The sequence below is a fragment of the Cupressus sempervirens genome, chromosome 6 (assembly GCF_028749045.1).
Source record: "Cupressus sempervirens isolate cs-2001-9-10 chromosome 6, ASM2874904v1, whole genome shotgun sequence".
In the NCBI taxonomy this organism is placed as follows: Eukaryota; Viridiplantae; Streptophyta; class Pinopsida; order Cupressales; family Cupressaceae; genus Cupressus; species Cupressus sempervirens.
Window position 1 is genome coordinate 301,451,626 of NC_143123.1, and position 72,089 is coordinate 301,523,714.

At 35.8% G+C, this 72,089-nt stretch overlaps 1 protein-coding gene across 1 annotated transcript; it reads left to right on the forward strand.

The window, feature by feature from the left end:
- Nucleotides 1-7,955: 7,955 nt before the first annotated feature.
- LOC149552400 (guanine nucleotide-binding protein-like NSN1) lies at nucleotides 7,956-52,695 on the forward strand. Its single transcript, XM_089790200.1, has 10 exons — nucleotides 7,956-8,016; nucleotides 8,136-8,164; nucleotides 8,365-8,493; nucleotides 9,256-9,391; nucleotides 9,471-9,644; nucleotides 15,551-15,768; nucleotides 27,222-27,486; nucleotides 51,273-51,452; nucleotides 51,593-51,804; nucleotides 51,919-52,695. The coding sequence occupies exons 1-10, from the start codon at nucleotides 7,956-7,958 to the stop codon at nucleotides 52,297-52,299; spliced, it is 1,785 nt and encodes a 594-aa protein (XP_089646326.1). The 3' UTR covers nucleotides 52,300-52,695.
- Nucleotides 52,696-72,089: the final 19,394 nt, after the last annotated feature.

The following is a 72,089-nucleotide window of genomic DNA, read 5'->3' on the forward strand; positions in this document are numbered from 1 at the left end:
ACCGAACTGTTGTTTCCACCGATATTGTTGAAGCAGAAGTGTGCAAAGATCCGTGAACTTTAGATCGACACTAGAAGACGTGATGTCGAGTGTCTCGAGAAAATGCTCGTAGGACTTTGGTAAACTCCGGAGAGTGATAACCACAATGTCCTCTCCTTGCATCTTGCGAACAATGGCAAGCAACTGATCACAATTTCCTGAATTGTATTCAAGTGAGCCTGGAGCAATGTTCGCTCATCCATGATAATAGAAAACAAAGTTTTTTTCAAGAAGAAAGCTTTGCTTTTGTTAGAAGTCTCATGAAGATTTTTGAGTTATTGCCATATCTCGGCAATTGTTGTCTTGCCGGATGGAATTTGAGAGAGCTGATCATTAACTACGGATAATTTGAGAAGCATTATCGCCTCTCTATTATTCAAATCCCATGTATCCTGATTAGTATCAGGGGCAGTCAGATGCTGTGTAACACCTAGAACAATCTAATCGGTATTCCGATATCCAAAAATTTCTATTATTCGTTGCTTCCAAGTGCCATAATTTGAACCATTGAATTTTGAATTGTTGTTGAGCCAGAATATTAGTCAAAGGTATATTATTCGAGGCAAAAAAAAAGGCTTAGAAAATTTGAAGGATGACTTAGAAGAGAGCTCGAAAAACCTAGAAAGATTATGTTGTTAGTTTCTAGAGTCACTAGCTCGAAAATTGAGGCACAAAAATTGAGGCACCTAAGAAAATTGGACGATAACCCAATTGAGCTCTCGAAAAACCGACCAAGAATCTGTAATTAGAAAATAAATTTGAGGTAAAAAACTAGGGTTTCGAGCAAAACCCTACTTGGCTGCAAAGCAAGCTTCAACAAATGGTAGATTCGGGCAAAAATTGCAGAAAACGACCAGTTGTGAGCTGCTTTATTTCAGACGTTTGCTTCAAGCTCCAACAATGGCAGATTTGGTGAAAAAGAAGGGTTTGTTCTAGACGTTTGCTGCTCTAAAGAAAAACAAAAAATGCATATCGCTAGCTGCTGCAAGTGCTTTCTAGACACGATTTGCAGAAAAAAAATACCATTTTTGCTGTGATTTGAATTTGAAACGAGCCCCTCTAGTGAGTTCACAATGGACACTAAAAAACTCATGTGATAATCATTGAAAATCGTGTTCAGTATAAATGCGTAAATAGGGAAAAAAATTGCGTCTGGGAGAGACGTGAATGTACAGAAAAAAAATTTGCCCTAAACCTTGCTCCATTTTTTTATCAGTCAGATCTCTAAAATGGAAACCCTATTCGGGTTGTAGAGAGAGTTTCAGAAAACCTTAGAAATCATTTTGAAAATTTTTAGCAAATAATTTTGAAAGAAATTATAAATTTTTCAAAAAAAATTGAAGTGTTGGCTTTGATACCATATTACAAAGTAATTGGTAAAATACTTGCTTGTTATAAACAGAGACCGTGAGGTCTATATATACAAAAGAATAAAGCGATCTTTCCTTAGGAAACGATCGTAAAGAAAAAAAATTCTATTCTAGCTAAAAGAAAGCTAAAGAAAGCTAACAGATAACTACAACTAACTAAATATTAGAAACATTCTAATATTTACCATTAACTAATAAAAGAAGCTTATATATTATCGTAATATTCTCTTCATTCCATTCTTGCAGTAGCAACCTCAAATGCTGTTTTTTCCCTTTTAAGTTGCTTGATTTTATCGGAAGTCCTTACAACTTTTCTTCCAAATCCGCTTCTGCTTCTTCAGTAAGATCTTCAAGCTCTTGAACTTCATTTTGTACTTCTTCTAAGGCAATGAACAAAATTCTTCACATCAAGATTCTTCATCACCAGCATCAAATGAACTGTTATCTTCCTTTGAATATAGACTCATTTTGTACTTTTGAAACTTTTTCTCTTTTCCCTTATGTTTCTTCTTGTTGAACTTGGGTTTCTTTCCATTGTTATTGTCCGTACATTTTGCATTAGGTTATTTAACTGCAAAATGTGTTAAATTTAGAACCAGAAATATATAAATTGCTAGGCTTTCATTACTTGTAAATTATCAAAATCAGTAAATAATATTTAAGAAGCTTAATAATAACAACCCCCATGAAATGAATGAAATGCAATTTGAGGAATAAGAAAAACAAGTTATACTACAGTAAATTTCAAATGGTGTATTTCCATACAATGATGGGGAGTCCCATAAGGTAGACTTATGATAGAAGAGAACTCTAAGACAGTTGCAGGAGAGTTATAATCCGTGACAGAATTCTCAGGCTGAAAGTCTTGGGATCGATATAGTAATATTAGAAACAAAATTGGAGACCTTGTGCCCTAACCCTTTGATGGGAGCAATGTATATTTACATATTGCTAGGGTTAGAACCAAAAGGCGGTGGCCTAACCCGCGAGACTCAACTTACAGATTGATTTTTTTGCCCCTCCAGTCAGCTTTTGTTTCCTCCATGAGCGGACCATCCTACTCTAGAATATTGTGATAATAGATAGTTTTTATCATTATTATTTATTATTTAATGGTTATCTATTGTTATCTCTTGTAAATATTAGAATGTTTCTAATGTTTAGTTTTCTGTATGTGGAATAGAATGTTTCTATTCTTTATGATTGTTTTTGTATATATTGATCTCTTGATCATTGTTAATATCAAGCAAATATTTACAAAAGTTCTTTGAATTTTTTTGAAAAATATTATAATTTCTTTTTTTTTTTGTCAGTAATAGTTCTTTTTATATTATTAAAAAAATATTATAATTTCTTGTTCGAAATTATCAGAGCAATATTTTTCAAAATTATTCTCTGTGATATATGCTTCGACTATATGGCTTTTTTGTCGGCAACTTACGACCATTTTTCTACAACCGCCATTTGTAATTTTCTAGTAAAATAGCACTTAGTTTCATGCATTTTTTTGCAGTCTTTCGTTGTCATTTTTTTCATAAAAAACAACGGCCATTTTTGCCTGTTTTATGGTCATTTTTTGCCTATTTGATTTGCTCCCAAAATATGCCTTTTTTCCCTACAAATCTGCAATTATTTTGAAGCTTTTTTCAGCCTAAGCCATTTTTGTTCAAAACCCTAATTTTTTGTACCAGATTAAAATTATTTTTTATAGATACTTGGTGTATTTTTCGAGAGCTCAACTGTGTTGTCATTTTTTTTTTGGGTGGCTTCATTTTTGTGCTTCAATTTTCGAGCTCTTGGGGACCTCTTCAATTTTCCTAGGTCTTCTGCTTTTTTGCCTAAAGTATGTGCCTTTACAGATTTTCATGCTATGGCATCTTTGACTAATGTTTTGCTTGGGGGAAATCGTAAGTTAAACAGTCACAATTATGGCACGGATGCTAACCATATCTGAATACTGCAGTAGCAATCAAGTGGTTCTGGGTACTACAACTCAACCTCCTCAAGTTGGTCATGATCAATTGCATAATCAACATAATCGGGAGGCGGTGATGTTTCTCAAATTATTAGTACTTGATCAGCTCCCTCAGATCCCATCAGGCAAGACCACTGCCGAGATATGGGAGCATCTCAAGACACTTCATGAAACTTCAGACAAAAGCAGAGCCTTCTTTCTCAAGAAGACCTTGCTTTCTATTGTCATGGATGGGCGAAAATTGCTCTAGGAACACTTGAATAGGATTCAGGAAATATGTGATTAGTTGCTTGCCATTGGACGCAAGATGGAGGAAGGGGACATTGTGGTCATAACTCTTAGGAGTTTACTCGAGTCCTATGAGCATTTTATCGAGACTCTCAACATCACTTCTATTGGTGTTGATTTGAAGTTCACAAATCTCTACACACTTCTGCTTTAGCTAGAGCAGTGGAAACAACAATTCGATAGCAGTTCCAGCTCCACCTCCACAGAGCAAGCCTTTGCTGATAAATCCTTTTAGAAGGATAAAGGCAAGTCTCATTCACAAAAGTCTTCTCAGTAGAAGTCCTTTGAAGGCTCCAGAAAAAAGACATTGCAATCTTGTTCTCAACCCAAAGCAAACAATGCAAAGCACACTGAGCAGACAAAATTTGCCTTTTACGCCTTCATGGCTAAAAGACTTGCAAATTATGTGAAGTTGTCTACTTGGTACATTGATTCAAGTGCCTCTCATCATTTCACCTACCACAAAGACTGGTTCACTAACTACTAGCCTTATTCAAATTCTGTTATTATTGGTGGAGGGGAAGAGTGCACCATAGTCATTAAAGGCAACATTTAGATTCTGTCTGTTGGGAGGAATCTCATTTTCGTCGATGTGTACTACGTTCCAAGGGTGGAACTAAATCTACTCTTAGTCAGTCAGTTGTTGCGACACTCTCCATAGTTGATATAATCTTTAGCTCACATCAATGCACTATCATTGATAGGGCGATTCAATCTATTGTTGCAATGGGCCTTGAGGATCATGTTCTTTTCAAACTTACTGATTCTGGTGATTGTCGAGACTTAGGTATGGCTGCTCGGTGGTCTTCTGTCAGCACACTTTGGAATCAGGGGTATGGGCACTTAAATGTGCGCTATCTCTTTCAGCTTGCATGGGAAGAGCTTGTCTTCAGATTGCCAAAGATTCAGACTCAACAACTTGGAGTTTGTGATGCATGCCAGGTTGGAAAACAACATCACACACCTTTCACCAGTGGTGATTCATGGCGAACTTCTCAAGTACCTCAGCTTGCTCATGCTGATATTTGCGGCCATATGGCCACTCCTATTCTTGGTTCAAGTATTTTTTTGTTGTTTGTTGATGATGTCAGTAGAAAAATGTGGGTACATTTTCTTAAAAAGAAATCAACAACATTTACTGTATTTCAGAAGTTCAAACCTTTAGTTGAAAAAGAGTCTGGGAAATCTATCATTTCTCTTAAGTCAGACAATGGGGGGAGGGAATTTTGTTCTAATGAATTCTCTAACTTTTGTGATACTCATGGCATCAAGCCCCAATTAACCACACCCTACACACCACAAAAGAACAGTGTAGTTGAATGTCAGAACAAAACAATCACTGAGATGGCTTGATATATGCTCGAACACAGACATGTTCCAAAGAAGTTCTGGGCAGAAGCAGTCAACACTGCAGCTTATTTTTTTAACCAATAACCAATAGTGGCGGTTAAAGGTAAGACTCCGAAAGAGGCCTAGTCAGGTCACAAGCCTAGAATCAGTCACTTGAAGGTTTTTGGCTCCCTTGCTTTTGTTTGGATCTCTAGTGCGTCACTCACTAAGTTGGATGCCAAGAGTTAGAAACTTATGCTTGCTGGATACAGTCGTCTTCAGAAAGCCTACCGCTTGATTGACATTGAGACATCTCGTCTTTTGTACAATCATGATGTAGTCTTTGATGAGCAACGAGGACCATTCATGCCAATTTCTCCTATTCTTGATCTAGTAGACCAGCCTATGAAGGCTTATGATTTGGGAGTTTGACTTCTATTAGGTACACCTAATGGGAGGGCTTTGCCAACTCTTGTAGCTCCAGTTATACCAGTGATTCCTATACAGACACCTCGGTTTCTCCTGTCGGAGCACCTAGATATGCAAATACTTCACCTGAATTTGATCCCGATTCTTGTGATGAAGAACCCGATGATAGAACATCTCCTGATACTGGTGTTGGTCATTCTCCTCTAAGACCTAAGTGGTGGGCTAAGACACTTGTTGGTCTTTGAAATGATGAGCTCATTGATGGGAGAATTGCTCGAAAAAAAAGCAAACCTATAGAGTCAGTTAACTTTGCTCTCATTGGCCAACATTCTCAGTGCGTTTGAACCTCAAACATATCCCGAGGCTAAAGGAATTCCAGAGTGGGAACAAACCATGACATTTGAACACCAGAGCCTGATGAAGAATAACACCTGGAAGGTTCATTAGATGGACATTAAGAGTGCTTTTCTTGATGGTGACCTACATGACGCAACCTCCTTGTTTCAAGGTTGCTGGTAAAGAACACCAGGCTTTTACACTGTTGAAAGCTCTCTATGTTTTGAAATAGGCCCCTAGTATCATATATGAAAATTGATAAGTACCTCAATGATCAAGGCTTCAAGAGGAGTTCTTTAGACTCAAATTTGTACATCAAGACTACTGACAGTGACATCATCCGTCTGGTCATTTATGTGGATGATTTGATAACATTGAAAGTTCGATATCTTTGATTCAACAAATCAAACAGAGTTTATGCCAGTCTTTTGATATGACTGACCTTGGACTCATGCATTATTGCCTACATGTTCTACTGGTATGTTCGTTTCTCAGTCCAAATATGCTAGGGCTCTATTAGACAAGTTTCATATACAGGACTGCAAGCGTACATCTACAGCCATGGAGAAAGTTTTGAAGTTATCAATGAAGTCTGATTCTTCTCCAGTTGATGATACTACATGCATGCAACTAGTAGGCAACCTCATCTACCTCTGTGCTACTAGACCTAATATTAGCTTTGTAGTCAGCTACATCTGTCATGTCCCTCTCTTAGCAACATAATTATAACAGGGGATTTGCCTATCATTGACTCTCGTAGGCAAATAATTATGGGAAGAGGGTCGATTTTGTCTTCCAATTAAGTAAGCGGGGCCTACTCATTCCAATATTAAATAAAGGTTGTATTCTAACTTTATAAAGTTTATTATTTAATTTCATAAAGTTAATGTTTGTAGTGCAAGATGATTCCGGATAATTTCCAGAAACTTCCTGGCAAAAAGATAAATAGAGGGCATAGGGTTCCTTTTGGAGGCAGGCGATTAGTGGATTCAATTTCTTTTCAATTGAGGCAATTTGTAGCCATCGGTCTGCAAGTTCCCATGAGATCTCTGAGAACGGAAACTCTCTTAGATCTGCATAACTGAGGAGGTGGGATATCCTCTGAAGGGTTGCACACTGGACGTGGTCTTCAGCCATTGAGATTATTTGCATATTCGGATTACTGGAAGGGTGACGATTTGGATTCCTGTGGATTGGCACAAAAAGCCCTCTTTCAGTCATCAACAACAGTTCAAGTATTTGTGATTACGCATTGTCTTACAGCTTGAGAGTGTTATCTCGAAAGGGGTGGTAGAAGAGGCTGGTGTTATTGATGCATCATCGTATTGGAGGACAGTCGGTAATTGTATAAGCCGGCAGCTGTTTTTTCAAGACCCTTCTTTCGATCCTATCTCCTGTACCACAGCGGACATTATCGAACAGTGGAAGTCCGGATCCGCAGACTCTCAAATTCCCAGATCGCATAAAATGGAGGCCTCATCTGATTAGTAGCATTGCGGGTTGAAGTTGGAGGACGGTAGTTCAGAATCGGACCAATATCTATTCCCGACGCAGTTGATTACCCAAAACAAACTCTGCGGCAGGTGGTAATAGTATCAACGCGGGTTTAAAAAGGGAAGATATTAATCGCACAAGGCCAGTAGGTGAAGGCGTCAGCAAACTCAGGCACTCTGCGGTTCGGCCGGGAGCTGTTCCTCGTAGCGGCACCATCTCCTCCCCGTTTTTGACAAACCCACGTGCGGGCACCCTCTACTACGTTTCCATCAAAGGCATAACCGTGGGAAGATCAGTGGTGGCTCTCCCAAAGTGGCAACAACAATCACTGGTGAGACGGCAGCAGGGATGAGTTAGCAATCAGAGTGACAGATATCCAGGTTCCTCTGTTATGTACATTTTTCCCGATTGGATATTATCATTCGGTTATTTCCATCTGATAATATCGTAGCACTTATAACCAAATTATTTGAATTTGTTTTTGATATTTGGTGAATTTACTGGAGATCTCATGTACTGAAATTCATGCCCAGTGTTAATCGGAGTCCTTCATTTCAGAACTGTTATTTAGTGACATAAATAGAGCGGGTTACTTGCCAAGTGTTTGACAAAACGTCTAACCACTGAAGTATAGAGAAACTTTGTTGTTTTAAGGATTTTTAACCTATTGGGGTTGTTTCAACATCTCACGTTTAATGACAGCTCCTAAGGCTGATCATTGTATGGTAGCAAAGCATGTGCTTCGCTATATGAAGGGTACTAGATGATGGACTTCTTTATCATCGGAGTTGTAATGCTAAACTTAGTGGGTTCACATATTCAAAATAGGTAAGTTTTGTTGATGATAATAAGTCAACATTTGGATATGTGTTCAGTTTGGGTTCCGGTGCCGTCACATGGACCAGTAAGAAGCAACAAACAGTTTCTATCTTCTCTACAAAGGTTGAATCTGAAGTTGTTTGGCTTCGTCAAATGCATAGGGATATGCAGATGTCACAAGAATGCACGACAACGTTGTTTGTTGATAACCAAGGTGTTATCAAGTTAGCTCAAAATCCAAACTTCCATGAATGAACCAAGCATGTTGATGTTCACTGTCACTAGATACGACAGCTGGTTGAAGACAAGACAATTGACTTGCAGTGGATTCCTACAATGGATCAGACTGCAGACCTTCTCACCAAGCCTCTTGGTTCAAATAAGTTTGTCCAATTTAGAGAACAGCTTGGTGTTGTGAATAGATTAACCATTAAGGGAGGGTGTTACGATAATAGATAGTTTCTATTATTATTATTTATTATTTAAGGGGTTATCTATTGCTATCTCCTGTTAATATTAGAATTTTTCTAATAATTAGTTTCCTCTATCTAGAATAGAATGTTTCTATTCTCTACGATTGTTTCCTAGGGAAACATTGTTCATTCTTTTGAATATATTGATCTCATTGTCATTGTTAATATCAAACAAATATATACCAATTACTTCATAATAGAATTAGCCACATGGCGATCGGGATGTCTTCGTCGTCACTCATTTTCAGCCTATCCTCTCTTATGAAGTTCTTAAGTCAGTCAACTGCACAGCCTGTTAACTTTGCTCAAATTTTAGTTTAAGCATTGAAATGTCATTTTCCTTAAGTACAACCTCTATTGAAATTTATTTTGTACTTCTTGTCAGATTTTCAAGTCTCAGAGATGGGATTTTATATTGTTTAGTGCAAGGAAAGATGTGAGATATGTTTCACACTACTTGCTCTTTTCGCCATGAGGTCTGAGATTTGTAATGTTTAATCCATGGAAAACATATATGCATTCGTTTTATATTGTTTAGTGCAAGGATTGATGTGAGATATGTTTCACACTACTTGCTCTTTTCGGCATGAGGTCTGAGATTTGGAATGCTTGAATCTATGGAAAACATATATGCATTCATTTGTGAGTTGTGACTCTTTTGTGATTGTATCTGAAGAAAACTAACACAAAAATTTATTTGCAGGCTCAAAAAAGAAAACTTGGTTTGCTAGAGGAAGATACAGATCTCAAGAAACTTGCTAATTCTGTAGCAGACAGACAAAATGAATTTGCAAAGAAAAAGTTGATCTCAAGAGACCCGGAATCTGGCAGAATTCATGGTAAATTTATTGTGCCTATTTGCTACTGATTAAGATTTAATGTTTGGTGTACACTCTTTCACTTTTGTTTTGAATGCAGATAATTCAGAGAGAACATTTTATAAAGAATTGGTTAAAGTGATAGAAGCATCAGATGTTATTGTGGAGGTTCTAGATGCTAGAGATCCTCTTGGATCCCGATGCATAGACATGGAGCAAATGGTACTGAAAGCTGGGGCTGAAAAGCGTCTCATTTTGCTTCTTAACAAAATAGGTTAGCTTTTTAAATTTTTCATGCAGCGTGTACTGCGCCCTCCCTTTAGATTTGGGGGAACATATGACATATAAAACTAAGTTAGTTGACAGCATTGTAAATGTTGAAATAGCAGGTTTTTTTATTGTTATAATGAAGTTTATAACTTTATTCTTTAGATTATTTAGTTTGTCTATTGAGTTAAGGAGACAGTATTTTTTACTGGTTTTTATGGTTTAATTTTTTTCAGAAAATGAGTTCTTCACTGTAAGTAAATGCTTTTGTTGTGCTTAGCTCGCAGACTATAGGCACAGAGATATCACACAGAATGATGAAGACTAGTTCATCTGCTCCCTTTAGCATGCTACCCCGAGTTTCCTGTTTTCCACCATAAGGTGGCAAACATTAAAAGTTGACTTAGAATTCCTTTATTTTAAAATAGCTTATTTTAATAAGCTTGTTTCAATTTATATTTTTTTGTTCATTGATTTGTTTTTGCTGGGGTAAACAAGATAAAGAAAAAATATTATTAGAATATATGTTGAATACAGAACGTCACTTGCAAAAAATATTAAGGGATTTTACTTCTTGAACTACCATTTCTGTCAATACCTCAATCTCAAAAGGCCCTGACATTAAATTCATAGACTTCGTCAACATTAGCAATTAAAGAACGAATAATATTAAGTCTTAGGTTTTTAACACATGATACTGCCCTTCTGGGAAGCAACTATATATTGAGTTTAAGCAGCGAGACTGCTTAACATTCTTGGAGGGTAGGAAGTCAAGGTGCACAGGTAGAAAGCATACTGAAAGAATCATGCCATGGCATCATACATATCAAAATAATTAGGATACTAGTAGCTAGTGCAGGTTGCAAGAACCAAACCCGTTCTAGAACAGTGGAAATATTTTTCAAAGCAAGTCCACTCTATCCTGGCATACATAAAAGCTTTACTTCCAGCACAAAGGTTTCCGATTGATCATACTCAGCTAAAGGAAGGTGCTTCCAGTGTCTACGACTGACGCTCTTCTGTTTTAACAGTAGTGAACTAGGTAGTTGCTGAAGCAGGGAGTACCCACTATCTTGTGAAGAAATAAGGGTAGAATCATGCTATCCAAGAGCAGTTTTCAAGATTCCCAGGTCATTTTGAATGGTCACAATCCGCACTATGTTTTACGAGAAGCATTGTGTCTTCCAAAACACTTGTCATCATTGGTTATGGCAAAAGGGTCCTCTTGGATACTGTTGATGTAAATTGTTATTGGGGTAGGTGTTGAGTACCTTACATGACTAGTATTTAATGTTGGCAGTGAAGTGTGATCTGCTTGGAATGGGCAGCATGCGTGCGGAATTTTGCACCACTTTTTAATATTGTTAGACAGACTTTTGTACATCATGTTGGGGTTGCCACAGGACAGATAAAGATATCTCCAAGACAGAGTATGAAGAGCCACAACTTGGTGCCCTTGGGAGGTCAAACGTCACCAGTGGTAGGTAAAGGCTCACCAAGTCACATGAAGGGTCACACTTGTGGTGCCTTGGGTGATGTAGACCAATGGGTTTGGGTTCATGGATAAGTTGGTTGCTTATGTATGGGTCTGGGTTCATGGAAAAATTATTTCATTAAGTATGGGTTTGGGTTCATGGAGAAGTCACTTTCCTAAGTATGGGTTTGGGGTTTGCGTGTTGGTGAGCACAATACTTCATTATTTGCAAAAAAGACAATTCTTATATTTTCATAGTTCATTGGTTCATGTCAAATGTTAATATAAAATGAAGATTACAGTCAAAATTTTAAACTTTGTATTGCATTTTCATTAAGGGTTTTGTCAGAGAAATCAACATTTGGCTCATTTGAAACACTGTTGGCTGGAATGACCTCTCCTGCTAGCCATGTCATATGTAATATTTGCCTTATTTAAAGAAAATATGATATTTTGTGCCATTGAAGCACCTTTTTCCACACATTAAGGTCTTAGATATTGTTCCCTAACAAATTTGCCCTTTGAAAGTAAATGAATTTTGATTCTATTTAACCCAAAAAATGAGGACAAGAATATTAACAACTAGTTAAGTTATTGATTAACTTCCCTCTGAATTTTCACAAGGCACAACTTCCTTGATAAGTAGGAGATATTTTCCACAAGTCAAATTGTGATATTGCTATCAGGGTTCAACTGTGTAGTTTTTGAGTCAAACTCATTGACCTGTGTGGTTGACAAGATTCCATCTCTCGTGAGAATGAATAGAACACTTAGCATTCATTGCATCTAGGTGATGCTCACAGACGTGAAGTGCCAAGACTTCCCAGGTCGTCACACATCCCAGTACTGCTCCAGCTCAAGCACACTCAACCACAGAGTTTCCTCCAAGGTTAAGCCCACTTTGTATCCAATAACATGTATTCATGGTCATGAAAAAAATGAAGTTAGAATCTCGCTATGACTGAAAATGAAATGATTTTAGGTGTTTGCATGTTACTTAAAGTTTGCTTTACCTATTTTGCTGATTGAAAGTTCAAAGGGTTAAAGTGATTATGAGTTTGATCAATTCAATTGGGTGTAAATTTAAGCTTGAATTGGTGATTACTGATTCAGCCCCCCTCTCAGTAATCATTCCTATATTAACAACTTTTGTAAGCTTTATAAAAGAAAGCATGGCTGTGAGTTTGATTTTGGGTGACAAAAAGGCAATGAAATCATTGTAGGGCCCAGTACAAAGTTTTGAAATGCACGATTCTTTATTTAGGTCTTTCAAGCCTTCAACAACATCATTCTACTTCTGAGGCACTTTTGAAGTTCTGAGCTGTGAGTTGGAGTTCGACAAGGTTGTGGAAAAGTTGTCGGCTGCAACAATGCTTTTGAATTCAAGTGAGTGTGCTGCCAGAGGCAGAAACATAACCTTTTTCTTGCAAGATGGAATTCTGTGAAAGAAATAAAGGTTTTGAAAACTCTATTGGCCCTAGGAGTGGCTTTGAGAACACAGGTTAGGCCCAACATTAGGAAAGACCTAAATACTTTTTGAAGAAAAGACTTTAGGACAGACTTAGAATGGCTTCTAAAGGCTTTGTCAGGTATCAAATGTGTTGTGAAAACCTTGTCGGAGCCCAACGATGGACTTAGAAGTTTAGAACCATCTTTAAAGGCCAAAAATTTGCAAGAAATGCTTAAAGCTTTAGGTAGACTTAGTAGATTTATAGAGGCATGGAGAAACTCAACAAGACTCCTAAGGACTTGAACCTATTCTTTAATGGGCAAAGGAAACATTAAAGCTGGGAACCAAATCCAATGCAACATATCCCTATTCTTTCTTGCTCCTTCATTGTGATTGGGTATCTTGAATGACAAGATATGCAAGTTGGAATGAACATAGATTAAATGCTCAGCTTTTATTTCAGCCAACAAGTTGCATTTAACTGATTGGAATCATTGGATAAAGGAGCATGTAATCAAATCTGCAAATAAACATTAAATTTTAATAAGCTATTAGTGTAAATTTGGTTGGCATTAATTTATAAATCTTAATCAGTTATTTATGTAAATTTGCAAATTACTACTGTTAAAAATTTAAAGGTAATCCTCAAACTGTATTTCAAGTTTTCAACTTCTGAATGGTCTTTTGTTTCAAGTAACAAATAGATGCCTTCTTATTCATATTCCTCCTCTTGAGTTTTACTTTACAGCCTTGCTCAAAATCTTTATTTTAGAAGAAACAGATTGAATGATACTATCATGTCCCCATAACATCAGATCGGACATAATACAGAGGTCTTGTATTTTTTTTTGAGATCTTCCCTTTTCAGCACTCATTCGAGGGGTGTGTGTGTGTGTGTGTGTGTGTGTATGTATACATACATACATATATATACACACATAGAGACATGTATATGTGTATATTATTATTTATGTGGCTTATGCATAAACAGATAATGCTCAAGTGTACACTCATATTATAGAATATAAGATATGTCTGTCTGTCTGAAATCCATCTTCTCAGAAGGGCCTGGGGTACAAGAGGAGGGTTATTAAAGTAAGCCACCCAAGAGATGACCATATAAATGGTTCAAGGGCCAAGAGTACTTTGGCATTCATCCTGCTCTTGGGCTTAGAGAGGAAGAACCAAGGAACCCCCTTACAACCTACGCTTGATTGCAGTGATGACACTTGTCTTTTGGGGGGGGGGGGGGGGGGGGGTTGGAGGGGGGTTGACGACAAGATTGTAATGCCCCCTTTTTGGGACATTAAGAATTCTAAAGTCAAATTTATGAAATATTTAATTTTGCTTATGAGAGCTTAACACATATCTATAAAAAGGGCCAATTTAATATTAAAGGGGCATTAATAAGAGTCAAAATGTCAAGATGACAAGGAGGCAGGGTAGAGGAAGCTGAAGAGTCATGGCATTAGACAATAAAAGGAGGAGGGATGGTTTCATTTGGGCAGGCTTGGATCTGAGACTTATTTTCTGGTTTCTCTTTGGAGAACTTTGGGAAGCTGCTAGCTTTCTCTGGTTGAGGATCCTGAGGACGAAAACCTTCGGGCTCTTCTTGGGTGGATTGGACCTAGCCCCGATTCATCATTGTGGTGGATTCATATCAGAATTCACACTTGGGATTACAGGTGCATTTTATAGTTATTTCCAATTTGACTGTATTTTTTGTATTCAAGATTGGACTTGATATCTGGTTATTGTATTGCTGATGTATAATGCAGTAACATATTCTGAGGCATTTTAACAAGAATTTACTGGTTATTAGCTTTTGGTTTCATTGCACTTTTTATCTGTTTTATTTTGAAAATAACTTGAGAACAAATTGGAGATAATATCCTACTGGGATATTATAGAGATATTGATAGGGAAACTAGGTGCAATCAACACACTAAGTAGGCCAAGGCCACTTGGTGGATTTCTATATTGACTGCTTAATAAGGTCAAGAGGGCTCTGACATTTGCTCTGCTTTTGGGCTTAGTGTATAAATGGCTTCACACAAACCTGTCATGTTTCTTCCTCCAAACCCTAATTTGCTTGTTATATATTATATGAATGTGATGTGATTTCGTCTAAGCCTTATAATCATAAGTATACATGCACATGTTTCTTAGGATTGCTTGATTCAAATCCACAGTTGCGTTATTGAAAGTGATATTTTACTTGGTAAGATGTAGCCCTAACCCTAATTCGTTGCAGCAGTGACTCTAGGACAAATTCTAAGGCTAATTCATGTAAATTTGATTACTGTTAAATCATTAAATTTTAATCACCCATTCATGTAAAATTTACTAGTATTAAATTATTAAATCTTAATCAGCTATTTATGTAAATTTGCAAATAAACATGTCAATGTAATTAAATAAGTAAATATAAAAACTTAAATTACCACTGTTATAAATTTGAAGGTAATACTCAATTGTATTTCAACTCTAAATGTTGTTTTATTTCCTGTTTTAACGAGATGCCTTTGTTTATCAAATTCCTTGTTCTCTTACTTTGTACTCTGGAGTGCTGCTTGAAATTTGTATTTACTATTTTAGATGAAACAGATTGAACAGATACCATATTTTTCTTTTGTCGTTTTATATATAGCACGTGGCATTACAGGGCGTGAGTAATTTTAGAAAGGATAATTTATAACGTAGCCTCATCAGTGAACAGAATGATGTTGTTTGATCTTTTTTACCTTTCCATCATCTATGTTTTAATTTTCAATTCAACGCAACCAGTTGGCTGATCTATTATCTGCTTTATTCTGTTCCTACAATTGCTACATTTAGAACTTTTTGAATGTACTAAATGATATTTAGGAAATCTTATCCATTTTATCATTCTTCTGCCTTAAAATCTATTTCAATTTTTTTATTTAAAATATCTAAAATGATGCCATTTATTAGTTTTGCTAATGCATCTTTTATAAGTGATCTGCAGATCTTGTTCCTAGGGAGATTGCAGAGAAATGGCTCAAATATTTTAGAGAAGAGCTGCCAACTGTAGCTTTCAAGTGCAACACCCAGGAGCAGAAGTCAAATTTAGGATGGAAGTCTGCTTCAAAGGCTCTCAAGCATCCTCCTCGACTTCAAACTAGTGACTGTCTTGGGGCTGACATACTTGTCAAGTTGTTGAAAAATTACTCTAGGAGTTACGAGGTGCATTCTCTATCATCCTATGCATGCTCTTGTCGTTAAACTGAAAGAGTAGATTATGTCAAAAAATGATTTAATTACATCATGCACTCTGCCCCTTTAAGGTGAGAGAAAAGGGTTTTCAATATGACAACAAAACAAGTATCGAACCTATAACCATGATAGCAGTAAAATACGGGTCATACAAGCATAAGCCAAGCAGCTCTTGCCAAATTTCTGATATAAATATCTCTCAAACCACATAAGGTTCACGCTGTCAACAGCAATTAGAAGGCACAATACCAGAGTCACTAGGAAATGATTGGTGTCCCAGAACAGGAGACTAATGCTTGGGTGGGGATGCCATTATTCAAAAAATATGGAGATGTCAGGATACGTCAAAGTCTTGACATTTTGAGACTTCCTCATACCTGTCTCCGAATTGGGGTTTTATATCCGATATGGGATATGGTTCAGTGTTAGGGCTCAATCTTCTAGGTAAATATGTTTAATGGATACATGCACTCCTCATGATAATTCAAACCAAGTCCCCCAGCAGAATGAGCCATCGGATGTTATAGAAGCCACATATTGAATGAAATAAATGTCTAAATCAACTCAAAGCATTTAATTAAATTCTGTCGCAGTGGGGCATAGTGTGATTCATAAAGCCACTTGCAATCATTGAAACAAATGTTTTCATAATTTAATTATACGAGTTGCACATCACAAAAAGAGCACTATAATTTGCTGATGAATTAGAAACATATATTACCTGTACGTCCACTCCCGCAATGATCTTTCTAAAATGATAATTGATTGTTGTTATAAACAAAGTAGAGGAGTACTCCTTATATAAGCAATTACAGAAGATCTTTCCACAAAGGAAACAATTAAATACTATCTAACTGGCTTACAAAATAGAAAGTTGCTAACCAAAGTAACTGAACAACTTAAAAGACTTAAATGACCATTATAAGCTAAATATTACAATATTACTTTGATACTCTCTCTTAATAGTCATTCTACCAACTACCCTACAAAAGACTTGACATAATATGTAGGACATTTGGCCACAAATTTAGAACACTCTGCCACATGAGCTCATTATTGGGACCCTCTGCGGTTGGACTTCTGATAAGCCAATTACTTTGTACAGAACTTTTTCTTTATATTAAAATAGTTCAACAAGCTGGTACGTCTATCAAAGCATAGAGTTCAAGGATACATCTTCAAGACAATGGACTAGGAAGAGCATGGAAACTGGAAGTACTGTACTAAAATAGTCATACCCCACTTTTATATACAATTGTAAAATAGTGACAATGTCTTGCTGTGTACTGTGTCTATAGTATTTACATTTAGTCCGCTTGTAGCATTAGTCTTTACAATTCAAAATATAGAAGCTAACTATAATATATATCATCAAAACAAGAAACTGGGAATCAGAAGTTCAACTGCCCCAACCATCATTGCTCTTATTAGCAGCATTCTGTGGGTCTTCAAACTGAGAAGGGCTGATAAGCCTTTCCCATCCACCAGCAGCAAGTCTAGTGTGTTTCCAGCAGGGACCTCTGTGTTACCATCATTGTTGTTACCATGATCTTCCCCAATATTATATTCCTGTATTATCTGATTAAGGTTGTTGAGTTCACCAGGTTCCAGCTTGCTTTTGAATTCATTGAGGTACTGTAACAGCTTTGATATCATCTTTGAAAATCAATAGTGATCCTTCATAAACTAGCAGCATCTCCAGGGTTACTGAGATCTGAGACATGATAGAGAAATGAATGAGTTTAAGATTAAACTCAGTAAGCCTCCTCCTGTTGTGAAAAATCTCTTCATTTCTTTACTTCCAAAGAAACCACAAAACTTCGCAAGACAAAACAGATCAAGACTTGTTAAGATTCATATCAAAGCAATCTACATAACCAGCAAGGATCTCACTTCATGAAATGTCCAGTCGACTATCCCAAACAATGGGAGAACCCAGAAAAATGGACCAGACCTCACTGGCAAAACAACAATCAAAATATATATGCTCAAAACTCTGATCAACCAAACAGATACCACATTTGACAGAATCAAGAACCACAGAATTAAGGACAGTTTCCACTGCCAGCTTTTTAAGCTGCAACAACCATCTAAAACATAGCTTTTTCGGTTCAGAAGGGGATTGCAGAAAAACCTCAAAGAAAAACTGTAATCAGAAAAAGGAAACTTGAAACCTCAACACTGATTCAACTGATTGAAGATAGTGGAATCATCCTTAAGCAGGCTATACAGCTGCTTGGTAGAGAACTGCATGAGTTTAGATGCATCTGACCATTTAAGCTGTTTCAAGAGAGTGTCAGTATCAACAGTTTTACCCAAAGTAGAATATCTTATGGCTTTACACAACAGAGTATAAGTTTTGTTTTGAGTAAGGGGAATCCCAACCTTAACACCAATATACTCCCACGAACCCAATCGGGAATTCACCAAAAGATTCGCTAATAAATGATATGTCTTTACTATTCCAAATTTTGACAGAGCAACTTTGAGTCAAGCAAGAGGTTTGTTATTCAAATATACCCGCCACCAAATTGATCTGTCCACCACAGGATAAGATGGATGTCATCCCACAACACATGTCTGGGAGAAAACTCCTCACATGTGACCATGCCTTCCATTATGAAGCAAAGACATTTGTGCCAAATATCTTCACATTAAATTCCCCCAAAATAATATCACATAAAGGAATATCCATCCACTGTTTACCTTTTTTGATAACAAATCACTTAATGTTATTTCTAAGTAAGACTTTCCAAGGCTCATTGCCATTAATAGATTTGAATATCCATTTAGCAGCCAATGCAATGCCATGAGAATTGATGTCCCTTAGCCCCAAGCCACCCAACTTTTAGGCCGGCAGCAACAGTTCCAGCTGACACAATGCCGCTTCTTGTTACCAATCCCATCAGAATAGAGGAAGCCCCTCATAATCTTTTCAATCACGTTCGTTTGATAATTGGAGAACAACCAAGCAGAAGAGAAGTAGATATCATGAAAAGCCAGGACGTTTTTAGCAACTTGTATCCTTCCTGCTTAAGACAATAGGCGAGTTTGTCATTTCAAGTTTTTCTTTTTCAATTTTCTCATAAGTCCAAAGTCACATATCCTTAGCGGATGGTTCAACAACAAAAGGGATACCGAGATATCTAATTATAGTATTAGGCCCAGCCCATTGCCAACCATGGGAGATCACCAAGAACAATGGATTTATGAGGAGCAATCTTAGCTCTAGAGGCAAGACAAAAAGTCTGCAGCCTATCCAAAGCATTAACAAAGTTATCCTCCATGAGTTCAAGAAAAGAGTTGTATCATCAACAGACTGTGCATTAATAAGATCCTCCTTGTTAGGAAGGGAGATACCTTTAATCGGGGGGCCGAGCTTAGGAGTTCTAAGGATATAATACAGAGCATCAGCAATAATGACAAACAAAGCTGGAGCAATAGGGCAACCTTGTTGGATAGAACATTGAAGAGGGATGACCTTAGAGAGTTCCCCATCGACCTCAACAACAGTAGAGGAATTCTTAAAGAGAATTTTAATCCATTTGCAGAAGTACTCAGGAAAGCCAAAGCCTGCAACATGCCAATTATAAATGACCATTCAGCTCTATCATATGCCTTTTCAAAATCAAGAAGAATCATAGTAGCAGATTGCCCATCAGCCTTAGCTAGGTGCATTGCCTACCAGCTAGTTATCAAATTCTCTAGAATGTATCTGCTTTTAATAAACCCAGTTGGAGTAAACGAGATGAAATTCTTTAACATGTCAACAATCCTTCTGGCCAGTACATTAGCAATGATTTTGCAAGAGAAATTCAAAAGATTGATAGGTCTCCAATTTTTTACTTTTGAGTCTCGTCCCCACTTTTTGGCAATAGCTTGATAACACCCCTATTAATGTGCACTCCCGTTGAACCTTGTTCAAAAACATCTTCATAGAGTGTCAGAAGTTCCAACCCAATCCAATCCATATTTTGTTTGTAAAATTGAGCAGGCTGTCCATCAAACCCTGGAGACGTGTCATTAGCCAGTGACCACATAGCACCTTCAATTGCTTTAAGTGTGATATACTTATCTAAAGCAGCCACCTTCTACCTAGGCAATTTTTTCAGGATCAATTTCAAACACTTATCAAGGGCCTCTTGATTTATGAGGCCATGCTCGGAAGAAAGAAGCTTGCAAAAAAATTGAATAAGGCATCTTTAATTGCATTCGGATCATGAGTGTGACCTGGATCAATTTGAATTTCTTTTATAAGTTCCTTTTTATTTTTGGCTTGGATCAAATTAAAGAAATATTTAGAGCCCTTGTCACCTTCATATAACCAATTCATCCTAGCCTGAATGTTTTGCCCCTGAATCTTGTAATGTTGTAGCTTCCTTATTTGCATTTTAACCCTAGCCAGGTTGCCTTCCAAATGAGTGTCAAATCTTTTGATCTACAGTTCTTTTTTAATAAAGTTTAATCTGGTCTGATAAAAGGGCCCTTCCCTATTCCTATCCATGGCTTGTTCCTCTCCAAAAATCTAGTACATCCTCCTCCAAGTGCAACAAAGTGCTTCCCATTGTTCCCTTGGTCTAAGCTGGCAATTCCAAAATTTGGAAAGGAGAAAGGCCATCTTGATGGGTTCCCTTGAGTCCTCATCCTGAAGCAATCCAACATTCAATTTGAAACCATTGGCTCTGGGTGGTCTGGAATGTGGGTATGCAACCGAATCAAGATGGATAATGGGAGAGATAAGAGATTGGTATAAAATAGAGGCAGGAGTCATAAACATTATAGATGCCAAATACTTTGCCATTACTTTGAATGTGACCCATAAGGCTCCTTGACATTGGATGACACACTTATCAATTATTTTATTAGCCCACTTAGGCCCAATTAGAATGACTGTCCACCATTACCTCCTTCATGATTAGAGTGGAACCCAATAACTTGGTCCCATAGGAATTTTAACATTGTGTAAGCATGAAACCCAAACATCTTAATTTTCCTGAAGGCATTTTCAGAGACCGACATTCCTGTCTCGTGTGTCCATTAAGTTTATAGTGGAAGCACACCCCTTGGTTTCCGAGCGTAAAGGTCTCCCAAGAAAACTTTTGATCTTCCATGTCAGGATACTCAATGTCGGGATGTAATGCGATAAGCAGTCTAGCATTAAGGTGTGGAAGAGTAACCTTAGGCTTGAGTATTTGATGAATAAATGACCAAAATTCAGGTTGGAGATTTTTGATTTCGACCCAATTTAGGGAGGACCTTGCTATAACATTCTCAAAATTGCCTTTGGGGGACCAGGGAAATGCTCTAAACAGAGACCAGGGAAATGCTCTGAACAGAGAAAGACCCCCAGTCTGAAAACTCTTTCCTGCATATTATGCGATTTCAAAAAGACAACAAATAATCATTTTTAAAAGAATCATTCTGTAAAAGTTCACATGAATACCTAGTTTCTTTCCCTGAATATTCAAAATCTAGTCATCGAAAAACTTACGAAAAGGCAGAGAATCTCTGTCCATGCACATAATGAAAATAGTTGTGTTCCTCAAACGGGACCGCTCAGATTTAATAACCTTAACCATATATTTGTTGGGAGAAAGAGAGGGGGTTTTTAAACCAAAGGGAGAAGACCTACCATCATTGCCTCCTCTGGGGTCTCCAGACTCGGCATGTCTTCCATCTCTGAGTTGATCTACATCTGCTGTAGGCCTTCCCAAACCTGCTCCTGTCCCCACAAAAGGTTGCCTGTAGAATTGCCCATTAAAATTTGCAGAAGGTGAACACAAAGGAGTCGAATACCCTGTAACCATGGCTTTATAATAAGGTTTAACTTGCACTGATTTTGAAGGGTCTGAGGATTTATCAACTCCACTTTCCAGATTTTTCCCACATTACTGCCTCCATCATTATTTCCATTCATCAACTAAACTTCGCACGGGAGAACCAGGCTGGTGATCAAGAACAAAAACAAGTTGGATGCCACAAAACACTTAGATTTTTCTTTTGTTAAAAAATAGCTAAAATCTTTGAAACCACAATTTTCAAAAATTGTCAAAAGAAGCTGTGGGAAAATCGTCAAATCTCAGATGTGATGTGGAAGGCACAGAATTTAATGAAAAAATTGTCAAAACCTCTCATTTTGTAGAAAAAAAAGTAAACAAACCCATTATTTGTCAAAAAATCATATAAAAGAAGCAAAATAAAGTCATGTTTTTTGAGGAAAAATCTATTAACGATTTTGGGGAAAAGTCACGAAAATCCCTCCACAATTTTTGGGAAAAGACCCTCTTGGATCATAAAAATCACGATTTTGGGCCAAAAAATGTGTAAAACCCTCAATTCAGATAAACCAGCAATGTTCTCAAGATCAGAGAGTACCCTTGTATGCATCAAATGTTGAAGTTTTGTAGCTGCAGGAGCTATCTGCATACTTGCGATGATTGTTCCTATCTGAAATTGTTATCTCTTTCAGTGTTGATGTTTCATATGCTCATGTGCGCACATGACTGATGTCTATTGAAGAGACTCAACTGTTTGTATTTGAAGAAGCTACAACAAATGTAGCATCACTGTTATTCAGCTTAGGTGCCGGTTTGGATTTGGGTTCGAGTTCGTAGGTTCGGGCAAAAAAAAGATTCCGTTTGGGTTCATGGGGGTTCGTGAATATATATATATATGTATTAAATATAAAAAATTAAGAGATAATATTTAGGACTAGGCTTGACTGCCAATGTGTTTCCCAGTTATTCAATACATATTTTAATTTGGTGTGATATTTTAAATCATATTTGTGCTGGATTTGGATTAATTCAATTGTTATTGATATTTAGTCACATATTTTATTTTATTAATGGTGGGCTTGAATACACACACACACACACATTTGTATCAGCTGTACGAGTTAATTTTAAAGTATATCAAATTGCAGTTTACTAACAGTACTGTTATACCATTTTGGCTGATTGCATCTTATAACAATACTGTTAGTAAACTGCAATTTGATATAATATATACACGAATTAATTAAGGGCTTAATCATGGCTCATCTTGGCTTAAATTGTGGTTTGTATATATATAGCTGTAGCATAATAAAAATAATAAAAAAATATAATTTTTAGTGTTTTTAACGTACTTTTTGGCCTTATGGGCTGGGGGTCCTCGAGGGTCCTTGCGGGTCTATGGCGGGTCTGTGCCACAGACTGTGGGTCCATGCCATGAACCCATAAAGACCCAGTCCGTGGTGTGGTCCCTGCTAGGACCTGCCACAAACCCAGCATAAATCTGTTCCTGGACCCAGTTGGCAGGGCCCGAATCCTACAACCTAGCGTTATTGTGACTATTGAAGTCTTCAATGATGATCAGCTCTTCCATACGCTGTATGCTGTTGGTCGTTAAAGGAAATGAAGAGTATTCATCTCTAGCTTTCTGAAACGGATTCTTTCATGTATGTTGGCTTTTTGTATTTGAAGGATTTCAATATTATCGCACTGTCGAATGTATTGTAACTGCTGGTCATTCAAGAGTCACTGTCATGTAGCTGAAGAGACATCATGTAGATTTTGAGACAGTAAAGTTGTGCAGAGTCACCACCCCATAATTGACATTACTTCCTGTAACTGTTGATCATCTTAGTGCAACAGTTGGATGATATTAGTGTCACCATCTTGGAATCATTGTAGACTTCTGCTAGCATGGTCTGGGATATCCCTGCATTATGTATTCTGGGAGTTCGATTTTCTGTGTACCATTTTGCTATTGATATATTATTTTGGGACATTTTGTATGTGAGATCATTGCAGGAGTTTCTTTGGTTTATTAGTATGTGTATCTGTTGCAGATTGCGATGAAAATACTGTAGTTAGTCTTTATGTGTTGGTTATCGAGAGTCATCCATACATGAGTTTTTGTGTTGTGTTTGGTCAGTATTGTATAAAGGCAATTATCAGCCTGTGAGTAAAGTATATCTGAGTCTACATTATTGTAAAAGGAGTACAGTATAGTGTTTATTCAAAGCATGCACTCTTAACATTCGTGAGGATTGTATTCAAAGTCATTCATTCTTAATAAAGTGACGTTTCTTGGTGTGGCTGAGTTTTTTCCCTCGAGAAAGAGGGTTTTCCCAGGATAATTATTGTGTCCATTTGTTCTTGTGTTTTGAAGTATCTGCTATTTGTCTTATGCTATTCTGGTTCATAAATAGAACATAGAAGGCCTCTTTATTTTGGGTGAAAGAGAAACTCAAAAATGGTAAAGAAGCAAAAAATACTGTCAAAGTTTCCTCATAAAGTGTTCAAGGAAACTACGAATTTTATTCTATGAAAGATCCCCCAGAAAAGCCCCATGATTTCTGTTTAAAAAAAAGCAAAGCAATAAAACTACGATTGTTTTTGATTTATTTTGCCAAAAACCGACTTGTGCTCTGATGTCATGAAATGATAATTTATTTTTGTTTTAAACAAAAGAGAGAAATGCTCCTTATATAAGCAATTACAAAAGGTCTTTGGATAACGGAAACGATCAAATACTGACTGGCTTACAAAATAGAAAGTTACTAAGCGAACTAAACGATTTAAAAGACTTAAATGAACAATATAAGCTAAATGTTTAAATATTACTTTCTTTCCTCATGTATGTCAATAGCTGTTGAAAAAATGTCTCTTTTTTTGGCCAAATAGTTATCATTGAATTTCAAATTTGAGGCTATGATATTGGATGGACCTAATTAAAAACATTAAATCAATTAGTGAAATAGTTACATGCTGATAGAGAAGAAATTTACCGGGATGAAGTAAAATGCTTAGAAAGAATTTAGAGACGGCCAAAAGACATTATTAGAAAGATGGCTTAGTTGGAGCTAATAAATGAAATTTCTTATTTAGATGTAATATATTTTATAAATAGCTTTTCCATCCTCGCATGTTGCATGAGTAGTGTGATAATGGAGGATAAGCCTAATGCCATAGATTCCATTATAAGAAGCTGGTGAGTTTCAACCAGATTATCATATTTTAAGCTTAAAATGACAAAAAAAATATTGGTCATTTTTAATGCGTGTTCCCAAATACTCTTTCTTTATTCTTTTTCCATTGATTCATAGAAGCTGCTACAAGAACCAGAGTTGAAAGGATACCGCAGTTCTTCAGCTTCCAGCCTTTCTATCTTATGTGGGAACAAGTTTAGTTGCTTGGATTTGGTATTCACTCTGCAATTGGAAAATTTATCTCCTCTCATAAGAAATTATAATTTTTCTCTCCTCTCATAAGAAATTATAATTTGGATTTTATGTCCATTCGTTGCTACACTAGAATTATTAGCTTCTTTTGAATCAGCTCCACAATTTGGATATTTATATCTTTCAATTACTTTTAATCTTATAAACATCTGCCTTTGTGGAGTCTTGTAAATAGCTTTGCAATACACATTTCTAATGCCCCAAATTCAAATCATTTTAAACTGAGGAGGTTGCAAAGCAAGATGAACAATATTGATGCTGTTGGGCATCATATAGTTGTCAGTATTGTCCCTTTAGATCATTAATTCATCTTCGCTCAATCACGCACTGTTTTTCTAAACACATTTAACTTTTAAAGTATTTTAATGTATTCTCTTAAGTTGTTTAAGGGGTGTATGCGTTTTATTGCCAGTATTTTACTAAAAGAGAGTTTGTTGTTGGGACTAGCCTTTCCATTTATATAACTGAGTTTGACACACTTCACACTTACCATTTTGGTAATTACCTCATTTTTGGCTTATTGCGAACTCAGATCCTTGAGAATATCATGTGGTTTGTTTGGCTAAGCTTCATAGTTATTGTAGTGCCCTCTTCTCACTACATTTGTTGTCCCTATTCCGGAGTGAACAATTTCACTAGTTTTTCATATTCTTTGTTGAAAAACAACGTGCTTTGTCTTCTCACTATGTCTATTAATTGCCTATGTTGTTTTAAGCAGATATTAATTGATTTATTGTGGATTGCCTGGTTTTTTAACCTAACCATGCAAAACAGTTTTACACATATCTTTTTCCCTTCATTTGTAACTGGACTGTGGAAAGCATCCTGACAGAGGATTTTTCATTCAAGTTTTGCTAGGCTGACTGAAGAAAAAATTCAAACATGAATTGCAGGGTCTTGGAAGCCATTTCCTGTTGTTGAATGTTTCTGATCTCATGCTTCTGCCAACAGTCACTTGTTTGGGTAACAAGGTTTTACGTGTGGTGGTGCAATATTGTGTCCAGAGTTTTGAATCATTGTTACACATGGTTTGTTTTAAAATAAACAAATCATTTTTTATATTAATAGTCCTGAAATCTTCTTTTGTTTTGGTGTGGTTTTTCGACTCAGTGAACACAATATAGTAACAGAACTGGTAAAACCCTGGAGTTAATCATTTGATATGCTGGCCCATTTTTTTTAAAACTGGGGTTTGATGTGAAAAGCCTTCTATTGATTACCCGTAAAGAATTTGTGGTTTATTGAACAGCCTGCAAGTTTTCCTTAGTTTTATTGTTATATGCTGGGGTTCTCATTCACCCTTTCATTTTTGTCCACCGTTTATTGAATAGTTAGGAAAACCTATGCAATATATGCATTATTAAGAACCTGTGAAGAACTGGAGGTTTATTGAATAACCTGCAAGTTTTTCTCGGTTTTTAAAATATTTACTATTACTTCCTTTTGTATGCTTGCATTTTCCTTTACCCTTTCTTTTTAATCTACTGTTTATGGAATAGCTGGGAAGACCTATGCATTATTTAAAACCTGTAAACAACTCAGTTTATTGAATGACCTGGAAATTTTTCCTGGTTCTTATAAAATTCACTACTCCTTACTTAAATATTCTAGGTTTTTTGTATACATTCATTTTTGATGAACTGTCTTTTCAATAACTGGGAAATTCCATGCATTATCAAGAACCTGTGTAAAATTTGTGGATTATAACTTTATTGACTAATCTGCAAATTTTTCCCATTTTTAAAAAACTTACTACTTTCTTACATAGGTTAATTTTTTCGATTTTCCTTCATTTTTATAATTTTATTATCTTCTGATTGAACTTTTTCAGAGCACAGGTGAGCAAACTATCTAGCTAAAAGATAAACTCAAAAACTCAATGCATGTGATCAAATGACACAGTTTAATGATAAATTGATAATCCACATCTTTTTAGCTTTTTAAAGAAAATTATCGGTCATTTATTTATATAATCAGGTTTTCTTATTTAATATTTCATTTTTACATATTTTCAAACTAGAATCAAACTTTTCCAGATAACAGCCAATCAAGTTAGATAATATTAGGTGTGACAGCCTATATTTTTAGTTCCAATTTTTTATTGACGCTTGTCTTTTGTTTTGTGGAAATTTTCTTTTTCAGATTTCAAAGGAGCATTTCCAAAATGCTTATGTTTGTCTTGTCTACCTTGCAGCTGAAAAAATCTATTACTGTTGGCGTTGTGGGGCTACCTAATGTTGGTAAAAGTAGTCTTATCAACAGTATAAAGAGATCACATGTTGTCAATGTTGGAGCTACTCCAGGCATAACGAGATCAATGCAAGAAATTCAATTAGACAAGCATATTAAACTGTTAGATTGTCCAGGAGTTGTGATAGCGAAGTCTGGTGACAACAATGCAACAATTGCCCTTCGCAACTGTAAAAGAATTGAAAAATTAGAGGATCCTATGACTCCAGGTATTTTGAAAATTTTCTCTTGATTGTTTGACCAACTCTCAAAATTGGCATTATCATGTTTTTAGACAGGAAGATGCTCAATTTATTTTATTTTATTTTGCATACTAAACAAATACAGTTCTTTCACTGGGTTCATTTGTGTTTTCCATGCATGAAGGAATAAATGTAAATGCTTTGACTATTTTCTGTCTTACGTTGCCTACAAATGTAATGAAAGAACTCGCATACACGAGGAAGATAATATGAATATGCTGCAAATTAAATATAATAGTTGAGAATAACAGGGCACTTCAAAGGGACAAACCTCCAAATATCTCCAATAAGAACACAATTCACAATTGGATAATCGCATGGGACTAGCAACCTCATATATATACCATAGGTCTAGGATATCAACTAGACCAATTTTATAACCTTTTATAAGCCTTAGGCTCATGTTAATAGCTAAATAACAATGCAACAATGATCATATGACTTAATTAAGAGTAAGGTTATGTAATGTCCCCTTTTTGGGGCATTAGAAGTTCCCAAGTTAAATTGATAACTCACATAATATTAAATTTGACTTATGAGAGTTAAAAGCAAATTTGTAAAATAGGTGAATTTTATATTATAGAGGTAGTTAAAAGAGGACAAAGTGGGAAAAGGATGTGAGAAGGAGGAAACTGAAGGGTCACTGTGTTGATGTACAAATTTGAGTCTGAAGAACTCCTCTTGAAGCCTTGCTCACTGAGGTACTTATCAATTTTTATGTACCATGCCCTAGGGGTTTGCTTCAAGCCATAAAGAGCTTTTACCAATCTAAGAACCTGATGATCTTTACCAACAACCTTGAAACTAGTAGGTTGCATCATGTAGACTTCTTCATGGAGATCACCATTCAAGAAAGCACTCTTGACCTCCATTTGATGGACCGTTTTGCCAAACTGTTCTGCCATGGCTAGGACTAATCTCATTGTACTCATCTTTGCAGTAGAAGCAAAGGTCTCCTCATAATCAATGCCCTGACACTGAGAAAAGCCCTTCACAACTAAACAAACTTTATACTTATCCAAAGTAACATAAGATTTTTATTTGATTTTGTAAACCCATTTGCTGCCAATGGGTTTCTTCCTTAGTGGAAGTTTAGGAAGGACCCAGGTGCTATTCTTCAATAGGCTATAGTGTTTAGATGTCATGGCCTGTTCTCACTATGGAATTCCTTTAGCCTCGGAATATGTTTGAGGTTCAAACACACTGTGAGTGTTGGCCATGAGAGCAAAGTTAACAAACTCTATAGGTTTGCTCTTTTTCCGAGCAGTTCTTCCATCAACGAGTTCATCATCTCGAAGATCAACAAGTGTCTTAGCCCACCACTTGGGCCGAAGAGGAGAATGACCAACATGACTATCAAGAGATGCTTGGTGATCAGGTTCCTCATCAAAAGAATCTGGATCAAAAACTACATCACGACTATAGATGATATGAGATCTCTCAACATCGATCAAGCAATAGGCTTTTTGAAGACTATTGTATCCAGTAAGCATGGGTTTCTGACTCTTAGCATCCAACTTGGTGCGTGACGCATCAAGGATCCAAACATAAGCAAGGGAGCCAAAAACCTTCAAGTGACTAATTTTGGGCTTGCGACCTAACCAAGCCTCTTCTGGAGTTTTACCTTTGACCGCCATTGTGGGTGACCGGTTCAAAAACTTCTTCTGTTAAAGTAAACTACAGTGCTGATTGCTTCTGTCCAAAACTTCTTTAGAACATGTTTGTGTTTGAGCATGGATCGAGCCATATCGGTGATTGTTTTGTTCCGTTGTTGAACTACACTGTTATGTTGTGGTGTGTGGGGTGTGGTTACTTGGTGTTTGATGCCATGAGTATCCAGGAAGCTAGAGAAATCATTAGAACAAAATTCCCCCCCATTGTCTGATCTAAGAGGAATAATAGATTTCCCAGACTCTTTTTCAACTAAAGGTTTAAACTTCTAAAATACAGGAAATGCATCTGATTTATTTATAAGGAAATACACCCACATTTTTCTACTGAAATCATCAACAGACAATAGAAAATACCAGGACCCAAGAATAGAAGGAGTGGCTATAGGCTGCAAATATTGACATGAACAAGCTTAAGTACCTGAGAAGCTCGCCATGAATCGCCACATGTGAAAGGTGTACGATGTTGCTTCCCAGCCTGACATGCATCACAAACTCCAAGCTGTTGAGTCTGAATCTTAGGCAATCCAAGTACAAGCTCATCTCGAGCAAGTTGAGAGAGATAATGCACATTTAAGTGCCCATATCGCTGATGCCAAAATGTGCTAATACTAGATTGCTGAGCAGCCATAGCTAAGTCCCGAGATTCACCAGAATCATTTAGTCAGAAAAGACCATGGTCCTCAAGACCCATTGCAATAGTAGATTGTGTTGCTCGATCAGTGATGGTACATTGATGTGAACTGAAGGTGACATCCAAGTGTGGAGAATGCCGTAGTAACTGACTGAAAAAGAATAGATTTAGTTCCATCCCTGGAACATAGTACACATCGAGGAAAATGAGATTCCTCCTAGTAGACTGAATTTGAATGTTGTCTTTGCCGAGAACGGTGTACTCTTCTTCGCCACCAAAAATAATAGAATATGAATAAGGCTGGTAGTCAGTAAACCAGTCTCTACGGTGAGTGAAATGACGAGAGGCACTTGCATCAATGTACCAGGTAGACGATTTGACATGATCTGCAGGGCGTTTAGCCATGAAGTCATAAAAGGCAGATTCCATTTGCTTAGTTTGCTTTGCACTGTTTGCTTTGGGTTGCGAACTTGATTGCTTAGATTGTAAAGCTAAGTGTTTCTGACATTCAACCTTCATGGGCCCAAACTTGCGGCAATAGTTGCATTGAATGTGCTTCTTACGGGAGCCATGTGATGCCGGAGCAAAAGACTTCTGCTGAGACAATTGCTAAAACTTGCCTTTATCCTTCTGAAAGGATTTTGTAGCAAAGGCTTGCTCTGTGGAGGTGGAGGTGGAGGTGGTATTGAAATGTTGTTTCCACAAATCTTGCTGAAGCAAAGTGTGGAGAGATCAGTGAATTTCAGATCAACACCAGTAGAAGTGATATTGAGAGTCTTGATAAAGTGCTCGTAGGACTTGGGCAAACTTTTTAGGGTTATGACCACAAGTTCCTCCATCTTGCGACCAATGGCAAGTAATTGATCACGGATTTCTTGAATCCGATTTAGGTGAGACTGGAGCAATGTGCGCTCATCCATGAAAATAGAAAACAGAGTTTTTTTCACAAAGAAGGCTTTGCTTTTGTCAGAAGTCTCATGTAGATTCTTGAGATGTGCCCATAGCTCGACAGCTATCTTGCCGGATGGAATTTGAGGAAGTTGTTCATCAGCTACAAATAGTTTTAGAAGCATCACTGCCTCCTTAATATTTAGATCCCATGTGACTTGATTAGGACTAGGGGTAGTCAGACGTTGTGTACCTACAAGAACAATATGATCGGTATCCCGATATTTGAAGATTGCTAATATCCGTTGCTTTCAAGTGTTGTAATTTTGATCATTGAAGTTTGCGTTGCCCTCGAGCATAATGTTTGCAAGCGATGCCATGAAACGTTTTTCAATGAAACAATGTGGAAACCAGAGGTGTGTTCTTCGAGGAAAGAAAATGGAAGAACTCAAAAATTTGAAGGATGACCTAGAAGAGAGCTCGAAAGACCTAGAAATAATGTGGTCGGTTTTTGGATATGCTGGCTCAAAAATCAAGGCACCTAGAAAAATCTGATGAAAACTGAGTTGAGCTCTCGAAAAACCCACCAAGAATCTGGAATTAATTTTTTTTTGAGCTCAAAAATTAGGGTTTCGTAGAAAACCCTAGTCGGTTGCAAAATGAGCTCCTAACAATGGCAGATTCAGGCAAAAAATTGTAGAAAACAACCAAGCCCGAGCACAATGGTAGATTTGGGCAAAAAAGAAGGGTTATTGTAGACGTTTGGTTGCTCCAAACACAAGAAAAAATGCCCAATCCCGAGCTGCTCCAAACGCGCGTTTTCAAACACAATTTATAGAGGAAAATGCGAGCATTCCAAGGATTTCTGTCGTGATTCGTAGGTGAAATGAGCCCTATATGTGTTGAGAATTGTAGGTAAAAGGATGTGTCGCGAGCAGCAAAAACATGCTTGGGAGTAATGCGAATGTACAAAAAACCCTAGTTGCAATTTATAGTCAAATCTAAGGAGCACAAAGGAATTTCTCACAAGGGCAGAAACCCTAGGTGGGTTTTGGAGAAAAAACCTTAGAAATGATTTTGAAAAATTTGAACAAATAATTTCAAAAGAAATTGTAAATTTTTCAAATTATTTTGAAGTATAGGCTCTGATACCATTTTACAAAGTAATTGGTTAAAATACTTGCTTGTTATTAACAGAGACCAAGAGGTCATTGAGAAAAAACCTTAGAAATGATTTTGAAAAATTCGAACAAATAATTTTGAAAGAAATTGTAAATTTTTCAAAAATATTTGAAGTATAGGCCCTGATACCATTTTACAAAATAATTGGTAAAATACTTGCTTGTTATCAATAGAGACCGAGAGATCATTATATACAAAACAATGGAATGATGTTTCCTTAGGAAACAATCATAAAGAATAGAAACGTTCTATTCTAGTTGAAAGAAAGCTAAAAAAGCTACAGCTAACTAAAGCTAACTAAATATTTAGAAACATTCTAATATTTACAATAGTTTACAAATAAATTAGCATTAACTAATAATAAATGTTTATCTATTATTGTAATACAACTAAGCGCTTCCGACATTCAACATTCATGTGCCCAGTATGGTGGCTATAGTTGCATTGAATGTTTTTCTTTCGGGACTCTTTTGAATCTGGAGCAGGGCACCTTGCTGAGAAGACTGTTGTGAACTAGAACCACCTTATCGCTGTCGCGATATTCGAAGATGGTTAGCATCCACTGTTTCCACGTGCCATAATTGCAACCGTTGAACTTTTGATTTCCCTCGAGTAAAATATTAGTAAAAGATGCCATAGCACATTTTTAGTGAATAACATGAAAATCTATGAAGGCATGTCCTTGAGGCAAAAAATGGAAGACCTAAAAAATTTGAAGGGTGACCTAGAAGAGAACTCAAAAAACTCAGAAAAAATATGTTGTCGATCTCGCAAATTGAGATACGAAAATTGAGGCACTTTGAAAAAATAGATAACCTAGTTGAGATCTCAAAAACCCCATAAAAAATTTGTAAATGTTTTTTGATTCGATACAAAAAATTAGGGTTTTGAACAAAAATGGCCCTGCTGCAAAAATACCCTTAAAATGGCAGAAATGTGCAGAAAAACAGACAGATCTGGATAAAAATGGGTTACAGGACCAAACCAGAAGTTGGCGGATTCAAATCTCTCAGAATGGAACCCCTAGTTGGATTATAGAGAGAGTTGGAAGCAAATATACATGTAAATAATTTCAAAAATAAAAGGCAGATAATTTCAACCAAGAAATTATAATTATTTTCGAAAAAAATAGAGTATTGGCTTTGATACCATATTACGAAGTAATTGGAAAATATTTGCTTGGTATTAGGTTATTAACAGTGATCAAGAGATCGATTTATACAAGAGACTAAACGATGTTTCCTTAAGAAACAATCGTAAAGAATAGAAACATTCTATTCGAGAAACATAAAGCTAAATATTAGAAACATTCTAATATTTACAAAAGATTACAATAGATAACCATTAGATACTAAACAGAGCTAATAGAAACTATCTATTATCGTAATAGGGGTAATATGCCCAGTTACTTTCTTTTGTTATGGTAAATTGATGTTCTTGTAGCTGTATTAACTACAATGAAACACTAGCCGGCTGCAAAAAACTCAAAAAAATTGCAGATAAGCTTAAATTGAAGCTGCAGGTACAAATGGTCATGCGAGTTGCAGACAACTGTAGACGGGCTGAATAGAGGTAGAACAAGCAAACCCACAAATGTGCTGCAAACTGATTTTTTGAATAGAAACCCTTTTTGGGTCTACAAATAAACGGATTTATTTCGAAAAAATCAAAGAACATAAGATTTCATAATGGAATTCTTAATTTTTTTAATTTTTTTCCTAAGCTCTGATATCATGTTACACATGCCAAATGATAGAATAATGAGATGTTTATTAACAAAGAATGGAAACGTTCTTATAGGATGTACAAACAAGATATTTCCAAAAGGAAACATACATTGACAAAAGACAGAATAGGAAACTTTCCTATACAGACTAAAGACGACTGGATGACCTTGAAAGAAACATTCTATCTTGGAAGATATTATCCTAATATCTTTAAACAAGAAACATGAATATCCAATGTTTGTTGATGGTGGTAAGTCAAGCTTGTAGGCAACACTGCCCATCAATTGTAAGATTTGATATGTGCCATATTATTTTGGAGACAACTGGCCTATCTTGTAGGATTTGGTATGAGCCATAGTAATTTGGAGACAGCTTCTTGTTCTTTGTCTATCGCTTCACCTACATTTGCTTGTAAGGTTGCACTCTTAAGGACACCCAGTCCCCAACTTAGAAACTTCTTTCACTGGGGTCTTGATCTCCTTGTTGCTTCATTTGATATTGTGCAATGGCTAAATTTTCCTTGAAGCTTGAGAGTACTTGTTATTGATGAAACATGTGGCCCTCCACAACATGAACTCTTACTGATACAATCAATGATGATGTGGTGGAAGGAGGTTGATATCCAGATTACATATAGTGCCATAAGTCGAATCATTTTTGATGAACTATGAAAAGAAGTATTATGCTGCCATTCTGCTAGTGGTGGCCAATCTGCTCATTGAGATTGCTTATTTGAATTGAAACAAAGTAGATATTCCGCCATCCACTTACTAGCAACCTCAGTTTGCCTATTAGATTGAGGATGACATGAACTATGGGCTTATTTGAATTGAAACAAAGTAGATATTCCTCCATCCACTTACTAGCAACCTCAGTTTGCCTATTAGATTGAGGATGACATGAACTACGGGCTAATTGAGTGTGTAAACATGAGAATAAGTCTGTCTGAAAGTTATTTGCAAACATAGGATCATGATTACTGACAATTACCTTTGATGTACTGTGTAGCTTTTCTATGTCTTCAAGAATACTTTTGCTAGTGTACTTGTGGAAAAAGGACTAAATAATGCAATGAAAGGTGCATATTTAGTGTCTTGATGGTCTCCCTTTTATTATGTTCGATAAACCAAACATTCAGCCACAATTTTTTGAGCATCCCTTTTTAACCCTTCCCAAAAGAAGTCTTGCTTGATTAGATCATATGTTTTCAAAACTCTTGAATGACCTCCAATTGGCAATTCTTGAAGTTCCGTGAGAATATTTTATTTGAGAGTGGAATTATCGCATAGGTTCAAATGCAATGCTCTTTATACGACATCTACCTTCCAAAGAAACTTATCTGAATTTCTGGGATCACACCTTAACTGTTGAATGAAATTTCTTGTAGCAACATCATTTTGCTAGTCTGCTTTGTCTTTTGCTAGTCAACCCACTTGTAATGTTGGGGCATCACATAGTAAAGCTTCATCTTTCTTATTATTCTTAGATAGTGCTTTTGCCATGACATTTTTCTTCTCTTGTAAACAACCTTTATATCACACCTCATTGTCTGCCCATTAGATAAGACCTCCATTGTTTTACTACATGAAGAATGGCCAGTTTCCTCTCAGAGATTGACTCTTGCTCTTTGATTGACGTCTTTCGAAAGCATTGGGTTGATGTTCTTCTTGCTGAACTGTTCCTACACTGCTTCCTGAACCATCACATTCTACAATAAAATCCTTAGTGAAGTTTGGAGCTGCAAGAACGTTCGTACACATAGCCTCATTCAGTCACTCAAATGCTGCATTAGCCAACTCATTGCATGAAAAAAAATCCTTCTTTAATATAGCTATGAGGGATTTCTGCTATACGACCATAATTCTTCACAAATCTAAGAATCTTTGATAGTATCTCATCAATTCCAAGGAGCTCTTCAATTTATTTATTAATGGTTTTGTGAACATTGCATTCCAGAACAGCCTTGAATTTTGCTGGGATCCACCTTTTTAAATTGTATAGGCAATAGGCCGAAGCCTGGATTATTTATTTATTATTATTTGTTGAGAGTAATTATTATTATGTGTCAAGCTTGAGTAGATTCAAACCCAAGACCTTCAGACGAGATGTTCACATTTTACTGTTGTGTTGTACGCTTTTGCCTTCGCTGGGATCCACCTTTACTTCTACACGTGAATCTACATTTGAGAACAAAAAGTATCATAGTGGTTCGATGGGATATCATAAAATCTGGCAATTTTTGTAAGGAAAAAATGAACTTCTGTTGATCTAGAATTATTTTTTCAGAAATTTGTTTTTCTTGCTTGTTTTTTGAATAAAAATCTTTTGGAGGTATTTAATGAAATTTTTGTGGTTTGTCTTCAGAGATTTTTGCTAAAAATTGTGAGCCTAGTAAAGGGGTATTGATCAAGCTACTTAGTGATTTGAGAAAAAGTTGTGTTTTCAATGGTTGCATGTAGTTGCATGTTTGTTGCATTTTCTTGCATGTTTGTGAGTTGTATGATGCTTTCTGTGTTGTTACCACATGAAATCTTACGGTTTGTCGGATGAAGGTTTCGCTGATGGGTTTTAATAAATTTTTCCTCAAAAATTGTCTGTTGGGTTTTACCCTTTTCCCTAGAAAATGAAGTTTTTTATTATCTGATTAGTGTCTCACATTCTGTTGTCTAGTATTTATCATTTTTTTACCTCAAAACTTATATCTGTTTTTTTCTGTTTTTAAATCTTTGCTTTTTGTAGCATGTTTTGAGTCATAGTGGTCATCCACAAATAAAGGAATTCATAGTGCATTTTGCAGTCTGTTTTGAGTCGTAGTGGTTATCCGCAAAAAAGGTTTGAGCAACTCTGATTTTCAAAGGTTCCATGTAGTTGCATGTTTGTTGCACGTTTTTGCATGTACATTTGGTGAGTTGCATGTACTTGCATGTGCTGTCACTGCACAAAGTCTCGTGGTTTGCTGCACGAAGGCTTCTCTTCTGGGTTTTAATAAATTTTTCAAATATTTATCTGTTGGGCTTTAATAATTTTTTCCTCAAAAACAATAAGCTTTGTATCAACTAATGTGTGTCATATTCTGTTGTCTATTTTGATCAAATTTTCATCTCTTTGTTTCTACTTTCTGATTTTCTGAGTCACAGTGCTCATTTGCAAAATAGGTTTGATGATTTTCCTCAAAATTGTGGTTTCAGTTTCATCTTGGTGTCTCTGGCTACAAGGAGTGATACTTTTGTTACCCAGGTACCAGATTGCATGGCTTCTTGGTCATTAACATTTTGCAAGTCCAAGGAGGGTCTCAACAACAATAAAATGTTTTGAAGAATTTGTGACCAAAATACATTGTGTCTCCTACATGGTAGTCAGACGATGACCATTAAGTGAGGGTATTAGAATATTGTAATGTTTTTTTAATGGCCTTCTTAGTTATTCTTTAGTTTTTTTAGGTAGTTTCTATTTTCATCTTTTCGTTCGCGATTGTTTCTTATATTCTTTTAGAAACATCTTTGTACATCTTTGTGAGGAGCTTCTATCTCTTTGTTTTATTACAATATCGATTTACCATAAGAGCAAGCCTTTTTGGCTGTGTGATAATTCCAGCCTTTAGCATCTCTTGAAAAATCATTTCAATCTCACTTTTTTGTATATACAGGTACCAAGAAGGCCTCAACACACAGTTGAACGGAATGATAGTGATTCCTCTTAGGATGAAGTCTCTTAGGCTTAGTCACGGGGTTCGCCGAATTTTTGGCTTCAGATTCGAAATTCGACAAACCTCAAAAAAATGAAAAACATTTGCCAAGTTTGTCATAAAATTTGTAAAAAACCATTTTTGGATTTTTGGGGAAAAGAAAATCTAATACAATGCCCTTTGTTTGGGTCTTTGGAGGTTGGTTAGGGCAAAAAATTGCAAAAACATTTCTGTGCATTTGAAGCTCGGTTAGGGCAAAAAACTCCTAGGAAAAAAACTGCGTTTGAATATCACGACGCCATTGGAAGGTTGTGTGTGAAGCTCGTGGCAAATCGTATTACCTTGCTCTAGCCTCCTGCCGATCCTCTCCATTTTCGTTTGCTTAGCTTTGTTCCTCTGCGTTTGCTTTATCTGTTTGTCCGCCCCATTCGCTTCTCTATTTCCAGCTGACAGTTTGATGACATTTTTATTATTTATTTGATAGACAGTTTGATAACATTTTTATTTATTTGTTGAGGTTTTAAAGTTTAATTAGATAATAATATTAAATGTTATGTTTATTATTATGTTTTAATGTTTTGTAAGCTAATGATAAAACGTTATGTTTATTATTTCTTTATCAATATCTGTATGTATTTATTTTAGAAAAACATTAATAATGTGTGTATATTTTATGTATATTTATTTATTTATTATCAGTAAAATAATAATATTTTGTATTTTTTTAATGATTAGAAATTTACTTATTATTACAGTGGTTTTTTATTTATTTTTGATTTTGTAATTTTAAAGTTCTATTTTATTAGAAAATATTAAATAGAAAGATTGTTATTCTTTTATTTTAATTCTCTTTATTAGCAAAGAAAAGTAAAAAACAATATTATACTCTTTAATTGTCTCCACAAAGTTACAAACCTTCCTAGCGATATATATAATAAGGCAAATTTATTGTCAAATGTTTTTCAATTTTTTTAACCTTGCCGAACTTTTTCCGAACTTCATAGTTGTCGAACTCGAACTCGAATCTTGTGACTTAGCTTTTAGGCATGTCCCCAAAAACATTAAATGCCGATCTATAATTGCTTGTAAATCTGATTAAGAAACTCTCATTGATAGGCTTCCGCTGAAAATAGGTGGCCCACAAAATCATTAGCTCCTTTCTTGAGCATTTTTGCATTCTATAAGAGCTTACCATCTGTGCAGACTTTGCACGCAACCCTCTTAGATCTACCATTTTTCCTTTTGGTTGAAATCTCACGAATAGTGCTGATAGTTCATTTCGATTGTTTGCGAGTAGTAAGCGAGTGTACTTTCAAAACAATATCTGCCACACCCATGGGGAAAACATACATTGGGTAATCGGGATGATAATATCTCACGATTAATTTAATGTCATATATGTTAGTTTAGACGAGTAGCCAACTTATTGTTGATGAAATTATGAGCACTACTTTTGTCAATGAATACTATTACTCTTGACTCTTGAGAGTTTGTAGAGTGCTAAAACTTGAAGAGTGCATGGAAGAAATGATGCGTTGAGAAGTGTGTGATTCCTCATTTGACTCAATATGACCATCTAATTGTGGTTCTTGTCTTCCTTAATTTGACCTTCAACATAGGACAATTTCTTTTCACTGCATTTATACACTTGACAATATTTGACATCATAGTTGAAACATAACCCATCTTTTTTCTCAATTTGTTGTGGAGTCAACACAGAGGTTTGAGCTAGTGGCTGTGTAGGTAAGGTCTTGCTTTTAATGTTTAGGATCCCTTGTCTCTTGTGGGCCAAAAACGTCTCAGTTTTTCTTACCATAAATATTGCTTGTGACACAGATTGTGGTTGGAACAAACTTACCTCACATTTAATATTGCCCTTAAACCTTGTATAATATTGCTCTTAAACCTCATCTTATTGAGAGACTTTGCTAAGGATACCAAGGAGTTGAAGGAATTAGTGAAGACTGGTGCCTACTATGAACCTGCATCAATAAAGAAACTTTGGATGTTTGTCCTAAGGGCGATTATCTCTTACATTACGTTTGACACTAGGTATGACAGGATCCGTACCCACCATTTTGTTATCCTAAACCACTTCAGGTATGGAACAAAAATCTCCATCCCCTTCTACCTTTTTCTTCTCTGCAAATAAGAGTATGATGGGTTTTAAGAAGAAAGCGTACGCTAACCTTGCCTTCCATGAGGGTCCGTTATTACTTATATATGAGAACTTTAAAGCTCAAACTCGTGGAAGAGCTATTGCCCATAAGGCAGAGACCTCAGAGGATACAAAAAGCTCTTACCTTCCTTCTAATATGAAGGATAGTGCAGGGCTGCATTCGGATGATGATGAGGAGGTCGCCAAAATTATGAAGGACATGGGCAGGAAGAAGAAGTCTGATTAATTGAAGAGGAAGAGGGGATGGAAACGAATGAGAAGGGTAATGTGAAAGAGGTGGGCACCAGTTATGCTCAGTTAAGCAGGAAGGAAGACAACCCAACCAAAAGGAGGGGGGTGGAGATAAGGAAGCAGAAAAGGCACATGGTAAGGGTAAGGAGACCAAGCTCGAAGCTCAAGAAGAGAGTAAAGAGGAATATGGTTTGGAAAAAACCATTGTTACTCTTGGTGCAAAGGGGAGGAAAAATACATGGAGGAACTTTCAAACAAGCACAGTGAAAATGGGTCTGGTTAGTGAGCATATCCATCCGGAGGTTATGGAGGGAAGGGATGGCAGAATCCAGTTGGAGGAACTCATCAACCCAGCTTTGGTGATTCTAAGTGGTAACGCGAGGGAATTGGCGATGAACCTCCTAAACAACGCTTGCAACAGTATGGTGGACAATTTCCGGTCCATTAAATGGATTTTTCATGAAATAGAAGAGATAAAGTTCAGGATGCAATGGCAGGAAAGGATGGAAGGGGGGGACAGAAATGTTAGAATAAGAAAGTTGGATGCGAGGGTTTTTGAGATTGAAAAAAGAGTGGAAAGGATGGAGAGCTCTCTCTGTAGCTCGGCTAACCAGAGTCTCAACATAATCAAAGGATTAAATGATAGTATCATTCAGCTGCACTCGATGATGGAGGAAAGCAAAAAGGGGAAGGAGGAAAAGGATAGAGGAATTCAGGGTCGCAGATGAAGATGACTTCTTGCAGGTTGAGAGCCCAAGCAAAAGGACATCGGATAAGAGGAAGAGGGAAGAGGAGGTGTCTCTGGATGATAGTCATTTGAAGACTGACGCGACATAGATCATGGGAGAGCTGGAGCTCAAGAATGCAAATCTGGTCAAAGAAAAGGTGCCCAGATTGATGCTCCTAGTTTTTTGTCTGTTCCCTAGCTTTTGGCTGTTTTTATTTTGTTTAGTTTTGGTGACCTGGAATGCCCTGTTGTTTTTTGTTGCTTTGATGCCAGCACTAGACTTTAAGTAGTATTTTGATGTTAACTGATGGGTTTCAAAAAACCTTGTTAAAAACCTGTTTTACTTAATCAAAAAACAGTCTCCACTCTTAGACAAAGGGCTTGAAATTTATGAACATAGTCCTTGACCGTATTTGTTTGCTTTGATTTTGTGAGTTTGGAGAAGTAGCTATTTATAAATTCATCTACATAATTGCAATAAATCATACAAATAAATTCAAAATGCTTTGAATATTTTACTATGACACAATAGGGTTGAATTTCCTGGTTTGCTCAATTATCCACGGGCAAGAAGAACATTATTACCCTCCCAACCATAGATGATACGTAATCTCCCCCGATCTCACCTCTAGTAAATGACCCTCCTTATATATATATATATATTAATATAATTATATATTATATAATTATATTACAATAATATAATATCAACAAATTATAATATTAATTATATATATCAATATAAATATATTATCATTATTAGTATAATATAATAATTATTATATTATCATAATAATTTAATTATATTATCTGATATTTAATAATATAAATATAATCACAACCTTTCTGATATCTATGTTGGCTTGTGGATTCCAACCTCAGCTACAGTAAAAATCAACAAGTAGGGAGTAGATCTCACTTTCATAGAGGGAAATCTCCACATTTGAGAAGGCAATTTTTTTGAAATCTTAGTTCTGAAGTAAGATGCTTAGTTCCTTTAAATTTGTATTGTAGGCTTCTCAGTTAGGACTTGAAAACTTTATGCTCGCTCACTTATGCTCCTGTTGGGGACACCTAGCTGTGCCATGGACAGTCAAGGGATGTGTGAGATGCTGCCGACTTCCTCAGAGAAGGCTAGTTGTCCTCAACATGTTTGCTATCATCCCGATGTTGCGGATGCATTGGGGATGTTTCCAGATTTTCTTATATTGGGGGTATGGCTAGGGTATGTCTCATTATGCCCCCTCGTCACTTAAACACCTTAGGGGACAGGGACATGTTTGAGGGGTGGGGTTGCATTCCTGTGTAACAAAGATATTAGTCAAATACAGTTCTTGCCTTGGGCCCTGTGAAGGAAGAAGTTTAAATGCATTCTCTTGTTGCTGTCTTGGTACCTGAAATTGCTACTCATTTCATAAATGGAAATAAAAATGCGCTCAAGATCAGAACACAATGTCCAGCTCTGACATTTTAGGCTATCCATTGTGGACAAAGCAAGAGGAAGCACTCGAGTAATTACAAATCACAACAAGTGCCCCTTTGCCAAACCATTTTGCAGGATCATTCGATGAACAACTGGTACAGGAAAATCCTACTTGATAGCATGCATAAGAAATACACTTGAAAGTAAGATACCACAATAGAAAAACCAGCTTCTCACACTAGCTCCCACAGGAGTCGTCGTATTCAACATACATGCATCGAATATACATTCAGTGCTCAAGATTCCTATTAAAGAAATGCAGCCACTGCAAGGGCAAGCATTGACAACATTCCAAGAGGAATTAAAGGACATCAAGTATGTTCTTACCGATGAAATGAACTTTATAGGGCCAGAACTGCTACTAAAAATACACAGTAGACTGTGTTAGCCATTTCCACAAAATCAGCACTTGTGCTTTGGTGGAGTCCCTATAATCTTGGTAGATGACCTTGCACAGTTGCTACACGTGATGGACAAGCCTATCTACACATCACATTCAAGTGCAAGGACATTGTGGGAATATTTAATGACAGTTATCGCCTTACAAACTCTGTTTTGACTGCAGGCCGAAGGTATAACACAGAGGCAGTATTGTCAAGTACTACGGAATATACGAAATGCAGCCACATTAGGAAGATTGGCAGCTCTTGATGACTTGGACAAACAAACATGTTACGTCAAATGAAAAGGAAACATTTGACAACTCAATGCACCTATTTTGTACAAATGATCTAGTCAAGGCACAAAATAGAATAATGTTCAGTTTGTTTAACTGTCCATTTGTGATAAGTATTGTGGCAAGTTCTTGAAGCGCAACAGACAATGCAGCTAGTGATGATCAACTTAAACAATAGGTACTTCTGTGGAAAGGTCAGCACATCATGTTCACAACGGACATATGGACACAAGCAAGGTTTGTGAATGGAGCTCTTCGCAAAGTAATTGACATTGTTTATAGTCCTTGTCCAGACGAACTGTTCCAACATATATTGTAGCAAGGGTTGAAAATTACAATGGGTCACCATGGAACCAAAATGACCCCAAAATTGTACTGATACTGGTCAAAGGCAAATGCCACTCACAATGGCATGGGCTATAACCATGCAGAAATCTCAAGGACTGACACTACAGATGCAACATCTGACATTGGCAAAATAGAGAGGCAAAGTCTTTACATTCACAACCATGTCAAGAGGTAGGCTGTTAAATGACCTTCATATTCAACCAGTATTCTTCTTCTAGAGGTGCATCAAAATGCAAAACAATCCATATAGAATTATAAGGAAAAAAGAGTGTTAGGAACCTGTGTGTTCCTTCTGTTTATTTTGTTAGAGTAGTGTTGTTGGACGCATATGCTTTGTAAGTCGTCCCGTGAGTATATTTTATTATCCCACATGCATAGGTAATATTACTTTTCTAGATCGTACTCAGTATATTAGAATAGGTTGAGGCCCTTGATGGGCACGGACGAATTTATTGTATTGAGCTTGCTCAAAGGAGGTTACCCCCTCGAAGTGGCCTGCGATCAGTAGATTCATTCTGAGTTCTGCTATCATTTTGTATTCTGTTATTTCGAGCATTCTCACGATATTGCTATAAGGAGGTTCATCACATCTGGTATCAGAGCACTCTCTTGGGCTCGCTGGGTGGAAATTACATCAAATTTTTTTCTGTCGTGGCCTTCAGGTTCCTCTCACTTCTAATATCTCTTGTTATTGCAATAACTCTTTTCAGTTGTTCTGTCTGTGAGTGAATTTTTCTAAGTCGACTGTTCAAAAAAAAAAAAAAAAAAAAAAGAGTAAAAATTTTTCTGTTTTTTAGTCGTAGCTTCCTTGTTTGCTTTCTGTTTCTCCTCATACTTCCGCCGAACGTCTGCAATATCATTTCGCATACTTCCTTCCTTGGTGACCCAACCCCAAATTTTACATATCAAAGCCCTAAATCCCTCATTTATCTAATTTTAGGGTTTGCCCTATCTTTTTCACCTCTCATCCAATCGCCACCAAACTGAGCCACAAGATTCAATTCCTCATTTTGCTCCCTTATCCCTCTTGGACTGTTCGCCTCATTTCGCCTCCCTACCCTTGAAACCCTCATTTTTCTGTTTCCCTTGTCCCCAGATAGTCTCCCACCACCCGTCGAACACCCATTTCCTATCTGAGTTTTACCCAAATCCAAGTTTGCCGTAACTAAAAAAGTTTTTGTTTCTCATCTTCTACCCATTCCAAAAAAAAAAAAAAAAAAAAAAAAAAAAACAAAAAAAAAAAAAAAAAAAAACCTTGCTTTATGGTTGTTACGCGTACAGGAGCAAAAATCATGGAAGAAGAAATGGCATCCCTCAAAACCAAACTTCAAGATCTGGATGACAAAATTCTGGGTCTTAACTTTCAGCAGTCAGCCATGAGCCGAAACCATTCAGGAGATACTGGGTCCTCTTCTGGCAATTTCCGTGGACCAAAGCTTGATTTTCCACGTTTCGATGGTTCTGATCCGACTGGATGGATCTATAGGGCAGAGCAGTATTTCAGCTTGCATAATACTTTGGATAACCACAAAGTCCCCCTTGCATCTTTTCATTTGGAACATGAAGCTCTTCAATGGTTCCGTTGGTACATCAAGGCTAATGTAGGCCCAACATGGAGAGAATTGTACACCCTCATTTTGGAGCGCTTTGGCCCTAGTTCCTTTGATGATTTCACAGGAGCACTCACTAAACTGCGTCAAACAGGCACTGTAAGAGAATACCAGACAGAGTTTGAAAAATTAGCTAATCACACAGGGGGCTTGTCTGATGAATTCTTCCGTAGTTGTTTTGTCAGTGGTCTGAAGGATGCACTTCGCTCAGAAGTCAAAATGTTTCGACCTACTACAATGATGGAAGCCCTTGGGTTGGCTAAGTTAGCGGAAGACAAGATTAGTGCTCTACAACGCTCCAGATCTAATTTTGTTCCATTCAGAAATACAGGTTCTCACAACCCTCCAGTCATACCAGCTCCCAGAACTACTCCGATCAAGCACTTGTCTGAAACAGAGATGCGAGTCAGGCGAGACAAAGGGCTTTGTTATAATTGTGATGAGAAATGGTCTCGGGGCCATAGATGTGTTCAGCAAAAGCTCTATCTCTTGGATGTGGATTCTCCACCGGAACTGGAAGAATATGTAGATGCTCAGGAAACAGTGGATGATGAGGTTGAGCCTCACCAGCCTGAACCTCCTTCACCAGAAGCTCCACCAGAGATATCTGTCCATGCTTTGGCAGGAGTCACTACTCCACAAACCATGCGGGTCCAGGGTTTCTTCAAGAAGATCCCTCTTACTATACTCATTGATTCCGGTAGCACTCATAACTTCATTGATCCACGAATAGCCAAACAGGCTGATTGCTTTATCCATCCCTGCTCTAGCTTTGAAGTCATGATTGCCAATGGGGGCACTTTACCTTGTAAAGGGAAATGTCGCAATGTGCGTCTCTCTATTGGCGATTATAACATGCGCTTTGACATGTTTGCCTTACCCTTAGGTGGCTGTGATGTGGTTTTGGGTGCCCAATGGTTACGCACTCTTGGCCCCATTCTCTGGGATTTTGCTGAACTTTGGATGCAGTTTTCAGCCGAGGGGCACCAACACACTTTGAAAGGCTTACAACCAGGGTCTCTCAGCATCATCAGTTCACACCGTATGGAAAAACTTCTTAAGAAGAATTCACATGGTGTCATCGCTCAGCTCCATTCCATTCAGATGCAGCCATCAGCAGTCTCTAGCACTCCTGCCGATCTCCAACACATTTTGGACAAGTATTCTGGTGTATTTGCTGAACCTGTGGGATTACCTCCTTCTCGTCCAGAGGACCACCGTATTCAGCTCCTTCCTGGCAGTGTTCCGCCCAACATCAGGCCCTACCGCTACCCATTTCATCAGAAGACCGAAATCGAGATACTTGTCCGTGACTTACTGAAGCAAGGTATTATTCGCCCTAGTACCAGTTCCTTTTCTTCTCCAGTTCTGCTTGTTCGCAAAAAAGATGGGTCATGGCGACTCTGCATTGATTTCCGAACACTTAATCATCTCACTATAAAGGACAAGTTTCCCATTCCAGTTGTTGATGAACTTCTTGATGAACTTCATGGGGCTCATTTTTTCTCCAAGTTAGATCTTCGTTCTGGGTATCATCAAATTCGGGTTAATGAGGAGGATATACCTAAAACTGCCTTCCGCACACATGATGGTCACTATGAATTTTTACTCATGCCCTTTGGCCTCACGAATGCTCCTTCAACATTTCAGGCAGTGATGAATAACATCTTTCGACCATACCTCCGGAAATTCATTCTGGTCTTCTTTGATGATATCCTCATATATAGCAAAACTTGGGCTGAGCATCTCCATCATCTGGAGCTTGTCTTGCAACTTCTCTCTGATCATCAACTCTGTGCAAAACTATCTAAATGTGTGTTTGGCCAGGAGGAAGTGGAGTATCTCGGGCATATTGTTGCACACCATGGAGTGCGGGTGGATCCTACAAAAATAGATGCCATGAAAACTTGGCCGCATCCTAAAACTCTCAAGAGCCTTCGGGGTTTTTTGGGGTTGACTGGCTACTACCGCAAGTTTGTCAAAGATTACGGGAAAATTTCAGCACCATTGACAGCTCTGTTAAAAAAGGATGCCTTCTCCTGGACCCCTGTTGCTGAGACTGCATTTGAACAACTGAAACAGGCTATGTGCAGTACACCTGTTCTCGCAATGCCAGATTTTTCCAAACCCTTCACTATTGAGAGTGATGCTTGCGGCAATGGATTGGGTGTTGTTCTCCTGCAAGATGACCATCCTATTGCGTTCACTAGCAAAGCCCTCTCTGGTAAGAATCTAGCCCTCTCTACTTATGAAAAAGAAATGATGGCTATTTTGCATGCTGTACAGAAGTGGCGGCCATACCTCTTAGGGAGTCATTTTTGCATCAGAACCGATCACCAAAGTCTGAAATACTTCCTGGAACAACGGGTATCCTCTCCTACACAACAGAAATGGGTCAGCAAACTCATGGGGTATGATTATGAGATCACCTACAAGAAGGGTAAGGAGAATATTGTGGCAGATGCTCTTTCTCGCACATTTGATAATCAAGCTTCCCTTTCCGCTATTTCTATGCCCATTCCCAATTGGTTAGCATCTGTTCAGCAGGGCTATGACAGTGACTCTTCTTTATCTCAAATCATTCACCAGCTAGCCAATAATCCTTCTGCTATACCACATTACTCTTGGGATGGTGCTTCTCTTCGATACAAGGGTCGGCTAGTGCTTCCTCAGAACCTAGCTCTACATCAGGCTATTTTTTATGAACTCCATGCTTCTCCTTCAGCAGGGCACTCAGGCTTCCTCAAAACTTATGAGCGAGCAAGGAGAAACTTCTTTTGGAAAGGGATGAAACAGACGATTCAACAGATGGTGGCTGAATGTGATACTTGCCAACGCCACAAGGGTGAAACGACCCTCCTTCCTGGCTTGCTCGAACCATTGCCCATCCCTACACGGATTTGGACTGATATTTCTATGGATTTAATTGAAGGGCTTCCTAAATCCGGTGGCAAGACAGTGATCTTGGTTGTGGTTGATCGTCTCTCGAAATATAGTCATTTTTGTGCCCTCAGCCACCCCTATACTGCCTCCTCTGTTGCACAAATCTTCATGGACCAGATATTTCGTCTTCATGGCCTCCCTTCTTCCATTGTCTCTGATCGTGATGCAACTTTTACCAGTCATTTTTGGATTGAACTGTTTCAGAAAACTGGCACCAAACTGAAGATGAGTTCGGGCTATCACCCACAAACTGATGGTCAAACTGAAATTGTCAATAAATGCTTGGAAACTTATCTTCGTTGCTTCACTTCCGAACAGCAACATCAGTGGGCCAAGTGGCTCCCTTTAGCTGAATGGTGGTACAATACCTCTTATCACACTGCCTCTAAAATGACTCCATATGAAGCAGTCTATGGTCAGGCACCTCCAGTGCTCCTTCCCTACACTCCCAACAGCTCACCAGTCCAGGCAGTTGACATAGTTCTCCGCAGCAGGGATCAGATTCTTCGTACCTTACAGGATAATCTTCACATGGCCCGTAATCGGATGAAACAGCAAGCAGATCAACACCGTTCTGAGCGCTCATTTCAAGTTGGGGATATGGTTTTTCTTCGTCTACAGCCATACAAACAATCCTCCCTAAAGCTGAAAGGGCGTCATAAGCTGGCCCCAAAATTTTATGGGCCTTATAAGGTTCTGCAGAAGATTGGTTCAGTTGCTTATAAACTGGAACTTCCTCCTTCTTCCCGCATTCATCCAGTCTTTCATGTTTCTTGTCTAAAGAAAGTTCTGGGTACCACTGTCAGAGCACAAACTACTCTCCCTGAAATGGATACGGAAGGATCCATTATCCTGGAGCCGGTGGCAATCATTGACCAGCGCACTCGCCAGCTTCGCTCTCGCTCCATCTCTGAGGTCTTGATTCAGTGGCATGGCATGCAACCAGAGGATGCTACCTGGGAACCCCTTCTTCAGATTCAACAACAATTTCCACACCTTAAGCTTTGAGGACAAAGCTTTTTTCTAAGGGAGAGGGGATGTTAGGGACCTGTGTGTTCCTTCTGTTTATTTTGTTAGAGTAGTGTTGTTGGACGCATATGCTTTGTAAGTCGTCCCGTGAGTATATTTTATTATCCCACATGCATAGGTAATATTACTTTTCTAGATCGTACTCAGTATATTAGAATAGGTTGAGGCCCTTGATGGGCACGGACGAATTTATTGTATTGAGCTTGCTCAAAGGAGGTTACCCCCTCGAAGTGGCCTGCGATCAGTAGATTCATTCTGAGTTCTGCTATCATTTTGTATTCTGTTATTTCGAGCATTCTCACGATATTGCTATAAGGAGGTTCATCACAAAGAGGAAGCTCGAATGCAACAATTGTCTCTCTAACCAATCAAGGTACAAAATTCTCACCCCTATCTCCTTCACATTACACATTTAATACATTCTCTCAAAGTTTCACAGCTAATCTTAGCGACAAATAATTTTTCTACTCTTGTGCAGCAGGTTTTGAAGACATGCCATATATTACAAATACATAGTTTCAGATGTAAATAACATATCTATTTTAAATGTTGTATAATCATTGTGTATTGGAAACATGAATTATAGTTTGCATTCATACATATGCAATTTTCTCTTGCACTTTCTTGAATCTGTATCAACTACATTCAAAATAATTATTCCTAGCAAAAGTAATTTCCGATTCTTCGAACATTTTTCCCATTGCCTAGTGATAAATAACCCAGCACATCTAACTATAGGCATAACCATTGCACCTTAGTGGTGCAAGTTCTAGTTAATAATTATTTTTAGCTGAACTTAGAAACTCATGGCCTTTACAAAGGCGCTCTTACATTCAGGATGAGTTTGTGGTTCAAACCATAGTTATAAAAACTTGCCGAGTTTTTCTCGCAACTCGGCAAAAAAAAAATCATCGAGTTTTTCATGAATTCAATTTTTTTTAATAAAAAAAAAAGGCAAGTTTTTCCCCGAGTCTTTTTTGAAAAATTGGCTGATTTGTCCCTGATTTTTTTTTTTTGGGCTTGCCGAGTTTTCCAACTATCAAGAATCTATATTCGAAGCACACTTTCTTAATTTTATTCTTGTAAGATGCCACCTCTGTTCTGATACAATTTTTACTCTCCCTTAATTAATTCAACTATAAGACATTTTGTCACCGAGTTTGTTTTCAGTTGTAAGTGCAGATATATTGTTTCAATTTCACGTGTACATAGTTGTTCATGAGATTTTATAACTTGCTTGGCAAATATGAGAATTGAGTAAACATAAAAACAGTACAATCTTTTCAAGAACAACAAATCTTCCATATAAGGAAGAATTGCTTTTAGCTTCAAATAGAAGATAAATTCCATGTCCTAGGATGAGTTATAACTTATTAGTAATAACAGATTTCATCAGTCATACTTGAACACCAAGCAATCTAGATATTATGTCTTTCCGTAATATTTTAAAAATGGTGCCCCTGGTTTGCCTTCACTGCTGTAGCTTGTTGGCTGCCTTTTCAATAACAGATCCAGGGCTCATAAATGCACGAAGAATGGTATCATTATGTTGAGAAATTCCACATAGCAAGTGATATCTCCTAGATAGCTTGATAAAGTCAAAATTGGTTGTCAGAAACTCTTTAATCATCTGATGTGTTGTTCTCAGCTAAATATGGATGAATGAGAACACTTTGCTGTTGTAGAGAAAACCACGTACAGCAAGAAGGATTTCACCAGAATGTCTATGCACCAGCAATACCATATCTTTGACATCAAAGCTTCAACACAGTCTCTCATTCAGCTAGCATATTCAGCAATAAAGACGCCACTGCATTTAGTCCACAGTTTCTGAGAGCCCCTATGCTGAACAAGAAAAACTCCAAATAAAATCAGAACTCCACAGCTGCAAATATTTCCCTAATAGATATGTATATTTCGTATTCTTCTCTAACATGCCACAACTTATCAAATCAAAGAGACCTCAGCCAAGACCTCACGGGCTTCAGTTATTGCTAAGCTATTAATGAAATTAATCAATCAGTATGCCAAGCCCCAAATATGACCTTTATATTTCTTTAATTCCATATGGCTACAGTGTCAAGATTACGACATGTACGCATTTATATGTCAATAGAGAACCTATTTTATTCAAACAGCAGACCAGACCATACTATACTGTATTGCAATTCAATCAAGCATAAAGACAACCAGCTCATAATTATAAAAAATACTTCTTTATAGAAGATGAAGGAAATTCATTGCCAATCATATTTGCGAATATCTTTAAATTTGAATAGATGTCAAATTTGAAAAATCGAGACAATTGTGAATTCCATTGTGAATCTACCAAAAAGATGAATTAATTTTCCATCCAATAAAAAGCTAGAAGCTCCCAAATTCTCTAAAATAATGAACCTTCTGCTTGTCTCTTCATTTTCCTTGTTTTAGTCTGATTTAAACCTAGGAAAATAACAAGAAAAAGTGACTTAATTAACTTCTAACTTAACTCACCATCTACTCATGAAGTCACCCAACACTAATTGAATCAATTAAGTAATATCATCCTTATGATTTACTTTCAAAGGATAATATTAAATAATATATATATTTTCACTTTCATGACCTTATTAAATATTAATATTTCGCGACTTTACGATTGTACTATAATTTTCTTGTTGCTATGCATGCATTGTCCATTTTAATGAAAAGAACGAGGTTTTAATTTGTTTATGGATAGCTAACTTTCTGAAAATCTCCAGTGAAGGAGATTTTGAGGCTGTGTTTAGCAGAGACATTGATGTCGTTATACAAGCTGCCTAGCTTTAGTTCCGTAGATGAATTCTTACAAAAAATCGCATCAATTCGTGGAAAGCTAAAGAAAGGTGGAGTACCAGATGTGACAGCAGCTGCTAGGATTGTTTTACATGACTGGAATGAAGGTAACTGAGTTTGTTGCTTTTTAATTGTTATATTTTGATTTGACCTTTTTCTGTATTTATTTTTCTTTCGACCTTGCTTGCAGTGAAGTGAAGTAATGAAGTATTTAATCGTAATGTTATCTTTAATGATGATCGTTCAGGAAAGATACCCTATTATACATTACCACCGACACGAAATGAGGGTGAACATATGGAGTCTGCTATAGTAACAAGTTGGGGAAAAGAGTTTGATTTGGATGAGTTTTATAAACAGGAGTCGGAAATGATAAGCAATCTCGATCCTATGATTGATAGTGGTCATGTTGAAATAGCTGCTAATTCTCCTCTCCATATGGATGTCCAGCTTTCACAGGTTTGCAGCTCTTCGGCTTCAATTAAAATAGGACTTTTTGTCACACTTCTTTATGGGTGATCTCCCATGGTCCAAAATGTATCTCAAACCTTTATATTCTCATTGTCTTGACAGAGCGAGGAAGATGACATGGAAGAAGCCGATAGGCCAGACCAGGAAACACATGATGCAGACGGAATGGAAACCAGTGAAATTGTTGTGACTAAAGTAAAGAAAACTTTGAATCAAAGCGATAAGCTCTATGAGGCAGAAGGTATATTGAATCCGCATGCTGCAAGAGCTGCAAAAAAGAGGAGAAAAAAATCCGGCAAAGTGCCTGTGAATGTAACTAATGAAATTGAGGATGATGATTACAACTTTGCTGTTGACTACAATCAGCAGTATGCTGCTTTGGAGAGTGAAGCTCATCCGGATAATGCCGACGAAAGCAAAGATGATGGGAATGATTTTGAAGGTGCACCGATGACAGGTGTTGAATTGGAGGCGGAAGAATAATAAACTAAACGGTGTAGGATTAATACCAGTTCAGTTCATCTATATAATTTTTAAAAATATTTTGAGTTCAATTTTGCCGGAAGAAAAGTAGATTGTTTTGCTGTGCTGGAGAGGATCAATTACCACGGTTAATGCTGGATGGCCTAATTAATCTATTTCTCCAAGTATGATATTTATTTATTGCATTAGACATTATATAGCCTCACCGAAGTGGCTAACGGTGTGGATGAGTAGTAGAAGTAGGCTGATTATTACAAAATGTTGTATTATTAGTGCAGGTTGTGCTGGAATATTCGTACTAACATTTGTATTTGAAGTAAAGCTAGTAGGCTACTTATTTGCCTGGTTTCTTCTTTCAGATATGAATAGAGTTGGGAACGTTTTCCTTTTGATGTATCGATAAATGATTATTTTGGCATATTCTAATACAAGCATCATAGAAGACATATTGAAACCCAAGCATTGCAAAATACACATTTACTCGAGACAGGTGTTGAGAAACTTTAGAAAACATAGAAATACATCGAGACTAAATAATATTCTAAATTTTACGAGAATTGGTGAATAGAACCTACCTCGTCACAGGAGAGTTGTTGCCCGTGGCAGTATAGCACTTCAAAAAACCAATATTACTTTTATGTTCATAGCTGTGAGATTATATCTATTAGATATATTTTATGAATAGAAAATTTCCATTCAATCTGTATAAATAATTCCTTCAACTGAACAAGAGCTCCAACTGCTCTGGTTTGAGTTGGAGTCCCTGCCTCATGTAGGGGTTAGAAAGTAGGTAAAATAGATAGAAGTTTTTTATTTGAAAAATTAAATTATTCTTCTTGAAAGAGAGAAAAAATCTCAGTTATGAATGTACCAATTTCACCTAATAATACTAGAAATAAATATATTTTATTAAATATTTTATATATATATATATATATATATAAACAAACCATTTCAAAAAATAAGATTGAACAAAAAATTATAATTATTTTCGTAATATATAGAATGAATAAAAATTGTCACTATGAATTAATTTTTATATTATTGATTTTATAATATTAAATTAATAAAACACAAAAAATTAATATTCTTGTATTTAAAAAATACTTCTTAATAATAAAATCTTAAAATTATTATCTTTTATCCAATTGCAATCGCTGAGTGGAATTGAATTGCTTTGAAGTGAAAAAAATCATTCTAAACAGAAAAGCTATTGTATTTTGGTGATAATAAATTTTTTATTGGATCTTCGTCTAGTATGAGAAAGATTTTGTGCAATAAAGATATTGCAGGCTGAAAGGTTAAAGGTCTAATGTACAGTAATTGTCAGGTAGGCGTGTCGACTATAGATTAAGTATACCCTAGCAATGTCATAAATGCATATTTATCTAGTATCTTTTTTTTTCTGGCAATTCGTTGGGTTGAAAATAAAAATAACCTCATGAAAATTGTCTCTAGCCAATAAGAAATAAGATATTATAGTATAGAAATAGATTTTAAAAATAATCTTCTTAGAAACATTAGATTGTGAAAATTTATTTCTCATGTAAATTAATTCAATGTTGCTATTGAAAACATTAGTTCCCTGCCTATAAATAGATAGAGACTAATAAAATAACCTACAGTCTTGAAATGCAAAACCATTAGTTGAAATAAAATCGCAGTACCAATGACTGCCAGGAATACATTGAACTTCTGCTTAAGAGGGGACAATAAAAAAACAAGAATGAAAACATTGTTTTTATTGGGTATATTTTCATTTTAAAGTTTTATGGTATCATTTCCAGTAGAATGATATGGAAACACAAGCTCTTAGAAATTTCTAGTTGAGAAAGATGTTTATAGTTAGTACAGTTCTCTCCACAAGTGCTGGTATTTTATAATTGCATTGTTGAATTGTGGGCATAGCTTGTTTTGTATGTGTGATTATGTAGGGTCTCATGAATGTACGAGATTTCGTATCATTTGAATCCAAGGTGAAAACAAAGACGACACTTGGTTATGTTTAAATTGTCGATTCTTTCAAAAATAGTACTTATAGAATATGAAAGCAAAACTGCCATGTGATCATTTGGAAAGATAAATAAAAAGGTTGTTACCAATTTCACGCATTAATTTCCCCGTTAAAATAATAAGGTTGGATTAATATTAAGCTCTATTAAGTTGAAATTGAAACTTTGGCACAACATTTGCCACATTTTTGTGTGTTGGACTGCTTTTAAAACCAGTTTTAATTATTGAACATGCTTATAGTGTGATAACTAGTTTTAAGGTGAAACTTGTCTATGATGCTTTTCCCTTTATATTCTGGGTCTAATAACGGTCTTCTATGAGTTGAGGAGCATGAGAAATGACATTGTTGTGTGGAACCATATCCTAGCTTGTTTAATAAATCAAATTTAGTAAGATTTACATGTTTTAACATTGAGTTTTTCATTATCATAAATCAAATTCGTGAGTGAGTGAAAGACTGATTTGAGATGAGATCTTCAATTATTGATTTGTATCTTAAACTAATAAATTTAGGTGCACAAATCCCTTTCTTACCATCTCCTAGAGGTCATTTATTCCAACTTTTGCATAGGGTTGTTATATTTAGATACTAGATCTAAGTGGATTGAATAACTTGTAAGAAGGATCTAGAAAGAAGTCATTGAGCATATGTAGACTTTAATTGTATGTGGATATAAGCAATTTTATGAAGTGTTTGAATGCTTCTTGTTTTTGACCTTGGTTCATTGTACTAAATTGGTCCATTTAGAATTTAGATCGAGGATAACTTATTTATTATATATCAACATAATTCTAATATATTTATTAAATTGTCCATGTCTACAGAATTTTAGATATCAAGAACTGAGTAAGAATTTGAGAGGCTGTCCTTACATGAATCCAAAATTTACAAGTTTAGAGCTACAAATTAGGTTTAAGTCCGAACTTAAGTAGGTGAACAATGAAAAACATTGTTTAGCAACAAGCACTGTTATAAAACTTAGGCATTGACAAAAAATGAATTCCCAATATCTACAAGTTGGACATCAATTAGATTATAGTATATTTTTGTATTCAATTTCAATAATTAATTGTTCCCCTCTTTCATATAGCTTTATTACTAAGTAATAGTTATTATTTATTTAACTACCCTATATTGTTTATGTGAGTGTTTTTCCACATTAAATGCTAAACCTAATTTTATTCAAGGTTTATTGCTTTTTCATTAGGGTTTTATATTTGATAGATTTTGATTGTTACGTGTATACTTACTATCTCATTAGGGTTTGGTTTTATAATTCTATTTGTGCTCTATTGCCATTCTTTTAATTAGGACGTGGAAACTTTATTTTTGTTCTTCATTTGATATCTACTTATTGGACTCTTGGGTTATGCATTCTTGATAAAGTATTATAGTAGATGCTCGTGTCTTTTTTGAGATTCTTAATGCATATATCAAGAGATGATTTTTAATGTTTCATCAACTCTTAGTCTTTGATCCTTGACACTATGATACCCTTGTTTTGTCATCTTGGTGATTTTTCATTTTCACGAGTGAAGTGTTTTCATGCAAATGTAACTTCTCTTTTGTTGGCATTGCCATTAGTTTGTTTTTTTATGATTATTCCTTTACATTTGATGCTAGTTCTACAAATGCCAGTTACAATATTTCACCTTATTTGGATGCTTGAATAATGACAAATCATTTAATTCTCATTAGATCTTATTTTCAATACCTTACCTCCTTGTATATCTATCATGACATTATTATTAGTCTTAGTAAAGAACTCTAATAATGTCTTTGATGAGTCTACCAATTGATCTTAACGTGTTAAGTCAATTTTACTTACTAGTCATGGATATATAGATGATGCTAGCTTCTTGATTAGCAAGTTTAGATCCTTTTGGATGGTAAGAGTATGCCAACATTTTGATATATTTGACTCTCTCTCTCTCTCTCTCTCTCTCTCTCTCACACACACACACACACACACACACACGCACACACACACATTCCTTTCTATTTTCTTGTGTTGATTTTTTGTATCTTCTCTATTCACCTCTTCTTTCTTTCTTCATCTATCTTCTCTTTCATTCCTTGTTCTTTTCTCTCATGTTAATTTTCTGTTGTTTCTCTCTTCCTCTCTCTTTTCCCATTTTCTTATAAATATGCCTATATATTAGAAAAAATATTCAAGATTAACTCAAAATAAATCAATGTTAATTATTTTCAATTTATTATGAAATGAAGTGAAAACATAACCAACTTTTAAACTATGCTTCAAATAGAAATAGCTTGGTACATCGCATATACCCTAGAGCCATTTATAATTGTGAAGTAAATGAGATCAACTTGCAGGCTCTTTAGCAAATGATGTTGCATGCATCCCTCTCATCACAAATTTTTTATTGAAGCTTGACTTTTACACATGCAACATCATTTGCATAAAAAGCTCAATCATGGACATGGGTACAACCCTAACAACTTAGTGATATGTATCATGCATCCAAGAATAATATATAGAGTGAAAGATTTAAAAGTTTGAGCAAAATGCACAAATATAGAAGACAACTATCATAAAAATAAGGAGCCCAAATAACAACTTCCTCTTAGTTGAGGCTCGATTAACGCCGCTTACTTTGCCACAAGAAACAAAAGTTCACTTTATTGCAGTGTAGATCCCTTTGTGCCATGTTCTTCTAGTCACCTCTTCTCCTTCTCCCACATTAGTGAGGTAGTTAGAGTTATTAACAGTAGCAAAAGACCGGATGAGGAAGGATTCCAAGCTGAATTCTTCAAGATGGGTATCTCTATCTTGGGCCCCTTTCTTATAGTGCTCTTTAATTGAGTGGTTTGCGCTGGCTTCCCCTACTCTTGGTCATGACATATTATCTATCTGATCCATAAGTTTGGGCCAACTTTCGACCCTTGGAACTATAGGGCCATCATGGTTGGGCATAACTTTGCCAAACTCTATGCGACTGTGCTGAACGCTATCCTATCCATAGAGCTCGATCAACGACATTTCCAGGCTAGGGGTCAGGCTTGGGTTTTGTACAGATATTCAGACCATTGATCACATTTTGACCTTATGGGCCATCATTGAGGAGGCTTGCCACTGCTTGACGAAAGTCTATTACTGTTTTGTTGACTTTCGTAAAGCCTTCGACTCTGTTCCTCGGGTGGCTCTCTTTCAGCATCTCAAGGACATCGGGATCTTAGAGATTCTCCTTACAACTATTACGAGGTCATACAAGTGTGTGGTGGGCAAATTCAGGACTTCACAGGGCTGCCCTCTCCTCTACTCTCTTTGGCATCTACATCGACGAGCTTGAGGCATTTCTCCGTGATTGCTCGCTCCTTGACGATGGTTGTTACTTACATTAGGTGTTGATCTCCATTCTCCTATTTGCTGATGATGTGATTCTCCTAGCATCTTCCCTTAATGGTCTTCAACAACTCCTTGATGGCTTGGCCTCTTTTTAAGACTCACATGAGCTTGTTGTAAATCTAGGCAAGATTTGGGTCATGGTCTTCAATTGTTTGAAGACATCACACCTCCATTTTTACTTCCAAGGTACCGAGATAGACATTGCATCTTCATATACTTACTTGCAGGTTAAGTTTTCTAGACCCCGATTTAGCCTGAGACCAACCATGTAGCCCTGAGTCAACAAGGGGCTTGGTTCCCTCGCTATTCTTGAGTGTTAGTGCTTTCGACACCACTTCCAAGACACCACAACTAAGATTCCCTTCTTGACTCCCTAGTCAAGCCAATTGTCCTCTATGGCTCTACTGTTTGGGGCCCCTCCCTCTTGGAGTCTGACCGGGCCTTCGTTGAGAGAGTCTAAACTCTCTTCCTTCGGTGCATTATTAGATGTCATGGGTCCACACCACACAACATCGTTCTAGCAAGGTTTGGTGCTCATCCTTTCAGATTAGGTACCATCTTTGATTTAGTTTGGCTTCTTCATCGGCTCCAGAGATTTTTTGATTCACCCGATGCTCATCACAGATATTCTTGTTTGGCTTACTATTCCTCTAAGGAGGTTACGGGGTCAGACTTTGGTCACAGATCTTGTTGTTGGTACACCTAGGTCTCTGCCCTCTTGGGCTCGATTGGTATTAGTATGGATCATCTTCCCGCCTTTTAGTTTTCTCTGGACGCTCTAGGCCACCTTCTTCCACCTCAGCGGGAGTTGAACGAGCATGTTAGACTTGACATCTACAAACAATATGTTCTCACGACTTGGAGAAATCCCCTAGGCAGGCTCCATCTACGTATGGCCTTCTATGCTGAGCACTTCGTTGATATCTAGGACAAGATCATCTTACGATCCTAGTACCTCACTTGTCATTGGACTCATGCTCTTCACATCTCCTTGGGATCTTTTAGGGTGGGATCTCACCAATTACGTATTCAGATTGATCACTAGATCGGTAGGGAGGACATGATCTGTCGACTTTGTCACCTTGCGAAGGTTGAGATCGAGTCTCACTTTATCTTTTGTTGTCCCATTTACTATGAGATCCGCGGGAGATTCTATTGTCTATTTAGAGAGTGTCAGTCTCTTCCCTCATTTTTTAGATATATTGACCAGCATTGTCTTGCACTCTACCTTTTGGAGACCATACAGCTTCGTGAGCACACTATACAACTCCGACTTTGCTTGACACCAACCCCTATGCAACTCATCACCTCCTTTTTCAATCCTACAGTTCCTGCTCGAGGATTGAAGTGATCTCTCTGCACTATCTCGATTCACACTAGATCTGTGAGACCTTGCACGGATCGCACTCGACAACGTCTCTCTACTACTACTACTACTACTCTTTGTAGACCTTAGAGGCAACCTTCCAGAGCACCTAATTGCTCTGATGCACATCTTTCCATTTTGGACTTCTTCTCGCTTGTGAGGAGTTCGTAGCTGTTGCTCTTCCTTTTCTTGGTTCTCTTGATGTTTTTGCTTTCATGCTCTTTTTGTGGACACCGTTTGGTGCTCCCCCTTGCCGGCGTTTTCCCTTTGTACTGTTTCCAGTCCCTTAGACCCTCGTTGGTCTCCTGTTGGACATTAAATTTATCTTATCTTATCTATTTTATCCCTCCTAAAATAATGTCACATATATCCACAAAAGAAAATCGATCTATATATGCTTCACACGACATTGAAAAGCCATAATTGAAGGTAGACAAGTACACTGGAACATATTTTTTTAAAATAATGTTGCATTCTACAGTATGGTTTCAAAAAATGTAATGGTTACAAAAGAAATGTTGGAAAATCATACATATAAATGTTCTAGAGAAGAAACCACAAACTCAACAAGTAGAAGCAACCAAGGGAGATTACATGTTATGGACCTGAAAATTTATATAATTTGGAAGAATAAGATTGGGAGTAGGAATGGCCTATTCCAATAACATATATTCTTTGGCATAGACATGTGCTCATTTTATGAGAATATGTCTTCCTATTCTCAATTCCGATTTGGCATACCAAATGAAGAATACAAAATGTATTCTAATTTCTCTTCTTATTCTTGTTATATTTCAGCAACCAAACGGGCCCTTAGAGCATTTTCCACCTTTCGACTTTGAATGCCTTCTACTTTTGTTCTTGTTGGCAAAGACAAATAGAGGCCACTTGAATTTATTATTCTAAGAGTACGCAAACTAGAGATTTCAACTAAAACATGTTGTAAATTGTGAGAAGCTTAAGCAACATCTATTTGTGACTTAACCAACCATCGTTATTCATATTTTGATAATTAATTAGTTCCCTAAATGACAGTGGTAAAGATTCCTCTTTTAAATTGCTTTATTCCATATGCTCTAAACGATCTAGACCTGCCAAATTCTTCGGTAATACTTGTGACAAAATCTCAAATGCTCTCAACATGTTGAGGTGTTCAAATTCTATGGAGAGCTTCCTCAAGGCGTTCTGATTTGTCATGTAAAATTTGAGCCCAAATAAATTTGAGGCCTATATGTTCAGTATGATGGGGAAGCATTTGGTATAATGGCCAATTGTGTAACTTAAATTTGAACCATGTGAGCAACCCATTTCATCTTTAGAACAACAATGGGAGTTGAACCATAGAGATCTTGAGAAAGTTATCTTTTAACTAGTGCCTATGATATTGTTCAAATGAAGGTTTTCATAGAGGGAATATGGGTAGATGATATTGTGAATGCTTTGCCTAATGTATGTGATTAGCACATGAGGTGAAAATACTTTGAATTCTCAAAATAGGGAAGACAAAAACTTATATCCAAAAGCCCAGTGGATAAGCATAAAGAGTAGTGACATGGTTTTACAAGTTGCAAGTCTGCGAGGGAAAAAGAAGCATTAAAATGATCCATCCCATATAATGGCATAAATGACTTTGATGGTCATCCACAATTATCAACGATTGAAACTATTGATCAGACAACTCAACTTGGTACATCTCATATAAGGGAAGGCCTATAATTTCTCTGATCACTCTTTTCTATTTTACTTGCTACAGGGATTACCATATGCCAAATTGGTATCTGGCCTCATCAAAACTTAGAAAATAATATTTCCTATCTAGTTTGTCTATGTCTAGATTTTAGAGTTAATATTTATTACTAAATGGGGCATTGTTGTCTGGAATATATACATAGAATCTAAGTTCAATTTATTTTCCGTTAGGATGTACATGGCAAGAAATATGCCTTGGTGTGGAGATCAAAGTAATAGGAAGAAAGTTTTCAAAGCCTTTAAGAAAAAAAGTTAAAAATTAAATATTTGGGTACTTATGATTTTTTTGGCCTTCAAAATTTAATGGGTGATTTGCATTTGACATTCTTAGTGTCTAATAAAAATTTAATTTAAATGAAATGAAATGCAAAACATTCCCTTGTGTTATCAAAGCATGTGTTGCAATGTTTGCAGTGTAGATAGTTAGGGATGTTCATATTTTTGGCAAGAACTGACATATCAAGAATTGTCTCTTTCCTTTTTTAAGTGCTTTGCCCGATGTTTTGGACTTTGCACCTCCAAACACTCTCCTTTTCTTTGTAATTTGGAAACAATCATTACTTTAGATATTTTACTGAGGGTATTTAGTATATTTAATTCTTTATATGAAAAAACATTCCTTTGATAAGTTGTCTAAATAGGAGACTAAATAATTGTTGCCTCCGTGCAATGGGTATGCCTAACATGTATGGGTGATCAATTAAGAAAGATTATGGGCTTCTTTTGCATACATCCATGCTATACCTTTAGATTTGTATAGTTCACTTTTTTTAATATTTTAAATCTGTGTTACTATCAAAACAAAAGGGCTTGATAGCAATCCACCCTAAAATTATAATTATATGCAGAAAAATCCAAACATAGTGAAGAAAAAGTTATGTTCTTTGGTTTATAATTAGAAGACTAGATTAAATGCCTTGCCTAACAAAAAAAAAAAAGAATAATGAAAATGTCATGACTCGCCCTTAGATACACCTGTTTTCTAGCATATTTCTTTGACTATTTGATTGTTTGACTGTGTCATTGGACTTTGATCTTAGTTTATGTTATTTTGGATGGATTATATGACAATAGTTTAATAATATTTTGAAGTATTCTAATTTATCTCCGATGCATGATTATATTCAATCCAATGCTATGTTCTGTAATGTTCATGTTACTTATGATGTCAAGCATTTTTAAATAGTTAAATCAATGTATGACATTAAATTGAATTATGAGCCTTGAGTTAATGTTGATTATGGTTTATCGGATATTGACATATTGATGTGCCTTTGAGTGGTTGTAGGAAGAAGGAAAGAGTGTCGTCGAGGCAGAGGAGGCTAGCTCCTTGAAAGGGTAGTTGTGGATTGTTTGGTAGCCGCACACACCACATAGTTGATATTATAAATAGAATAGATATTTTTATCTCTGCACCTACCTCACATTTTGTCCCTCCCTTATCTCATATGTTAAATGAAATAAAAATTGACTTGCAATGTCAAGTAAGTGGAAATGTGAAAATCAAATAGAATATACATTCCCTTCATGAATTTAAACATTATTTTAATATGATTGTGTTAAAAAATATTAAAGTATGAGGTTGAATGTCAAAAATGAAAAAAAATATTACAATTATAAATTAAATTTGAATTAATTATTACATTCATTTAATTATTTTCTTTCTAATTCAATAAATTTAAACTAGCTAAATTTTGAATTAGCAAATTCAAAAATTAAATTCTCTTATCTCATAGATTTTTTTTTTTAAAATGGAAGTATTTATTCTAAATAGAAAACTGATGTGTACATTAATAAAAAAGAAAAAAAGAAAAGAAAAAGAAATGATACCTCTAAATAGAAAGTATTCATTTTAGCAATATGTTAAAAAATGACAAGTTGGAAAAAGATTTAAGAAGAGTAAAAACAACATATAAAGAAAAGGGCAGTGAACTTTGGAAAAATTTAGAGAGGGACAATTGAAAAGGAGATAGGGAAAATTGTTGGATTGGAAGAACTAGGGGAAGCATCGACTCAATTTCATTTGTTTTATTCAAGTTCTTTTCATAAAATCTTGAATGCCTCTTTTATTTTATTTTTATAGTGATGCATGCTGGAGCAATAAAAGATTTTTTTAATTCTTTGTAATTAAATTGAACAAAACTTGAATGCATGGTATTTATCAGATATTTTTCTACTTTCTATATTTTTTCCTTAGCCAGTCCTTTTGAAATAATGTAGGGGACATTATTCTTTTTGCTTGAAGATAGCTTTATCTTTTAAAGCAATCTCTGCCATGGCGCCCAACGTCTTTTCTCTTTAAATATGGTTTGTTGATGGGCTATGTGGGTCACTAATTTAGCAGAGATTCCCTTGTTTCAGAGCTGGCTTCACTATTATTTTGTTTCACAATGTTGCTCCATCCTTTTTGAAGACTGTGGCCATGTTGCCATTTTAAAAATTATTGCAAGCTTGCCAAACCACTTTTTGGGGAATTGTTTAGAGTGCTGCTTTGTCTGGTAATAGATTCGATTATTCTATTTTTTGCTTTGTTACCACACAACACTTCTACTTCTAAAGTTTTCTTTTAATTATAAGCCTACCACTAGTTTATAAAAACAACATTTAAAGACATAATTTTTTGTTTATGTTCATTCTATAAATGGCATAGAAAGTCTTCATTTATGTTTATAAGGCAAGGAAATCGTACAGATTAGATGTATTGATGTGGTTAGTAAAGTTCATTTTATAAAATAAAAATGGAAAAGAAAATGAAGTTTAATTTGGTTGTATTAGTTTTTTATTTCTCCCATAGTAAATCATAAAACTTAGTTATTAAAGAAGGTGAATTATTTCAACTTATCGTAAAGGATGATGAGATTTTATTAAAACAATAGATTTATCATAAAAAGAAGCCAAGTATTATTATCAATAAAAAGTTTAAAGAAGTAAACACATTTTCCTTTTAATGTTTTTAGGAAGAATATTAGGTCTTTTTTTAGCTAAGAATTTTTTGAATTATTAATAATAATTATTTTAAGTAAATTTTAAATTAGTTTATCTTGTTTTCATTAAAAAATGGTGAGTCCATTATGTAAAAGGTTTACTAACTAGTTAAATGGGAAAATTTTAAATTCAATAAGACTTTAGAGTTATAGCTCTTGAAGAATTAAATTCAATTATAGCTATTAAAGGTTGATCTCATGGGAAGGGTGGTTCAATTATAGTTTAAAAAAAAACTATTATTTATTTCTCTCAACCATTAAATTGTAACTAGAAAACTAAGTGAATAAATATGATTGTGCATGTATTCTTGTAAATCAACTGTTACAGTTAATTATTTATTTATGTTGTTCTCTCTAAGGGCTTATTGTGGTTAGGGAGTTAGTGATTAACATTTTGTTCATAAGGCTGCTGAGGATGCTGCTGGTACTGGTCTTACCCCTGTTGATACTATTCTTAGTACATCTGATGTGGGTAAGGAGGTTGCTAAGATAATCAAGGAACTGCAGTAGTGGTTTGGTTTCCTTTTGTTTTGGTTTTTTGTCTTCATTTTGAAAACTTTGTAACTTGTAGCTTCCAGGTCCTTGTAAAACTTGGTCATGTTTTCTGGTTACATTCTATGGTTTTAGGTCCCTATAAAACTTGATTTTGTGTTTTTTTTTTGGGTTCTAGGAGTGTGTTCTCCTGGTGTGCTTAGTTGAATATTTTTTTCTTCTTCTGTTGTTCAGGGTTTCAGGTCCCTTCAAAACCTGCTTTTACCTTAATCTAAAACTGTATTTGGTTGAGCATCATAAGCATGAATCACATCAATACCCAAATCAACTATAGAAGGCTTTAAAAATAAATCCAATTCATACTTATTTGAATATGTTCTTTCATCATTGTTTTCTATATCTGAATCATTTTGAATTTTTGAATTAGAAGCTTCATTAATCGAACCATATTTATCTCCCCAAAGAATATTAGTAAAAGGGATCAAATCGTCACATATATCATGTTGATCAAGTATATACACTTCCTCATCATCATCATCATAAACATCAAAGATGGGTCCATCATTATTTTCTTCTTTGTAAATCTAATTTCTAACAACAATTTCTTCTTCCATTTCTTTCATAGGAAGTAAAGGTTCAACGAAAGTATCACACTCAATCTTAGTAAAAGAAGAAGGTTTCATCTCATGTGAAGGTAACTCATAGGAATGAGGTGAAAATTGGAAGAGTGCCAATATAATCCATCCTATATTCTCCCTTTCTTGTGTCAAGATATTTAATTTCATCTTTACAAAGTTTGAAATCGGTATATATCTCATTTTTTTTTGAAGAAACAACTTCACATCCCTATGTTTCATTGTTAAGTGTCTTGGATTTTGTCACACATGCTATGGATTCTTCAACTATCTCATCTGAAACTCTATCCAAAGGTATATGCGATTTTGTTGAGATATTATTGATAGCCAAAGTATTAACTCCTAAATTACACATCTCAATCCCATTATATGGAAATGTAACACATTGATGATATGTGGAAGGAACAACTTTCATTTCATGTATCCAAGGTCTACCCAATAAAATGTCATAAGAAAGGGTACTAGTATCAACCACATGAAATAGAATATCTCACTCATCTGACTCAATCCAAATAGGTAAAACAACCAATCCTTTAGACTGTCTTCCACTATCATCATAAGCTCTAATAGTAACCTTATGTCTAGTATCAATATCTTGTTCTAAATGTCCCAACTTTTCAAGTATGTTGAAAGGACAAATATTCAACCCGACACCCCCATCTATCAACACACATCTAACAAGAGTTCTATGAATCATGACTTCAATATGTAAGGCAAGATTATGTGGATGATTCAAATCCTTATCATTTTCCTTAATTGCAACCATGTTGATAACATTATCTGCATTTGAATATCCATAGTTTTGATTGGAATAAGTATAATTCACTTGAGCTTTCCCATTCTTAGATGATTCATCCTTTTCATACTTGGGAAATTGATCTTTATAAGCTTGATGATCATTATTAGTAGCATTCAACTAACACCATCAATTGTTAACTTTCCATTATTAATCAAATTTTAAATATCATGTTTTAACCTTTGACAATTTACTGTAGTATGACTAGTTTTTCTCTGATGATATTTACAATAGGCATTATCATCCCAATGTGGACCCTTTACAGGAGGTGGTTGCCAATTCTTAACCAAAGTTAATATCTTGCTATCAACCAACTCTTTCAAAACATCCTCATAAGGTCTACTAATCTTCGTAAAAGTTCTTCTCTCTTGAGGATTTCTGTAATTGTATTTGGAATTTTCTCTATTATTTTGTTGAGAAGGTGCTTGAAGTTTCATAGCATGAACACTATTTGATAACTTGTAAACTCCTTGATCATTAGACTTAGGTGCATTGAATACACCATCATAAACCACATGTTGATTCCATTTATAAGAAATACTCCTATTCTTATTTCCATTATTGTGGTTACTCTTGTTACTATTATGCTCGATAATTCCTTGATTCTTCAAAACATCCTCACTACAAAAAGTTGTTTCTACCGTATTATGAAAAGTCTCAAACACCCATTTTCCAATTTCATTTCTCAATTTAGGAACCAAATTACTCACAACTATATCAATTTTCTCTTTTTCTGGAATTTCTCTAGAGTAACAAGAACATAACGTTCTCCATCTTTGTAAAAAGGTAACAAAAGGCTCTCCTTGATCTTGTTTGAGGTTGCATAAATCTAATATAGAAACTGGTTTTTGTACATTGTAAGAGAAGTGTTGGATAATTTTTTGAACAAGTTCCTCAAAATTCTTCAGTGGGGGAGTAATCTTAGTGAACCATTCCATAACTTGGCCCTTTAAACTCCTAGGGAACAATCTCATAAGATAAGCATCTTTATGTGCAAATTCCAAGCTTAAAACATTAAACTGTCTCAATGATCACTAGGGTCTCTATTCCCATCGTACTTATCATAATGTGGAAATATTATTTTCTTAGGGAATTCAACCTCTAGAATACTCCTCTCAAAAGGTAGAGGACACACACTCTGTAGAGCAAATGGATTCTTAGGTGTAAGTTTATCTATTAACATCTTCATATTTTTCTCAGTTTGTTCTTGAAATGAAGGATCTTGTCTCTTGATATTCTTCTCCACATCAAAATTATAAGGTACTTGAACACTTTTGTTGATTAAATTCATTAAGTATTTATCCTTATTAATTTGAATATATTGATCCATGTACTTCTGAAATTTTGGGTCTTGCTTTAATAAATCATAATCCACACCAAAACCATGTGTAGTAAATTGAGGATATTTCTATGAATTCCTTGGAGGAGACATTTGCCTTTGCTGATATCTAGGAGGAGGAGGTGGTTGTCTCCTATTTCCCTTAGGAGATTGTGAAGGCGACATATGTCTAGTAACTCTTCGAGGAGGAGAAGGAGGTGGAGAACCACTACCACCACCAAGCAAAAGTATATCATTAAGTTTCTAATGGGCTATTTCATGAGCTTTCTTTTCTGCCTCACACTAAATGAATGCATCCATATAAGCTTATTTTTCTTACGAAAGACGTATCTCTTCATGACCTGTAGGAGATCTAGGAGGTGGAGAAACATTACTCCTCTGAGAAAGAATATCATTAACCATTTTTTGAGCCATGTCTTTAGCCATATTTTTATCCATTTCTTTAGCTTGTGCTTCCATATACATCTTACTCACTTTACTAAACCGACCATTAGGGGTTCTTGGATTTTTACTGAGAAATTCTTGAGATCTAGCCAAAATTTTGTTGATTTGTTGTGCTACTTGTTTCTCTTGTTTCTCCAAGTATGCTATCTTTTCCAATTTATCTTGTTTGATTTTATCATCGATTGGGTGAAAAGATTTAGGTGATAATCTAGGAGTAAGAAATGGAGAGTAGTACTGATTTCCTCCATGTAAATCTCTATCAAAATCATTTGTTGAGGTAGTTCCATAGGTATATTCATGAGTTTTGCGAGGTCCCACAAGTTCAACTCCATGTTGCCTCAATAATCTACCATTCATCATGTCATCCATGCTTTTATCTTTGTTTCTAGTGATATCATCTCTTGCTCAAAATGTGAAGAGGCCCTAGGTATGTTCAATTCACTAAAATGACTAGGAGGAGTAAACTCATTTTTGTTTCTCCCTTAGGTGATTGATCAAATATAGATTCTTTTCCTTAACATTTTTGACGGGTTGGAACTAAGGGTAATTGGTCAAAGATAACTTGAGGTTATTTATCATGACTCACTTGAAACCTAGTCGTAACCGACATGAGAGGGAAAACACTAGTAAATAGGAAGACTCTAAGAAGCATTGGTATCACTCTCGGGTAGTAAAGTAATCACTTGTCAAATTAATAAGGTGTAATAATGTAACTATCTGTCACTCTTGTTAACTCAATCAACCAATAGAGGTCTCACGATTGGTTAACACAATATGCCACTATTGGTCTTACAAATGTGGAATTATGCAAGATTCGTAATGTTCTATAATAAAAATGTAATAATATGAGACAAATCGATATGTTTGGACAAGTGAATACCCACAATCCAATGATAAGATCAAAGAATCCCAACTAAAACCTTCTCCACTAGGGAAATCTCTAACTTTGCAAGTTTTGATGTTGGCAACAAGATAAGACAAGATCTACTAACTGAAAGATAGCTATGATGCAAGGATCCAAAGTGACAACAAGTTTAGATGCTCAAGATTAGGTCCACAATGGTCAAATCAACTCAAAAATGACAAAAACAAGGTTACCCTAGAGTCGTATTAATGAATTGAACTCCCCAAATGATGAATGCTGACTAGGAAATACGTTCACAATAACCAAGGTGACAACTAGATAGTAAACTGGAAAGTTGGATTTGGGGAACTTAGTTTTGATTGTTCTTTTTAACCAACTAAGATCAATTTTAGATTTATAAATAATAATCAGGCACATAGAACAATAATTCGGGATTCCAAGCAAATATCTATGTTCTTTCTTTCCTTTAGAGCATAAATTGAAATGTGATATATGAAAGCAAGAAATCACTCAAGTAAGACATGCGAGAGGTTCATTTTAATGAAAGGAAACCAAACGTTATAGAGCTTTGAACAAAATACCTGGTAATCCATGCAACACACTTAAAGATTTTACATTATTTTTATTTATGTTGAGCTTTTTGCACAAGCAAACCACAAACTCTTTAACAAGCAAGACAAGCAAACAAGATATGCATTGTATATTCAACTTATGCAAACCCAATGGTTAGATCTAAAAATAAATTGTTTGTAGCAATAATTACTAGAAATAACCAAATGAAAACTCATGAATTGAATTCTCCAAATGATGAATGCTGACTAGGAAATAGGTTCATAATAAGCAAGGTGGCAGCTAGATAGTAAACTAGAAAGTTGGATTTGGGGAACTCAGTTTTGATTGTTCCTTTTTACCAAATAAGATCAATTTTAGATTTATAAATAATAATCAGGCACATAGAACAATAATCATGGATTCCAAGCAAATGTCTATGTTCTTTCTTTCCTTTAGAGCAGAAATTGAACCGTGATCTATGAAAGCGAGAAATCACTCAAGTAAGACATGCGAGAGGTTCGCTTTAATGAAAGGAAACCAAATGTTACAGAGCTTTAAACAAAATACCTAGTAATCCATGCAACATGCTTAGTAGATTTTACCTTAATTTTATTTGTGTTGAGCTTTTTGCACAAGCAAGCCACAAACTCTCTAACAAGCAAGACAAGTAAACAAGCAAACAAGCAAACAAGATATGCAATGTATATTCAACTTATGTAAACCCTAGGGTTAGATTTGAAAATGAATTTTTTGTAGCAATAATAACCAGAAAATAATCCAAATGACAACTCATATCATGCATTGAAGTATGTGAAAAATAAGTGCAAGCTAATCATTACATGCCCATTTTTTTAATTTTGAATTTTTGACCTAGTCAACAAGATTGGACCTATATGACATGAAATTGGATCCCAAAACCCTAAATGCAAAAAGAGGCCCCTATTAAAAAATAGAGAGCTTTCCAAAAATGTCAAAATTTTAGAAAAATATTTTCATTTGTGCCCTAGGGACCCATTTTGTCAAAATAGACCAGTTTTTGTAAATTGAGTGGTTGAGCCCTCATATGATCTCTAAACTCAAAACACAAAGAAACAACCCTATTTAGAATTCAATGAACTTTCTAAAAAAGTAGTCTTCTCCAAAAATTTCACTAATTTGCATCCAAAAACAATTTTTCATGAAAAATAAAGAAAAAAATATTAAAAATATGAATTACCTTAGAAAACTTTGAAATTTTAAGTGAAACTTCTCTGATATGTTGCCAACCTACAAAAAAATATTTAGACCAAAACACCAAGTTGTTCGAGAGATATGATCAAATCTTTGAAAATATAAGATTTTCTTCTCCAAGCAAATTTGCACAAGGGGTTAGCTCCAAAAAAATCCAAAACCAACATGTAAAGGTGGGTTACCCCATGGTGGATGCCAAAAAATGTGTGTGTTAAAATGTGGACAAACATAAAACACACTTCTATGAATCCTTACACTCGAAATCCTTCAAAATAACACTATGAAAATGCAATATCTCAATAATCGACTCATAGCTTCCTATCATCAATGTACAGAGACCTTCAAAGGTTTGAAGTGGTGGCTCTCATATGAACATCATTCTTGGTCTTCACAAGTACATCCAATGAACGAAAGATTCAAAATTATCATAAACATGCAAGATATCTCCAAGTCTTCAAGAAAGCTTCAAAAATGTCTATAATAACCGTAGCATAAGAAATCATCATGATCGTAGCAAAAGAAATCATCATGATCCGCAGCATAAGAAATCATCATGATCATAGCATAAGAAATCATCCTGATGTCAAAATGAAGAAGGAGGTCTCCTTTATCTATCAATCCAAAGAGGCATTCCAAAATTGGAGGGAAAATGAAAATTAGATAAAAGGGGATGACCCACATAAGAGAATGTGCAATTAGCATTTAATTAAGAAATGTGGAGTGTAACACTCCATACAAATTATAAGATGAGGGGTGTTTTTATTTAATTTAAATGTAAAATAATCCCTTTTCTTATAAAATAAAGTGCATGACAATTATTTAATTATTTCTTTTAAAATAATAATTGTTGCACATAAAATTAAGTGGAGGGGTTTTATTTAATTAAAAGGGAGCAAATTCCTTTAATTAAATAATACAAAAAATCAAAGCGATCAAACATTTATTTAAAACAATTAAATTAATTAATAATAATTTAATTAAGGAAATTGATGTAAATCTTAATTAAATAATTTGAATAATTCAAATAATTTAATTTGATCAAAGGAAATAGTGATCCAAATATTGATTCAAGCTTGACATAAATTATGAAACCGGGGCACATAGTCAAGGTGACCATTTTTGTGTGCTTACAGGAGTTCAATGTAGTCCCTTCAAGTGAAATTTATATTCCTATAAAATCGTGATAAAAATAGGTTTTGGGGAATTTGTAGCACTTATCACAGATTTCTTTTCAATGTAGTTTCTTTCCAAACAAATGATAAATGACTCATAATTTCTAGAAGCACATTTACATACAATAGAACCCTTTTTAATGTCCACAACTTAATTCATTCTATCAAGAGAGCTAATTGCAATGGAATTAGAAAACTTTATAATAGAAAAAAGAAAAGAATAAGTTTGAGACTCTCAGTTGTTGATTGCTAAGCCCTCTACATCGATTTTTCTCTGAATGGGTAAAGAAGCTATGCAAACAATGGCAATTTAAATGTAGAGACAAGTAAAATATCCCAATTCAGTGAAAATGAGGTATACTACACATGAAGGTTGTGCATTTTGTAGCTCTATCGCACATTTGAACTCCTTACAGAGTTCACCACAAAATTACTTATTGTTTCCCCAATATTTGATCTTATTTGTAGTGGCTTGATGCTAGGCCATTGTTCGACTAAACTGTCTGGTGCAAATGGTAGAGAAATAATTTTGGGGAAATAGTAAAAGTGTGCTACGTAGTGAGTGGTCATTTTCACTTTGAAGTAGGATTTTTGCTTTACCAAGTTGTGATTAACCTCCTGCCATTAGAGTTTTATCTTTTTTTAAGAATGCATGCAATTTTTCTTTTATATTAATTCTAATTTTTAATCTATGATAATTAAAATACTTTATTTTTATCTAAAATAATTAAAAAATAATATAATACTTAAAATAATAAATTAATTCTAATTTTTAAAAATAT

Excerpts from the sequence above, each read along its gene's own strand:
- LOC149552400 (XM_089790200.1), top strand. The coding sequence starts at position 7,956 with ATGACAGCTCCTAAGGCTGATCATTGTATGGTAGCAAAGCATGTGCTT. Across the intron at positions 15,769-27,221 it reads ATTACTCTAGGAGTTACGAG|CTGAAAAAATCTATTACTGT; the intron begins GTGCATTCTCTA and ends TCTACCTTGCAG. Across the intron at positions 51,805-51,918 it reads TGGATGTCCAGCTTTCACAG|AGCGAGGAAGATGACATGGA; the intron begins GTTTGCAGCTCT and ends TTGTCTTGACAG.